The following is a 72,089-nucleotide window of genomic DNA, read 5'->3' as shown; positions in this document are numbered from 1 at the left end:
TCACACTATGCATATGTGTAACATCACGTTCGAGATTAAATAAGAATAAACCATTGACCAGCGGGGCATGACCATAAAACATGTCTCTCATATAAATAGAACAACCATTATTCTCAGACTCAAATGAGTAGCTATCTCGCATTAAGCGAGATCCAAATACAATGTTCATGCTAAAAGCTGGCACTAAATAACAATTATTGAGGTTTAAAACTAATCACGTAGGTAAATGTAGAGGTAGCGTGCCGACGGCGATCACATCGACCTTGGAACCATTCCCGACGCGCATCGTCACCTCGTCCTTCGCCAGTCTCCGCTTATTCCGCAGCTCCTGTTTTGAGTTACAAATATGAGCAACCGCACCGGTATCAAATACCCAGGAGCTACTACGAGTGCTGGTAAGGTACACATCAATAACATGTATATCATATATACCTTTGGTATTGCCGGCCTTCTTATCCGCTAAGTACTTGGGGCAGTTCCGCTTCCAGTGACCGTTTCCCTTGCAATAAAAGCACTCAGTCTCAGGCTTGGGTCCATGCTTTGGCTTCTTCTCGGCAACTGGCTTACCGGGCACGGCAACTCCCTTGCCGTCCTTCTTGAAGTTCTTCTTACCTTTTCCTTTCTTGAAACTAGTGGTTTCATTGACCATCAACACTTGATGTTCCTTTTTGATCTCCACCTCCACTGATTTCAGCATTGAATATACCTCAGGAATGGTTTTCTCCATCCCCTGCATATTGAAATTCATCACAAAGCTCTTGTAGCTAGGTGGGAGCGACTGAAGGATTCCGTCAACGACCGTGTCATCCAGGAGATTAACTCCCAGTTGAGACAAGCGGTTGTGCAACCCAGACATTTTGAGTATGCTCTCGCTGGCAGAACTATTCTCCTCCATCTTACAACTGTAGAACTTGTCAGAGACTTCATATCTCTCGACCCGGGCATGAGCTTTGAAAACCATTTTCATCTCTTGGAACATCTCATATGCTCCGTGATGCTCAAAACGCTTTTGGAGCCTCGGTTCTAAGCTGTAAAGCATACCGCACTGAACCATGGAGTAATCATCACTACGCGACTACCAGGCGTTCATAACATCTTGAGTTGCTGGGAAAACAGGTGCTTCACCTAGCGGTGCTTCAAGGACATATGCTTTCTTGGCAGCTATGAGGATAATCCTCAGGTTACGGACCCAGTCCGTGTAGTTTCTACCATCGTCTTTCAGCTTGGTTTTCTCTAGGAACGCGTTGAAGTTGAGGGCAACATTAGCGTGGGCCATTTGATCTACAAGACATATTGCAAAGATTTATAGACTATGTTCATGATAATTAAGTTCATCTAATCACATTATTTAATGAACTCCCACTCAAATAGACATCCCTCTAGTCATCTAAGTGATACATGATCCGAGTCAACTAGGCCATGTCCGATCATCACGTGAGACGCACTAGTCATCATCGGTGAACATCTTCATGTTGATCGTATCTTCTATACGACTCATGTTCGACCTTTCGGTCTTCTGTGTTCCGAGGCCATGTCTGTACATGCTAGGCTCGTCAAGTCAACCTAAGTGTATCGCATGTGTAAATCTGGCTTACACCCGTTGTATGCGAACGTTAGAACCTATCACACCCGATCATCACGTGGTGCTTCGGAACAATGGACCTTAGCAACGGTGCACAGTTAGGGGGAACACTTTCTTGAAATTATTGCGAGGGATCATCTTATTTATGCTACCGTCGTTCTAAGCAAATAAGATGTAAAAACATGATAAACATCACATGCAATAAAATAGTGACATGATATGGCCAATATCATTTTTGCTCCTTTTGATCTCCATCTTTGGGGCGCCATGATCATCATCGTCACCAGCATGACACTATGATCTCCATCATCATGCCTTCATGAAGTCGTCTCGCCAACTGTTACTTCTACTACTATGACTAACGTTTAGCGATAAGGTAAAGTAATTACATGGTGTTATCATTGACACGCAGGTCATACAATAAATTAAGACAACTCCTATGGCTCCTGCCGGTTGTCATACTCATCGACATGCAAGTCGTGATTCCTATTACAAGAACGTGATCAATCTCATACATCACATATATCATTCATCACATCCTTTTGGCCATATCGCATCACACGACATATGCTGCAAGAACAAGTTAGACGTCCTCTAATTGTTGTTGCAAGTTTTTTATGTGGCTGCTATAGGTTTCTAGCAAGAACGTTTCTTACCTACGCCAAAACCACAATATGATATGCCAATTTCTATTTACCCTTCATAAGGACCCTTTTCATCGAATCCGATCCGATTAAAGTGGGAGAGACAGACACCCGCTAGCCACCTTATGCAACTAGTGCATGTCAGTCGGTGGAACCTGTCTCACGTAAGCGTATGTTTAAGGTCAGTCTGGGCCGCTTCATCGCAAGATGCCGCCGAATCAAGATAAGACTAGTAACGGCAAGTAAATTGACAAAATCGACGCCCACAACAACTTGTGTTCTACTTGTGCATAGAAACTACACATAGACCTAGCTCATGATGCCACTGTTGGGGATCATTGCAGAAATTAAAAATTTTCTACGCATCACCAATATCAATCTATGGAGAGACTAGCAACGAGAGAGAAGGGAGTGTATCTTCATACCCTTGAAGATCAAGAAACGGAAGCGTTACAAGAACGCAGATGAAGGAGTTGTACTCGCAGTGATTCAGATCGCGGTTGATTCTGATCTAAGCGCTGAACAACGGCGCCTCCGCATTCAACACACGTACAGACCGGGAATGTCTCCTTCTTCTTGATCCAGCAAGGGGGAAGGAGAAGTTGGGTAAGAGCTCCGGCAGCACGACGGCGTGGTGGTGGAGCTCGCAGTTCTCCGGTAGGGCTTCACCAAGCTCAACGGAAGAGGAGGAGGTGTTGGGAGAGGGAGGGCTGCGCCTTGGATGTGGTGTTGCTGCCCTCCCTCCACCCCTCTATTTATAGGGTGAAGGGGGAAGGGGGCCGGCCCCTCTAGATGAGATCTAGAGGGGGGGGGGCAAGGGGAGGGGGCTTGCCCCCCAAGCCAAGGGGGCGCCCCTTTAGGGTACCCCCCAACCCTAGGCGCATGGGCCCTAGGGGGGATGGCGCCCAGCCCACTTAGGGGCTGGTTCCTTTCCACATACAGCCCATAGGGCCCTCCGGGGCAGGTGGTCCCGGTACAATACCACTAAACCCCCGAACACTTCCGGTGACCGTGTGATGACTTCCCATATATAAATTTTCGCCTTCGGACCATTCCGAAACTCCTCATGACGTCCAGGATCTCATCTGGGACTCTAAACAACATTCGATAACTGCATACTATTTCCCATAACAACTCTAGCGTCACCGAACCTTAAGTGTGTAGACCCTACGAGTTCGGGAATCATGCCGACATGACCGAGACATATCTCCGGCCAATAACCAACATCGGGATCTGGATACCCATGTTGGCTCCCACATGTTCCACGATGATCTCACCGGATGAACCACGATGTCGGGGATTCAATCAATCCCGTATACAATTCCCTTTTCTACCGGTATGATACTTGCCCGAGATTCGATCGTCGGTATCCCTATACCTTGTTCAACCTCGTTACCGACAAGTCTCTTTACTCGTTCCGTAATACATCATCCCGTGATCAACTCCTTGATCACATTGAGCTCATTTTGGTGATGTCTTACCGAGTGGGCCCAGAGATACCTCTCCGTCACACGGAGTGACAAATCCCAGTCTCGATTCGTGCCAACTCAACAGACACTTTCGGAGATACCCGTAGTTTGCCTTTATAGCCACCTAGTTACGTTGTGACGTTTGGTACACCCAAAACATTCCTATGGTATCCGGGAGTTGCACAATCTCATGGTCTAAGGAAATGATACTTGACATTAGAAAAGCTTTAGCAGACGAACTACACGATCTTGTGCTATGCTTAGGATTGGGTCTTGTCCATCACATCATTCTCCCAATGATGTGATCCCGTTATCAACGACATCCAATGTCCATGGTCAGGAAACCATAACCATCTATTGATCAACGAGCTAATCAACTAGAGGCTCACTAGGGACATTTTGTGGTCTATGTATTCACACATGTATTACGATTTCCGGATAACACAATTATAGCATGAACAATAGACAATTATCATGAACAAGGAAATATAATAATAACCATTTTATTATTGCCTCTAGGGCATATTTCCAAAAATTTTCCATTCGTCTCTCGTTTTCTTCTCCCCCACTTCACAATAATTTGCAGTTTTATTCGCCCCTCTTTTCCATTCGCCATTTTCTTCTCGGATCTGTTTTTGAGTGCAGTCTTGTTGCGTAGTCATCATGACTCAAGAGAACACCAAACTGTGTGATTTCTCAAATACCAATAACAGTGATTTTATTGGCACTCTGCTTACTCCTCCTGCCACTAGTGCGGAGTCTTGTGATATTAATACTGCTTTGCTGATTCTTGTTATGAAAGATCAATTTTCCGGTACTCCTAATGAGGATGCCGCGTCCGATCTTAATACGTTCGTGGAATTATGCGATATGCAAAAGAAAAAAGATGTGGACAATGATGTTGTGAAGATGAAATTATTTCCGTTTTCTTTGCATGATTCTGCAAAAAATTGGTTCTCTTCTTTGCCTCGCAATAGTATCGATTCTTGGAATAAGTGCAAAGATGCTTTTATCACTAAGTATTTTCCGCCGGCAAAACTTATTTTCCTTAGAACCCAGATCATGAATTTCAAGCAACTTGAACATGAGCATGTTGCACAATCTTGGGAAAGGATGAAAATGATGCTAAGGAATTGCCCAACGCATGGGTTAAATCTTTGGACGATCATACAAATTTTTTATGCGGGGTTGAATTTTGTTTCTCATAATATTTTAGATTCCACCGCGAGTGGTACTTTTATGGAAATTACTTTGGGTGAAGCCACTAAATTGCTCCTTATCTATGTAATCGATTCCATGAGCTATATATGATAAAGATTAGTCTTGAGTTGAGGGCTTGGTTATCTTGCTATGATCTTGAGGGTATAAAAATAAAAGAAAAGAGAAAGAATAAAAAGAAAGAAAGAAATCATATTGATCTTATGGAGAGTAATGACTTCACATATAAAGAATATGATGAATAAAGTTGTTGAGAGTTGACAAACATAGTTTTGGTCATCGTTGCAATTAATAGGAAGTAATAAATAAAGAGAGGTTTTCACATATAAATATACTATCTTGGACATCTTTTATGATTGTGAGCACTCATTAAAATATGACATGCTGAAAAGTTGATGTTGGACAAGGAAGACAACGTAATGGGTTATGTTATCTTATATCCGAAATAAATTATATTGTCATGGATCGTCCAACATCATTGAGCTTGCCTTTCCCCCTCATGCTAGCCAAATTCTTTGCACCAAGTAGAGATACTACTTGTGCTTCCAAATATCCTTAAACCCAGTTTTGCCATGAGAGTCCACCATATCTACCTATGGATTGAGTAAGATCCTTCAAGTAAGTTGTCATTGTTGCAAGCAATAAAAAAATTGCTCTCTAAAAATGTATGATCTATTAGTGTGGAGAAAATAAGCCTTATACGATATTGTGATATGGAAGAAATAAAAGCGACGGACTGCATAATAAAGGTCCCTATCACAAGTGGCAATATAAAGTGACGTTCTTTTGCATTAAGATTTTGTGCATCCAGCCATAAAAGCACACGGCAGCCTTTGCTTCCCTCTGCGAAAGGGCCTATCTTTTATTTTTGTCCTATACCTTATACAAGAGTCACGATGATCTTCACCTTTCCATTTTACATTTTATCCTTTGGCAAGCACTGTGTGTTGGAAAGATCCTGATATATATAGCTAATTGGATGTGGGTTTTCATATACTATTATTGTTGACATTACCCTTGAGGTAAAAGGTTGGGAGGCAAAACTATAAGCCCCTATCTTTCTCTGTGTCTGATTAAAACTTCATACCCATAAGTATTGCGTGAGTGTTAGCAATTGTGAAAGACTAAATGATATTTGAGTATGTGGACTTGCTGAAAAGCTCTTATATTGACTCTTTCCGATGTTACGATAAATTGCAATTGCTTCAATGACTGAGATTATAGTTTGTTAGTTTTCAATGAAGTTTCTGATTCATACTTTACATTGTGAATAGATTGTTACTTTAGCATAAGAAACCATATGACTATATATATATATGTTGCTGTTCCAAGAATGATCATGATGCCCTCATGTCCGTATTTTATTTTATCGACACCTCTATCTCTAAACATGTGGACATATTTTTCGATATCGGCTTCCGCTTGAGGACAAGCGAGGTCTAAGCTTGGGGGGAGTTGATATGTCCATTTTGCATCATGTTTTATATCGATATTTATTGTATTATGGTCTGTTATCACACATTATGTCACAATACTTATGACTTTTCTCTCTTATTTTACAAGGTTTACATGAAGAGGGAGAATGCCGGCAGCTGGAATTCTGGGCTGGAAAAGGAGCAAATATTATAGACCTATTATGCACAACTCCAAAAGTCCTGAAACTCCACGAAAGTTAGTTTTGTAATATATTAAAAATATTGGGCAAAGAAAGCACCAGAGGGGAGCCAGCCACCGTCCACGAGGGTGGGGGCGCGCCCCCTGGCTCGTGGGCCACCTGGCAGGCCCCGATGCCCATCTTCTGGTATAAGGTGTCTTTGGCCCTGGAAAAGGAGTAAGCTTTTGGGACGAAGCGCCGCCGTATCGAGGCGGAACTTTGGCGGAACCAATCTAGGGCTCCGGCGGAGCTGTTCTGCAGGGGAAACATCCCTCCGGGAGGGGGAAATCATCACCATCGATCCTCGCATCGGGAGGGGGTCAATCTCCATCAACATCTTCACCAGCACCATCTCCTCTCAAACCCTAGTTCATCTCTTGTATCCTATCTTTGTCTCAAAACCATTGATTGGTACCTGTGGGTTGCTAGTAGTGTTGATTACTCCTTGTAGTTGATGCTAGTTGGTTTATTCAGTGGAAGATTATATGTTGAAATCCTTTATGCACATTAATACCCCTTTGATTATGAACATGAATATGATTTGTGAGTAGTTACATTTGTTCCTGAGGACATGGGAGAAGTCTTGCTCTAAGTAGTCATGTGAATTTGGTATTCCTTCGATATTTTGATGAGATGTATGTTGTCTTTCCTCTAGTGGTGTTATGTGAACATCGAATACATAACACTTCACCATTGTTTGGGCCTAGGGGAAGGCATTGGGAAGTAATAAGTAGATGATGGGTTGCTAGAGTGACAGAAGCTTAAACCCTAGTTTATGCGTTGCTTCGTAAGGGGCTGATTTGGATCCATATGTTTCATGCTATGATTAGGTTTACGTTAATTCTTCTTTCATAGTTGCGGATGCTTGCGAAGGGGGTTAATCATAAGTGGGATGCTTGTCCAAGAAAGGGGAGTAGCCAAGCACCGGTCCACCCACATTTCAAATTATCAAAGTAACGAACGCGGATCATATGAACATGATGAAAACTAGCTTGACGATAATTCCCATGTGTCCTCGGGAACACTTTCCTTTATATAAGAGTTTGTCTAGGCTTGTCCTTCACTTCAGAAAGGATTGGGCCACCTTTCTGCACCTTTTTTACTTTTATTACTTGTTACCCGTTACGAATTACCTTATCACAAAACTATATGTTACCGATAATTTTAGTGCTTACAGATAATACCTTACTGAAAACCGCTTGTCATTTCCTTCTGCTCCTCGTTGGGTTCGACACTCTTACTTATCGAAAGGACTATGATAGACCCCCTATACTTGTGGGTCATCATATCTCAATATGAAATTTTTTGTCTAAAGTTGAGGAATCAATTAAAGCTCTTTATGTTTCTATGGATGAAAGTAAGAAAAGAACCGCTATGCTTAGAGCTAAAAGAGAATTTTTAGAAAAAGCGTTTTCTAGTGATTACTTTCGCTAAAGTGATGAAGATATTAAAATGATTGGTGTTTATTCTATTGATTCCTTGTTTAGTAAAGTTAATATTGGTGAAAAATGGACTGGAGAAGAGTCAACTTTAGTTAGAAGGCGTCCCGCTATTTCGGAGGGTAAAAATTTTGTTGAGAAAATTGATAAAATTGGGTTTGAAGAGGTCAAAACTTTAGCTAGTGATGTGCCCACTCTTTTGGATTACAAAGAATTTAATTATGATAGTTGCTCTTTGATTGATTGTATTTCTTTGTTGCAATCCATGATAAATTCACCCCATGCTTATGAACAAAATAAAGCTTTTACTAAACATATTGCTGATGCTATGATGAAAGCTTTAGAGGAAAAGTTGGAATTAGAAGTTTCAATTCCTAGAAAATTGCATGATGAGTGGGAACCTACTATCAAAGTCAAGATTAAAAATTATGAGTTCTTTGATTTATGTGACTTGGGTGCTAGTGTTTCTACAATTTCGAAATCTTTATGTGATGTGCTTGGTCCTACCGATATTGAATCATGTTCTTTGAATTTGCACTTGGCAGATTCTACTATTAAAAAGCCTATGGGAAGAATTAATGATGTTCTTATTCTTGCAAATAGGAATTATGTGCCCATAGATTTTATTGTTCTTGATATTGATTGCAATCCTCCTGGTCCAATTATTCTTGATAGACCATTTTTACGCACTGTCGGTGCCGTGATTGATATGAAAGAAGGCAATATTAAGTTCCAATCTCCTTTGAGGAAGGGTATGGAACACTTCCCTAGAACAAGAATTAGGCCACCATATGAATCAATCATGAGGGCATCTTATGGATCTCAAAACAAATGTGACAAAACTTAGATCCTTGCTTTATGCCTAGCTAAGGGCGTAAAACTATAGCTTGTTGGGAGGCAACCAAATGAATAAAATTTATTTTTGATTTTTGCTTTCTGTTCTTGAGTGTTTGCACAATTATGCTACTGTTATGATTGTGTTTTTGTGTTTTAATTAGTGTTTGTGCCAAGTAAAGCCTTTAGGATCTTCTTTGGTGATAGTTGTTTGATCTTGCTGAAAAAAAACAAAAACATTTGCGCTCGCGAAAATAATCTTTAACCAGAGAGAGATAAAATACAAATTCCTTTTTCAGTAGATTAATATACAAATTTCCCAGGTCTTCCTAATTTTTTAGAGTTTTTGGAGTTACAGAAGTATTCGAATTATCCAGATTGCTACACACTGTTCTGTTTTTGACAGATTCTGTTTTCTTTGCGTTGTGTGCTTGTTTTGATGGCTCTATGGTTTTCTTTGATGAGTTTTTGCCATAGAAAAGTGGAATACAGTAGATATAATGCAAGAACAAAATATGAACTGGTTTAATACAACACTTATAGTAGTGTTTTGTTTTCTTATACTAACAGATCTCACGAAGACTTTTGTTCAGTTTTGTGTGATTGAAGTTTTCAAGTTTTGGGTTATCTTACGATGGATGAAGTAATAAGGATTAAGAAGAGCCTAAGCTTGGGGATGCCCTGGCATCCCAAGCTATTATCTAAAATGAGCAAGAAACTAAGCTTGGGGATGCCCCTGAGTGGCATCCCCTCTTTCTTCTAACGACCATCGGTATTTTACTCGAAGCTATATTTTTATTCGTCACATACTATGTGTTTTGCTTGGAGCGTCTTGTATGATATGAGTCTTTGCTTGTTTTATTTTGTGTTTTAACTCTTGATTCCTTGCTGGACACACCTATTTGAGAGAGCCAAGATTATGTCATGACTTGTTAGAATTGCTCTCTATGCTTCACTTAAATTTTTATGAGCTATGGATTTGCTCTAGTGCTTCACTTATATGTCTCCAACGTATCTATAAATTTTGATTACTCCATGCTATTATATTATCTATTTTGGATGTTAATGGGCTTTATTTTACACTTTTATATCATTTTTGGGACTAACCTACTAACCAGAGGCCCAACCCAAATTGTTTTTTTTCCTATTTTAGGGTTTCGAAGAAAAGGAATATCAAACAGAGTCCAAACGGAATGAAACCTTCGGGAACATGATTTTCTCAACAAACGTGATCTAGGAGACTTGGAGTGGCCGTCAAGAAACAAGGGAGGAAGGCACGAGGCAGGGGGGGTGCGCCTACCCCCGTGGGCGCGCCCTCCACCCTCGTGGGCCCTCCGTTGCTCCACCGACGTACTTCTTCCTCCTATATATATCCACGTACCCCCAAACATCCAGGAGCACCACGAAAACCTAATTCCATCACCGCAACCTTCTGTACTCGAGAGATCCCATCTCGGGGCCTTTTCCGAAGCTCCCGCGGAGGGGGCATTGATCATGGAGGGCCTCTACATCAACTCCATGGCCTCTCCAGTGATGTGTGAGTAGTTTACTTCAGACCTACGGGTCCACAGTTATTATCTGGATGGCTTCTTCTCTCTCTTTGGATCTCAATACAAAGTTCTCCTCGATTTTCTTGGAGATCTATTCGATGTAATCTTCTTTTTGCGGTGTGTTTGTCGAGATCCGATGAATTGTGGGTTTATGATCCAGATTATCTATGAACAATATTTGATTCTCCTCTGAATTCTTTTATGTGTGATTGGTTTATCTCTGCAAGTCTCTTCGAATTATTAGTTTGGTTTGGCCTACTAGATTGATTTTCTTGCAATGGGAGAAGTGCTTAGCTTTGGGTTCAATCTTGCAGTGTTCGATCCCAGTGACAGAAAGGGAACCGATACGTATTGTATTGTTTCCATCGAGGATAAAAAGATGGGGTTTATATCATATTGCATGAGTTTATCCCTCTACATCATGTCATCTTCCTTAAAGCATTACTCTGTTCTCTTGAACTTAATACTCTAGATGCATGCTGGATAGTGGTCGATGTGTGGAGTAATAGTAGTAGATGCAGAATCGTTTTGGTCTACTTGTCTCGGACGTGATGCCTATATACATGATCATACCTAGATATTCTCATAACTATGCTCAATTCTATCAATTGCTCGACAGTAATTCGTTTACCCACCGTAATACTTATGCCCTTGAGAGAAGCCACTAGTGAAACCTATTCCCCCGGGTCTATCTTCCATCAAATTAATCTTCCAATACTTAGTTATTTCCTTTTGCCTTTTATTTTACTTTTGCATCTTTATTTCTCTTTATCATAAAAATACCAAAAATATTATCTTATCATATCTATCAGAGCTCACTCTCATAAGTGACCGAGAAGGGCTTGACAACCCCTTTATCGCGTTGGTTGCGAGGTTCTTATTTGTTTGTGTAGGTGCATGGGATTTGAGCGTGATCTCCTACTGGATTGATACCTTGGTTCTCAAAAACTGAGGGAAATACTTACACTGCTTTACTGCATCACCCTTTCCTCTTCAAGGGAAAACCAACCAGTGCTCAAGAGGTAGCATTCACTTATATCTTTTTCATCACGGTGTGCTTTAGTATTTTTGAAGAAATGCTCTCTTGCTTCACTTAGATTTATTTGAGAGTTAGTAAAATTTTCAAGAAATTCTCTCTTGCTTCAGTTAAATTAATTTGAGAGAAAGAAATATTATGCTCATGATCTTCACTTATATTTGTTTGAGCTTATCAAAAGCAACACATGAAAATTAGTTCCAAAGTGATAGATATCCAACAAGGATATAATAAAAACTTTCACGAAGATCATTGGACAAAATAAACATGATTCTTAGTAATAGTTTTGACATATGATGATGTGATATGTGAGTCATCTTGATGATAACTATGCTTTAGTAAGAATATTGGTGTTAAGGTTTGTGATTCCCTATACAAGCACGAAAGTGAATAATGCAATGAAATTACATCCTACTTGTGGTGCATTATTCAGTGTTAATTATGCTTGATGCTCGCTTATGAGATTATTCGTTTCTTGGTTGGTCGCTTCTCAATCTTTTTGCTAGCCTTCATTTTGCACTAAGTATGATCACTACTTGTGCATCCAAAAACCTTTAAACCAATTTTGCCACATGAGTCCACTATATCTACCCATATGCGGTATTATTTTGTCATTCTAAGAAATTTTGTATCTTCCATCTCTAATTTTCAAAATAAACTTCTCTTTTGTGTGTTCGTGCTGTCCGCGGAGCGGTGAGGGGTGGCTAATATTTTCCATGCTAGATGTGTTATTCTCACGATGAGTGTTTATTCACTTGTCATTGCACGAGAGTAAGGCAAAGGTATTAGGGATGCCTAGTCCCGAAATGAAAAATGAATTTACTTTATGTTGTCAAATAATAAATTCCTTGGAAAGTGTTGGTATGGAACGAACCCGTGGATACGGTTAGCCATGGAAAGTGAAAATATGGTGGAAAAGGAATAAACTTTAATTTATGTTTGGGAACCGCCTATGATATATCTAGCATGTGTTCGGAACTCTAAGTCGTTTTCGATGGTGGGAAAGACACACCTCCCAAAATGTTTTTATCTCTAAGTTTTTCGCTTTGAGCTCTGGCACCTCTACAAATCCCTACTTCCCTCTGCGAAGGGCCTTTCTTTTACTTTACGCCATTTTTATTTTTGAATTTGAGTCTCCAACTTCTCTTATAAAAGCACCAACTAGGAGGCACCATGATCATACTTGAGCATTGGGTGTAGTTAATATGCGAGTGTGTTTCATGAATGGATCAATGATTGAGCATGATGGGCTAGGGATAGCTTATTTTAGCGTTGATATTTTGAAAGATATGGTTGCTTGTTGATATGCTTGAGTACTTAAGTTATCATGTCAAAACTAGACTATTGCTTTGAACAATATAAAAGTCCAAATGTCCATGCTATAAAGAAAAGAATATGATATGACATGGTAGGCAGCATTCCACATCAAAAATTCTGTTTTTATCACTTACCTACTCAAGGACGAGCAGGAGTTAAGCTTGGGGATGCTGATACATCTCCAAAATATCTATAATTTTTATTGTTCCATGCTATTATATTATCAATCTTGGATGTTTTATAATCATTTTATAGTCATTTTATATCATTTTTTGGTACTAACCTATTGACATAATGCCAAGTGCCAGTTGCTGTTTTTGCATGTTTTTTACATCGGAGGAAATCATTACCAAACGGAGTCCAAATGCAACGAAACTTTACGGAGGTTTCTTATGGACCAGAGGACACCCAATGGGCCAAGGCAGCGCCTGGGGGGTGCTTCGAGGGGAGCACAACCCACCAGGGCGCACCTAGAGGCCCAGGTGCGCCCTGGTGGGTTGTGCCCACCTCGGGTGCCCCCAGACGGCCTCTTTGCTCTATAAATACCCCAATATTCCAGAAACCCTAGGGGAGTCAACGAAAATCAATTCCAGCCGCCGCAGAGTCCAGAACCACCAGATCCAATCTAGACACCATCACAGGTTCATCACCTCCATTGGTGCCTCTCCGATGATGCATGAGTAGTTCTTTGTAGACCTTCGGGTCCGTAGTTTGTAGCTAGATGGCTTCATCTCTCTTGTTTGATTCTCAATACAATGGTCTCTTGGAGATCAATATGATGTAACTCTTTTTGCGGTGTGTTTGTTGGGATCAGATGAACTTTGAGTTTATAATCATATCTATCTTTTTATATCCATGAAAGTTATTTGAGTTTCTTTGATCTCTTGTATGCATGATTGCTTATAGCCTCATATTTCTTCTCCGATATTTTGGTTTTGTTTGGCTAACTTGATCTATTTATCTTGCAATGGGAAGATGTGCTTTGTAGTGGGTTCGATCTTACGGTGCTTGATCCCAGTGACAGAATGGGAACCAACACGTATGTATCGCTGCTACTAAGGATAAAACGATTGGGTCTATCTCTACATAGATAGATCTTGTCTACATCATGTCATCGTTCTTATTGCATACTCTGTTTCTCCATGAACTTAATACACTAGATGCATGCTGGATAGCGGTCGATGTGTGGAGTAATAGTAGTAGATGCAGGCAGGAGTCGGTCTACTAATCTTGGACATGATGCCTATGTAATGATCATTGCCTGGATATCGTCATGATTATTTGAAGTTCTATCAATTGCCCAACAGTAATTTGTTTACCCACCGTTTGCTATTTTTCTCAAGAGAAGCCACTAATGAAACCTACAGACCCCGGGTCTCTTTCTAATATTATTTGCCTTTGTGATCTACTTTTCGTTTGCTTTTATTTTCAGATCTATTAAACCAAAAATACAGAAATACCTTGCTGCATTTTATTTTATTTGGTGTTCGATCTATCAATCTACTATAATTTATTCACGTCCGTTTGCCAATTTCTCGCGCCGTTACCCGAAAGGTATTGACAACCCCTCTAACCCGTCAGGTTGCGAGTATTTGTTATTTGTGTGTAGGTGTTGTTTACATTGTGTTGCTTGGTTCTCCTATTGGTTTGATAACCTTGGTTTCATATCTGAGGGAAATACCTACCGCCATTGTGCTGCATCATCCCTTCCTCTTTGGGGAAATACCAAGGTAGCTTCAAGCGACATCAGGCGCCCCTTGCCACCCCTCTCCCTCTCCCACCTATATATGTGGGGGGCACCGCTAGAACACACAACATGGATTCCTAGCCGTGTGCGGCGCCCCCCTCCACAGTTTACGCCTCCGATCATATTGTCGTAGTGCTTAGGCGAAGCCCTGCGCAGATCACTTCACCATCACCGTCACCATGCCGTCATGCTAACGGAGCTCTCCCTCGACACTTTGCTGGATCAAGAGTTCGAGGGACGTCATTGAGATGAACGTGTGCAGAATTCGGAGGTGTCGTACATTCGGTGCTTCATCAGTCGAAACGGGAAGAAGTTCGACTACATCAACCGCGTTGTCAAACGCTTCCGCTTTCGGTCTATGAGGGTACGTGGACACACTCTCCTCCTCTCGTTGCTATGCATCTCCTAGACAAATCTTGAGTGAGCGTAGGAAATTTTTGAAATTGCATGCTACATTCCCCAACAGTGGCATCCGAGCCAGGTTTATGCGTAGATGATATGCACGAGTAGAACACAAAGAGTTGTGGGTGGTGATCATCATACTGCTTACCACCAATGTCTTATTTTGATTCGGCGGTATTGTTGGATGAAGTGGCCCGGACCAACCTTACATGACCACGTTCATGAGACCGGTTCCACCGACAAACATGCAACTAGTTTTGCATAAAGGTGTCTGGCGGATGTCTGTTTCTCCAACTTTAGTTGAATCGAATTTGACTGCGGCCGGTCCTTGTTGAAGGTTAAAACAACAAACTTGATAAATCATCATTGTGGTTTTGATGCGTAGGTAAGAACGATTCTTACTAGAAGCCCGTAGTAGCCACGTAAAACTTGCAACCACAAAGTATAGGACGTCTAACTTGTTTTTGTAGGGCATGTTGTGATGTGCTATGGTAAAGACATGATGTGATATAAGTTATTGTATGAGATGATCATGTTTTGTGAAAGTTATCGGCAACTGGCAGGAGCCTTATGGTTGTCGCTTTATTGTATGAAATGCAAACGCCATGTAATTGCTTTACTTTATCACTATGCATTAGCGATAGTTCTAGAAGCAATAGTTGGCGAGACGACCACGACGCTATGATGGAGATCAAGGTGTCAAGCCGATGACGATGGAAATCATGACAGTGCTTTGGAGATGGAGATCAAAGGCACAAGATGATGATGGCCATATCATGTCACATATTTTGATTGCATTTGATGTTTATCTTTTATGCATCTTATTTTGCTTAGTATGGTGGTAGCATTATAAGATGACCCCCCACTAAAGTTTCAAGGTATAAGTGTTCTCCCTGAATATGCACCGTTGCGACAGTTCATCGTGCCGAGACACCATGTGATGATCGGATGTGATAAGCTCTACGTTCACATACAACGGGTGCAGGACAGTTCTTCACATGCGGAATACTCGGGTTAAACTTGATGAGCCTAGCATGTATAAACATGTCCTCGGAACACTGGAGACCGAAAGGTCAAACATGAATCATATAGTAGATATGATCAACATAGAGATGTTCACCATTGAAAACTACTCCATCTCACATGATGATCGGACATGGTTTAGTTGATATGGATCACGTGATCATTTAGATGACTCGAGGGATGTCTATCTAAGTGGGAGTTCTTAAGTAATATGATTAATTGAACTTAATTTATCATGAACTTAGTCCTGATAGTTTTTGCATATCTATGTTGTAGATCAATGGCCTGTGCTACCGTTCCCTTTAATTTTAATGTGTTCCTAGAGTAAGCTAAGTTGAAAGATGATGGTAGCAACTACATGGACTGGGTCCAAACTTGAGGATTATCCTCATTGCTGCACAGAAGAATTATGTCCTTGATGCACCGGTCGGTGACAAGCCTCCTCCCGCTAATGTAGACGCTTTGAATGTATGGCAGACGCGGTCTGATGACTACTCTATAGTTCAGTGTGCTATGCTCTGCGGCTTAGAATCGGGACTTCAAAGACGTTTTGAACGTCATGGACCATATGAGATGTTCCAGGAATTGAAGTTAATATTTCAAGCAAATACCCGAGTTGAGAGATATGAAGTCTCCAACAAGTTTTATAGCTGCAAGATGGAGGAGAATAGTTCTGTCAGTGAACACATAGTCAGAATGTCTGGGTACCATAACCACTTGACTCGGCTGGGAGTTAATCTTCCGGATGATAGTGTTATTGACAGAGTTCTTCAATCATTGCCACCAAGCTACAAAGGCTTTGTGATGAACTATAATATGCAAGGGATGGATAAGAAAATTCCCGAGCTCTTCAGTATGCTCAAAGCTGCGGAGGTAGAAATCAAGAAAGAGCATCAAGTGTTGATGGTTAACTGTAGGATCGAAAGTATGTCTAGAGGGGGGTGATTAGACTACTTGAGCAAATAAAAATCTAGCCTTTTCCCAATTTTAGTTCTAGAGCAGAGGTAGAATGACTTAAAAACTTAGTTTTAGTTCTTCATAGAAAGCATTTTGGATCTACCGATTTGTAAACTCGGTGATACCAAAGCAGCTTTTGGAATCTAAACTAGTAAACTCGGTCATACCGAGTCATAGTTCGGTGGCACCGAGACTGCTAGGGTTTCACAGAGAATTGAACTCGGTCACACCGATTTGCAATTTTCGGTCAGACCGAAAACGCATGTGCAATGGCCTAAGCCAAATCGGTGAGACCGATTTCTACAACTCGGTCGATCCGAGATGAATTCGACGGAGACCTAACCCTAAATTTTCAAATCAAAACTAATCTACGGGACGTTTTCGCTGGACAGGATGATTTCATTCGTGGCAAGAATCATGGCAAAGCAATGCGCTAAGAATCAGAGTTATGGATTAGCACAAAGATCAAGTTCGTACCCTAGTTCGGCGGCGAACTTGCTACGGCGGCAACGGCGGGGCAGATTGCCGTTGACGGCGGCGGTGACCAGTGGCGGGAGGTCGCTGGCGACGAGAGGATGATCCGGAGACCCGAAGAGGCAGAGTAGGTTATGCGCGGGCGGAGAGGTTTCGGAAATTTTTCCAAAATTTGACCTGTCGGTATATATAACCTGACCCTGTCGGTGTGACCGAGTGGAACAACTCGGTGGCACCGAGATGCAAAACTACAGGCAGTTACTGCAACTCGGTGTGACCGAAAGGTTCTAATCGGTTGCACCGAGATTGAAAACCTAGATCAACTAAGTGATCTCGGTAGGACCGAAAAGGATGAATCGGTCAGACCAAAATACACAAAGAGGTTTTGGAAGTTTAAGTCTATGACGAATCGGGAACTCTGAGTGCTCCTCACACAGAGTGGTTCGAATCTGACTTGGTCAAACTTTGTGATGTAGCATGAATAGAGTTTGCGACGAGAAAAAGCATAGATAGCTAGATGGAGTTCTTAGGCATTCTTGTCCATCCATTTGGCAAAAGAGAAAAGGCTAAACAATCAAAGCAACAAATGGATGTTCTCGAATGAGTAAAATATGCAACCAACATGCTCACACAATAAGATGGCAAAAGAAATATGTGACGATGCATGCACAAACACTCTAGCATCTATCAAGCAATTTGCGATGACTAGGTCATCTATATATGAGTATATTGACTTAGGAGTCAAATGAGAACATTTGATCATAGGTCATACTCATCGTTTAAGCACAAGTGGGGTTACCACTTTTACATAAAGCATTGTTGTGTTCACACCATTAGAGTTGCTTTAGCTCAATTGATTAGAGTAAAGCACCCCCTAGATGTGATATCCCCCCTAAGAGGGATCAACTAACCTTGGGTTTTGTCGATGATGAATTCATGTAGGTGTTGAAGATGTGGATGCTCAATGTTGATGTAGATCATTCGGAGCAATCCTTTGGAGTGAGTTGCACATTCAATACCTACATGGGTTAGTCCCACAAGTAACAAACAAGGATATCCATATACATAGAGTGATGTGTGCACAAGATGATGTCCCTAGAAGCATTAGGTTACCTTGTCCCTTGTCTTACCAACAAGAGGGTTTGTGACTCCTTGAACTAGTGCAAGATATGAAAGTTGTTTGAACTTGTCCTTGCCAAAATGATAAGAGTTAAGTAGGTTGGCGGAGTCACCCTCAAGAATTCTCTAGTTCTTCTTCTTCGGGATCCACACCATCTTGATGGGAATCCTTGGAGTTGTAGTCGTACTTGATGTAGAACTTAATGTAGTCTTGGGAACCCACTTGACCAAGGCCTTAGGAGCTTCTTCAAATGCATCAATCTCCTCCTGAAGCTTGTCCTTGCCTTTTAGCTTCTGGTCTTGTGGTGGAAGATCATCTTGAGATTGTGTTCCTTTCTAAGAAGTAGGATCATACTTCTCTTGTTGAGGAACAAACTTCGTCTTGGGGTATTGATCTTCTTCCCACTCAACTCCATTGGCATTGAACTTTCGTTCAAAACCAACACCTTGATTCTTCCGGTGTCTTCCTTGCTTGCGTACAATTTCCTCAAATTGCTTACTTCCGGCAAGGCTCTTGTAAACACCGTTCTCTATAATTCCCTTCAATAAGCTATTTTCTTGCTCAAGTGTAACTTGGCTAATAGAATCATTAGTGGAATCAAGAGAGCTACTAGAAGCAACAATATTGGATTTAGAATGATTGTTGTTACTACTAGATGAAGAATCTTTCTTGTTCTTGTTGCTAGATTTAACTTGTGGCATGTAAGTAGACAAGAGTAAATGCTTGTCAATGTAAGAAGAACTTTTCTTGTGAAGATCATCATTGATTGCCTTTAAAAACTCATGTTCTTGCTCAAGGTTGAGCTTTTCAAACCGTAGCTTATCATGAGTCTTTAAAAGTTCTTGATGATCTTCCAATGTAGTTTCATGAGCTAACTTAAGAGTGTTTAGTTCTTTAGTTAGGCGCTCAATCTCCTTCTTATCTCCTTCTTATCATCGTCATTCGTTTTATCTTGATTATCATGATTAATAGCAAGCTCATCATAGTTTTCATTACTAGAGTTGTCAACAAGTAAATCATCATCTCCTAGCAAATCATCTTCATCACTATTGAAATCAACATACTCGGGGTGTGTTACCTTTGGACCTTTAGCCATGAAGCATCTCCCAATTCCTTCATTTGGTGAGTCAAATATGTCGAAGGAGTTGGTTGTCACAAGTGCTAGTCCGGCAACACCTTCATCTTGAGTATATTCGGAGTCAGAGTGATAACTTCTTTTGGAGTGATTGTCGGAGTAGGAACCGGATACCCATTCACCAACATGAGCTTGATGTCTTTTTTTGTGTAGCTCCTTGATGACTTGTCCTTCCTTTCCGAGTCCTTGCTTCTCCGAGAGGGTCTTCGTTCATAATGATCATCTCTACTCCTTCTCTCTCTTGATGGTGATTCTTCTCTTCTACTCCTTCTTTTGGGAGAATCTTCTCTTCTTTTGTAGGGGGTCGTACATTCATTGGAGTAGTGTCTGGATCTTCCACAATTGTAGCAATTACGCTCACGACTAGAAGATCTTTTGTCATTGTAGGACCTTGACTTGGAACTTCTTTCCTTGCTTCTACTCTTGTAGAGCTTGTTGAAGTTCTTCACCATTAGACTCAATTCTTCATTGAAGGTTTGCTTCTCACTTGATGATGTGGGAGCATCACAAGAGGCTTTCTAAGCACCACTTGACTTGTTGTGAAGCTCTTCCTTATCCTTGAGTGACATCTCATGAGCAATAATTCTTCCAATAACTTCCGTTGGCTTGAGATCTTTGTAATTGGGCATCATTTGGATCAATGTGCACACTGTATCATATTTTACATCCAAGGCTCTTAGGATCTTCTTGATGATGAATCTATCGGTCATCTCTTCACTTCCTAAGCCGGCAATCTCATTTTTGATGAGAGCAAGCCTAGAGTACATTTTAGCGACGCCTTCACCATCCTTCATTTTGAATTTGTCAAGCTGACTTTGAAGCACGTCCAATTTGGATTCCTTGATAGATTCGGTACCTTCGTGCATATCAATCAAAGTATCCCAAATTTCCTTTGCATTCTCAAGACGGCTGATTTTATTGAATTCTTCGGGGCATAATCCGCTGAAGAGAATATCACAAGCTTGAGCATTGTATTGTACCATCTTCAACTCTTCCGTGGTAGATTCACGGTTTGGTTCTCTCCCATCGAAGAATTCACCTTGCAAGCCAATACACACAATTGCCCAAACGGCGTGGTTATGTCCAAGAATATGCATTTTCATCTTATGCTTCCAACTAGCAAAATTTGTACCATCAAAGTAAGGACCTCTACGGTGGTAATTTCCCTCACTAGATGCCACACTCTCCTAGGTTGTGAAACCAAGGCTATGACCACCAAAAGCTATGGAAATCAAAGCAAATGGAGACCAAAGCTCCGATACCACTTGTAGGATCGAAAGTATGTCTAGAGGGGGGGGGGTTATTAGACTACTTGACCAAATAAAAATCTAGCCTTTTCCCAATTTTAGTTCTAGGCAGATTTTAGCAACTTTAGCACAAGTCAAGCAATCAACCTACACATGCAATTCTAAGAGTATAGCAGCGGAGAGTAAAACAACTGCATATGAAGGTAAAGGGAGGAGTTTGGAGTATGCAAATGCAATTGGAGACACGGAGATTTTTGGCGTGGTTCCGATAGGTGGTGCTATCGTACATCCACATTGATGGAGACTTCAACCCATGAAGGGTAACGGATGCGCGAGTCCACGGAGGGCTCCACCCACGAAGGGTCCACGAAGAAGCAACCTTGTCTATCCCACCATGGCTGTTGCCCACGAAGGACTTGCCTCACTCGGGTAGATCTTCACGAAGTAGGTGATCTCCTTGCCCTTATAAACTCCTTGGTTCAACTCCACAATCTTGACAGAGGCTCCCAAGTGACACCTAACCAATCTAGGAGACACCACTCTCCAAGAGGTAACAAATGGTGTGTTGATGATGAACTCCTTGCTCTTGTGCTTCAAATGATAGTCTCCCCAACACTCAACTCTCTCTCACAGGATTTGGATTTGGTGGAAAGATGATTTGAGTGGAAAGCAACTTGGGAAGGCTAGAGATCAAGATTTATGTGGTTGGAGTGGAATATCATGACCTCAACACAAGTGTAGGTGGTTCTCTCTCAGAAAATATATGTTGGAAGTGTAGGCATGTTCTGATGGCTCTCTCCATGAATGAAGAGTGGGTGGAGGGGTATAAATAGCCTCCACACAAAATCTAGCCGTTACACACAAATCACCAAACTCGACGGGACCGAATCATAAAACTCGATCAGACCGATTTAGTTCAAAATGTGAACATTAGGATTCTCGGTGGGACCGACATGTCAACTCGGTGGGACCGATTTTGTTAGGGTTAGGGCATAACGTAATCTCGGTGAGACCGATTACACAAACTCGGTGGGACCGATTTTGGTAATGGACTAACAGAGAGTTGGTCAGGCAAACTCGGTGGGACCGATTCGCTCATCTCGGTTGGACCGAAATGTTACGAAAGGGAAACAGAGAGTTTGCATTGCAATCTCGGTGGGACCGATCGCTCATCTTGGTTTGACCGAAACGTTACGAAGGGAAACTGAGAGATTACAATCCCATCTTGGTGAGACCGAGATCCCTATCGGTGAGACCGAAAAGACTAGGGTTTCTGGCTGTGGCTATGTCAACTGAACTCGGTGGCGCCGGATAAAAGGTTTCGGTGGGGCCGAGTTTGACTTTTGGTTTGGGACATATGTGGATGTGAGAAAGTAGTTGAGGGATTTTGGAGCATATCACTAAGAACTTTGAGCAAGTAAGCCATTAGGCAACACCTCATCCCCTCTTAATAGTATTGGCTTTTCCTATGTACTCAATGTGATCTTGGATCACTAAAAATGAAAAGATGTAGAGTCTTGAGCTTTGTGCTTGAGCCAATTCTTTGTCCTTAGAATTTTGAGGGATCCACTTTTCTCATCCATGCCATGCCAATCATTGAGCTTTCTTGAAATGTTATCTTTAAGTAGAATTAGCTCAATGAGTTATATGTTGTTAGGAATTACCAAAACCAACTAGGGATAGTTGCACTTTCATTAACAAGACCACTAGTTTCAAGAAAAAGGGCAAGGGAAAGAAGGGAAACTTCGAGAAGAATGGCAAGAAAGTTGTCACTCCCAGTAAGAAGCCCAAGTCTGGACCCAAGCCTGAAACTGAGTGCATCTACTGCAAAGGGACTGGTCATCGGAAGCGGAATTACCCCAAGTATTTGGTGGATAAGAAGGATGGCAAAGTGAACAAAGGTATATTTGATATACATGTTATTGATGTGTACCTTCCTAATGCTCGTAGTAGCACCTGGGTATTTGATACTGGTTCTATTGCTCATATTTGCAACTCGAAACAGGGGCTACGGATATGGGTATATCTACTTAATGAAACACAAGTCTAAAATATTTGAAAAGTTCAAAGAATTTCAGAGTGAAGTGGAGAATCATCGTAACAAGAAAATAATTTTTCTACGATCTGATTGCGCAGGCGAATATTTGAGTTATGAGTTTGGCCTTCATTTATAACAATGTGGAATAGTTTCACAACTCATGCCACATGGAACACCACAGCGTAATGGTGTGTCCGAACGTCGTAACCGTACTTTATTAGATATGGTGCGATCTATGATGCCTCTTACCGATTTACCACTATTTTTTGGGGGTTATGCATTAGATACATCTGCATTCACTTTAAACAGGGCACCATCTAAATCCGTTGAGACGACACCGTATGAACTATGGTTTGACAAGAAACCTAAGCTTTCGTTTCTTAAAGTTTGGGGTTGTGATGCTTATGTGAAAAAGTGCAGCATGATAAGCTCGAACACAAATCGGAGAAGTGCATATTCATAGGATACCCAAACAAAACTGTTGGGTACACCTTCTATCACAAATCCGAAGGCAAGATCTTTGTTGCTAAGAATGGATCCTTTCTAGAGAAGGAGTTTCTCTCGAAAGAAGTGAGTGGGAGGAAAGTAGAACTTGATGAGGTAATTGTACCTTCTCTCGAATTGGAAAGTAGCTCATCACAGAAAATCATTCTTGTGATGCCTACACCAACTAGAGAGGAAGCTAATGATAATGATCATGAGACTTTAGATCAAGTTACTACCGAACCTCATAGGTCAACCAGAGTACGTTCCACACCAGAGTGGTACGGTAATCCTGTTCTGGAAGTCATGTTACTAGACCATGATGAACCTACGAACTATGAGAAGCGATGATGAGCCCAAATTGCGCAAAATGCCTTGAGACCATGAAATCTGAGATGGAATCCATGTATGAGAACAAAGTATGGACTTTGGTTGACTTGCCCGATGATCTGCAAGCCATAGAGAATAAATGGATCTTCAAGAAGAAGACTGACGCTGGTGGTAATGTTACTGTCTACAAATCTTGACTTGTTGCGAAAGGTTTTCGACAAGTTCAAGGAGTTGACTACGATGAGACTTTCTCACCCGTAGCGATGCTTAAGTCTGTCTGAATCATGTTAGCAATTGCCACATTTTATGATTATGAAATCTGGCAAATGGACATCAAAACTGCATTCCTTAATGGATTTCTCAAAGAAGAGTTGTATATGATGCAACCAGAAGGTTTTGTCGATCCTAATGGTGCTAACAAAGTGTGCAAGCTCTAGCGATCCATTTATGGACTGGTGCAAGCATCTCGGAGTTGGAATATATGCTTTGATGAGGTGAACAAAGCATATGGTTTTATATAGACTTTTGGAGAAGCCTGTATTTACAAGAAAGTGAGTGGGAGCTCTGTCGCATTTCTAATATTATATGTGGATGACATATTGTTGATTGGAAATGATGTAGAATTTCTGGATTGCATAAAAGGATACTTGAATAAGAGTTTTTCAATGAAAGACCTCGGTGAAGCTGCTTATATATTGGGCATCAAGATCTATAGAGATAGATCAAGACACTTAACTGGACTTTCACAAAGCACATACCTTGATAAAGTTTTGAAGAAGTTCAAAATGGATCAGTTAAAGAAAGGGTTCTTGCCTGTGTTACAAGGTGTGAAGTTGAGTCAGACTCAATGCCCAACCACCACAGAAAATAGAGAGAAAATGAAAGTCATTCCCTATGCCTCAGCCATAGTATCTATCATGTATGATATGCTGTGTACCAGACCTGATGTGTGCCTTGCTATAAGTCTAGCAGGGAGGTACCAAAGTAATCCAGGAGAGGATCACTGGACAGCGGTCAAAAACATCCTGAAGTACCAAAAAAGGACTAAGGATATGTTTCTCATTTATGGAGGTGACAAAGAGCTCGTCGTAAATGGTTACGTCGATGCTAACTTTGACACTGATCCGGATGACTCTAAGTCATAAACCGGATACATTTTTATATTGAATGGTGGAGTTGTAAGTTGGTGCAGTTCCAAGAAAAGCATCATGGCGGGATCTACGTGTGAAGTGGAGTACATAGCTGCTTCAGAAGCAGCGAATGAATTAGTCTGGATGAAGGAGTTCATATCCGATCTAGGTGTAATACTGTAACATCCCAAATTTCCAATTTGGAATGTTATACATAGGTCATCCATGCATATCATATTTTATTGCCTTTTGTTTTGCGATCCTCGAAATTCTAAGCAACTCAAGGACCCACGGAGAGATTTGGGGGTTTCACCATTTTCATATTTGAATTTTCTCAAATATCGAAACAAGGATCACTTTGGTTTTATTGTTTTCCCTCTCCAAAAATATTTCATATTAAAAATATATGAGAGGAGATAATATGACTTCCCCAAAATAAATGAAGTATTGGAGGAAAAATGTTAAAATCAAATAAATAATTTTATTTGGATTTTATTGCAATTTTATTTGGATTAGAAAAATATGCATATTTTTAAAATTGCATTTTAGGCCAAGAAAATGTTCATCATGTTCTAAATATTTTATTTAGACGATGAAAATTTGTTTGGAATTTTTAGATTTTTTATTTCTTTATTAGGATCTTTTTGGCGAAATCTGTTTTTTTAAAGAAGAGTTTGCGGCCGAACTGGGCCGGCCTAGCTAGCGCCAGGCCACGGCCCAGCCGCCAACTCGCCCCGACTGAGTCCGGCCGGCGCACGTCGCCGCCGCCGCCGCGTGTCCGAGGAGGACTCCTCCTCCTCGACCCCTTCCCCAAGCCGCCGAACCCCTCCCCCTTCCTATTTAACCCCCCCGCCGCCGCCCCTCCTCACCTCGTCCCGCTCCACTGCCGCACCCCGCCGCCGAGATCCGCCGCCCGCGCGCAACTCGCCGCCGCCCGCGCTGCGCTGCCGCTCGCCACCGCGCCGCACGCCGCAGTTCACCGGATCCGAGCCTCCGTTTTTTCGGTTTAGGTAATAAAAACCGACCAGGTTTTTTAGAAACCCTAGATGCGTTTTTTATCTGTTCGGTTTTCTCGGTTTAGTTATTTAGCGGACGCCCATCCGTTCGTTCATTTTTACGAATGCTTTTCAACAGTTAGTTCTAGACAGCGAACGTTCGTTCGTTAGTCTTTTTATTTTATTTTATTTTTGCCCAGGGACCTATCCGCGGTTACTTTTATCGTAGATTAGCCCCTGATCTTCAAACCTTCGTCGTTTCTTAACCGTTTGTCCAAATCCAGTGAAACCAACGCCAAAATCTTCGTCTCGAACCCCTCTTTCTGTTTAATCAACTTTAACAAAGTTTTGACAAATTAAAATTTGGTTTCAAGAAGATTTTTCTACGTAGTTATTTTGACCGTAGTTTCAGTTCCGTATCTCCGTTTTGATCGATTCTTTTTGCAAATTGAACCTCTTCAGTTGAACTTTCAGTTTGGATCTTCCTATTTGAAGTTTTCCCCTTGCATCTTTGCTTGAGTGCTTATGTATGCTATTGTTTGTTTGTGATAGAATTCCCGGAGTGCACGGCGTGCTACTACGAGTCACTAGGTTTTGCGGATCATTAACAAGGCAAGTAACACTTTGATCATATCCCTTTTACCCAGTTTTTATGCATTAGTTTCAACCCTCAAACATTGCATGAGTAGGGTCTCTTAACTTGTGGGTTTGGGAAGTAGATGATGAGGTAGAACCTATTACCCTTTTTATTATCAAACCCTGGGAGTTACTTCTATGTTATGCTACTTAGTGTCATGCTATGCTCGTACACGTGGATTGAGTTTGAGTGTATCCATGAAGGATGTGAGATTATTAATTAATGGTTTACTTAAGGTGGCTACTTAAACACACATCTGGGTGGATTGGTTGTGGGCACCTGGGGATATACCAGTGCTGTCCTTTTTCGTTCGCCACCCAGGCTCAAAGGGATCATAAGATTATGCATGCTAGAAACTTCTGTGTGCAGCCACAAGCTATTATGGGCTCTAGCATAGTGGAGTAAGTTGCATGACCTCTTCGAGTGGTAGGCTAGCAGATGTAGGGGATGTAGGTTGGTACTGTCTACCCGGGGTTAGAGTTAATGCTTCTGAAAAACTGTGTCTCGGTCATCCGTTTCTCAAACACCATGTAGTGCGAGAAATCCAACAGAGGAGATCGAGTCTTGTGGGGAAGAGTGCACAAACCTCTGCAGAGTGTACAAACTAATCATGATTAGCCGTGTCCCTGGTTATGGACATCTTGAGTATCTGGTTCTTGAATTATCATGTGGATCTCATCACTCTAAATTAATTTGTTGGGATGTTAATTACTTTTAATTGGGATTGAGATGGGGTTTTACCATTCTCAATGTTTAACCACTACCATGATAGTTAAATAAATATATTCCTTTATTGTAGGGAAAAATTGGCTTTTCACAAAACATTATAACTATAGAGCCTCCACCAGCCATATATGCATGTAGTGATAGCATTTATCTGTTCTTTGCTCTACTGTGTTATATTGCCAGCATATTCCATGTGCTGACCCATTTTCGGGCTGCAACGTATCATGTTGCAGACTTTTCAGATGAAGAGTAAGGTGCGCTAGGTCGTTTGTCATGCACTCAGCTATGCCGTTGGATTTGATGGACTCACTTTATCTCCCAAGTGTTCCGATGTTATCTTATTTAGATGGCCTTAAGCCATATTTACTCTAATAAGTTCTCTTTTGAGACATTCGATGTAATAAGTGTGTGATTGCTACTCTGTTATAAATCCTTCGAGTACTGTGTGTGTCAGCATTGCCGATCCAGGGATGACACTTATGCACAGAGACTTGACCATCTGAGGTCGGGTCGCTACAAGATGGTATCAGAGCACACGCTGAATGTAGGACACGACCACTAAGATAAGCCATAGGTCACTCTTCTCTACTCATTTCTGACTTCTCTCCATTTTCTACACTTTAGGATGGCAGACTCAAGGAACAAGTTCGCTCAACTGGATGAAGACACACATTTTGGGAGACACTTGAAGGAAGTCCCTAAGTACCTAAACATTGGAATACCAAGGTTCACCAGGACCTACACCGCCACTTTACCAGAAGAGGAGTGCTGGATGATTCGATTTCAAGTTCCCGGAAGGACATTCACGCCAGTAACTGACCCCATAGAGTTTTCCTTTGATGCACCAACCTGGAGTCTAGGCAAGAGCATGGCAGCCCACATCGCCATAGGATGCATCGGCAAAGCTTATCACAAGGATCTTAAGGATACTATCTACCAGATATGCGGGCGCCGAGATGAGCAATGGGAGATGATTAGCACCAGGAAGGACAGTTCCATTGCAGCCTTCATCTAGGAGTTAAATCATCATATCCGTCGCCAGGAGAACTAGATGTGCGCAAGCATGATAGATCTGAAGAAGTTGATGACTAGGAACATGGAGCTGGGAGAGGAACTCAAGTATACACGCGACGGATATGAGGACGAAATCACCATACTAGTGGAGAAGAATCATGACCCGACAAGGAAGCTAGGAGTATTTATGGGAGACCCTGCACCAGGAGGAGATGACGACCATCCCAAGGACTACATCATCATCGACCACACCGACTCTTCCCCCAGTGATGATGAGGGAGTCCTGGATTAGGGGTCTCCGGACAGCCGAACTGTTGGACTATGAAGATACAAGATTGAAGACTTTGTCCCGTATCCGGATGGGACTCTTCTTGGCGTGGAAGGCAAGCTTGGCAATACGGATATGTAGATCTCCTCCCTTGTAACCGATTCTGTGTAACCCTAGCCCCCTCCAGTGTCTATATAAACCGGAGGGTTTAGTCCGTAGGGCAACAACAATCATACTATAGGCTAGCTTCTAGGGTTTAGCCTCTACGATCTCGTGGTAGATCAACTCTTGTAATACTCATATCATCAATATCAATCAAGCAGGATGTAGGGTATTACCTCCATCAAGAGGGCCTGAACCTGGGTAAACATCGTGTCCCCTGCCTCCTGTTACCATCCGCCTTAGACGCACAGTTCGGGACCCCCTACCCGAGATCCGCCGGCTTTGACACCAACATTGGTGCTTTCATTGAGAGTTCCACTGTGTCGTCACCATAAGGCTTGATGGCTCCTTCAATCATCGGTAACGATGCGGTCCAGGGTGAGGTTTTCCTCCCCGGGCAGACCTTCGTATTCAGCGGCTTCGCACTGCGGGCCAACTCGCTTGGCCATCTGGAGCAGATCGAGAGCTACGCCCCTGGCCATCAGGTTAGGTTCGGAAACTTAAACTACACTGCCGACATCCGCGGAGACTTGATCTTCGACGGATTTGAGCACATGTCAGGTGCGCCGCACAATCACGACGAGCATGATTTAGCTCTGCCGTCGGACAATGTTTGGGAGATCGCACCTGCAACTACTCCGGCCTTCAATCCGGAGCAAATTGTGCCATCCAAGGACGGGTGGATAGACCCCGCCATGGAGGCTGCACTCTCAGTGGCAATGGAGCCGGATACTGACTTCACCCCTTACGAGAGCCGTGTTGCCGAACCACTAGATTCATCTCCGGTCACGAACTCTGAGCCGCCTGCGCCCATGCCTATCGAATCCGATTGGGCGCTGATCATGGAGTTCACCTCCACGGATATCTTTCAGCACTCGCCTTTCGGCGATATGCTAAATTCATTAAGGTCCCTCTCCTTGTTAGGGGAACCTTGGCCGAACTATGTCCGGCTAGAATGGGATGCGGACGACGAAGAAATTCGCTGCCCACCCACCACCCACTTAGTTGTCACTATCGACGATTTAACCGACATGCTTGATTTTGACTCCGAAGACATCGACGGCATGGACGACGATGTAGGAGAGGAACAAGAACCAATGCCCACAGGGCACCGGACAGCCACTTCATCACATGACATATACATGGTGGATACACCCAAAGAAAATGATGACGAGGAACGGGAGGAGACAGCGGAGGATGACCCCTCCAAGAAGCAAACAAAGCGTCGGCGTAGGCACCGCTCCAAATCCCGCCTCGGCAAAAACAGTGATAACAGCGCAAGAGAAAATAACACTCCAGTCGACTCCAGAGGAAATGACGACCACATTGCCCCGGCGACAGAGCACGGCGAGCATAGTACGGATCCAATGTCCGAGCACGACGACGCCGCGGATAAACCTCATCAACCCCCCTCTGGGGAGGAAAACAGTCCGGACGAAGATGCACACATCATCCCGGAAAGGCACTTGGAACAAGAGAACCTCCGCAGCAGGCTTATTGCCACAACGAGGAGTCTGAAGAAACAGAAGCAAAGGCTTAAGGCCGCACAAAATACGCTCAACAGCAGATGGAACAAAGTGCTCGACAACGAAGAAAACTACGGTGGAAGTAACCACACAAAGAGCTATCCAAAGCGCAAGCTATTAGCTGAATTTGACGATGAGGCCTTAGAGCCCACACAGCCAAAAAATAAAACATCCAACCGGCCGGATCAACCACCTTGTGACCGCGATAGAGCGGCTAACAAGGCCGCACATAAGTCAACACACAATCTACGTGAGGACTTGCGCCAAAAATCTAGTATGACCAGATCCATCTGTGGATCTAGGAAGCGCGCTCCAGCACAAAATCAAAACCGAATACTACAACCGTCCGAACGCCCTAATACATCCAAATACAGGGGTGCCGCACACCCCCTATGTTTCACCGATGAGGTGCTGGACCACGAATTCCCAGAAGGATTCAAACCAGTGAACATAGAGGCGTACGACGGGACCACGGACCCTGGGGTCTGGATTGAGGACTTTATCCTCCACATCCATATGGCTCGCGGAGACGATCTCCACGCCATCAAGTACTTGCCCGTCAAGCTTAAAGGACCAGCTCGACACTGGCTAAAAAGCCTCCCTAAAAACTCAATTGGAAGTTGGGAGGAGCTCGAGGATGCTTTTCGGGCTAATTTTCAAGGGACCTATGTCCGACCTCCGGATGCAGACGATTTAAGTCATATAATTCAACAGCCCAGAGAGTCAGTCCGGAAGCTTTGGAACAGGTTTCTCACTAAGAAGAACCAAATTGTCTACTGTCCGGACGCTGAAGCCTTAGCAGCCTTGAAGCACAGCGTCCGAGACGAATGGCTCGCCAGACACCTCGGCCAAGAAAAACCGAGAACAATGGCAGCCCTGACAAGCCTCATGACCTGCTTTTGCGCGGGCGAAGATAGTTGGTTAGCCCGTAGTAGCACCAGCGACCCAAGCACATCCGAAGTCAGGGATGGCAATGGAAAACCACGACGCAGTAAAAGCAAGCGTCGAAATAAAGAAGACAACCCAGATAATACGGCGGTAAACACCGGATTCAGGGGCTCTCGACTAGGTCAGCGGAAAAATCCTTTCAAAGGCAGCAGCGATGGACCGTCTAGCCTAAACAAGATTCTAGACAAGCTATGTCAGATTCATGGCACCCCCGACAAACCTACAAATCACACCCACAAAGAATGTTGGGTCTTCAAGCAGGCCGGTAAGCTAAACGCCGAACACAAGGGGGGAGACACCAAGCAAAGACGAGGACGAACCTCGCCAGCAAAGCACTGGAGGACAGAAAAAATTCCCACCAGAGGTTAAAATAGTAAACATGATCCACGTGACAAAGAGGAGAAGCAAACATGCACTCAGGGACACACGCGCCGTAGAGCCCGTCACCCCCAAGTTCACCCCCTGGTTGGCCTGTCCGATCACTTTCGATCGCAGGGATCACCCAACAAGCATCCGACATGAAGGATTGGCTGCCTTGGTGTTAGACCCAACAATAAACGGATACCATCTCACACGAGTCCTTATGGATGGCGGCAGTGGTCTAAATCTAATATATCAGGACATAGTTCGCAAAATGGGGATAGACCCGACAAAAATCAGCCGCAGTAATACTACCTACAAGGGAGTAATACCAGGCCGAGAGGCCTGCTGCACGGGCTCTCAATTACTAGAGGTTGTATTCGGTTCTTCCGACAACTTCCGAAGCGAAAAGTTAACTTTCTACAACGCTCCATTCTAAAGCGGCTATCAAGCACTACTCGGAAGAGCACCTTTCGCTCGTTTTAATGCAGTACCGCATTACGCTTCTCTCAAGCTTAAGATGCCCGGTCCACGTGGCACCATCACAGTTAGTGGAAATATTGAACGTTCTCTACGCGGGGAAGAACGTGCGGCGGCTTTAACAGCCGAGCACTAGACGACCTCACCAACCAGAATAAATGACAGGTCGTCAAGACCGCGGCACCACTACATATACATGAGATTGGTTTGATGGTTAAACCCTCATAGACGGTACCAGCGGCTTCTCGCGTGCAATCAGGGCTAGTTCGGCTCAACTTGACTTATCTTGAATTTTAATGGTTTATTGATAATAACCAATTTTCTGGAACGACAACTTTCACCTAAGTTCTTCTCTTTTACAGATGACAATCGTGCTACACCTGTGCAGGACACGGCACAACGGAGACATAGGCGTAGACGTGCAGCAGGGACCCGCTGGTTTCTTTTGAGATTAAGACCATGCGTAAACCTTTTTTTACTGTCTCTTGTTGTTCACATCCTCCGGATACTCAATACAACCGAGAAGGATGCTGACGTTATTGGCATGTGGCCACGTCAGAATATTGCACGTACCTGGACACTCGGGGTTTATTTTTAAGGGCATTGTTCAGCCCGGCATATGTTATAAAGACCGAATACCTTAGGGAGAGTTCGGCATCGCGAGTTTGGCCCTATATGCATCAGCTCTGAATCATGTCTTTGGTCAAATGTTGGGTTTGCCTGGCTCCCGTGTTTTGCTACCTTACGTTCCGCTCTATCGGCTAAGGCGGCACCGGGAGAACTACTGCGATTGTGCCCTAGTTCATCCGGAGGAGCACCTCAGTAGAGAAAGCCAAAAACTGACTGTCATGATAAAGCGCGAGACTGGTCAACCAGTCGATGACTTAGCAGAATCTTCGGGATTCCTCCGCATTAACGAAGGGCCGTTTCTCGGTCATGTACGTACGCGCCCCGTATTCGGACGAGCGTGGAAGTACCAGGGGAAATATAGTAGTCCCACCGTCAAACTCCTATGGCTAAGTGAAAGTGTTAAAGCAATATAGTACGATTGCCTCGTTCGCTGCACTACCACCTCCTTCATGGAACAAGACGTTGGATCAAGTGTGAATACGCGTTTTTTGCGAACACCCCCGCATTATATGCGTGGGGGCTGAAGCCGACGACTGCAAACTTTCAGGTTATTTACATATATACACAAACGGCCGCACAAGAGGCATCATAATACTTTCAGGCAAAAGTATAAACACAACCTCTATAATTCAATAAAACATTGTTTTTACAATGGGAATACATGTCACTAGAACATAATATTCGTCGAGCACTGAGCCTCTATCGAACGAGCGCCTTCAAGGACCTCTTCAAAGTAATGCTCAGCAGCTACTCGGCCCACAGCCGAACCCTGTGTTGCAATAGTGGTGGCCTCCATCTCTGCCCAGTGTGTCTTGACACGGGCAAGTACCATCCATGCACCCTCTATGCACGCGGACCTCTTCATAGCGTCTATGTGCGGTACAGCACCAAGCAATTGTTGCACTAAACTGAAGTAACTACTCGGCCATGGCCCTTCCGCCCACAGATGATCCACAACAGACCTCATGGCAAGTCCGGACAACCTATGGAGCTCAGCCCACTCGGCCATTCGCTCATTCAACAGCAGCGGACGCACTGGGGCATGGAACTGTGACCAGAACAACTTTTCCACTTCACGATCTTTTTGATCCTTGAAGTACTCGGCTGCATCAGCAGCACTTGCCGCTAAATCCACGTATGCGTCTGCAGAACTCCATAGTTGATCAAGAGGGGCATACTTTGGATCTCCGAACTTAGTCCGCAACAAAAAGGGTTTCCCAGCCGCGATATCTCCAGCTTGACGCAGGTCCTCCTTCGCCGCTCTGATTTTAGAGCAGGCTTCCTTGGCTGCTACCATGGCCTTCTCCAGGCCCGTCGCCTTCGCTCGGCTTTCTTTTTCAAGAAGCTAGTAACGGTTGGTGGCATCTTTCAACTCAACGGCCATATTGGCCATTCTTTCTTTGCTTTGGCAATGCGCGGCATGTTCGGCCCTCAGCTCTTCGACCACCTTTAGAACGGCCACATCGCTATTCCTGGCTTGTTCCTTGGCTCGGGCAAGTTCCACCCGAAGGGTCTCCACGGTGGCAGCTCCATCTGCAGTTATAACATATTAAAGATACTTGCATCATGCTCCTCTTACTATGTGTTGATCACCGGAGAAATCACATACCCTGTGCCTCGTCGAGCCGCTTGTTGACAAGCATGATGTCGGCATTTGCCGCATCAAGTTGCCGCTTCAGCTTGGCAAATTCACCAGTCCGGCTAGCCACCGGACCTTCAGCCACCTGCAAATGAAGGCGGCCTGATTATTACCTGGGACTATGATCCTCTGTTTGCCACCGTTCTCGATGGCAACCAGAGTCTCAGGGGCTACTATCTGCATAGGGAACACCTAACGTGTGCGGTACTGTCAAAAGCATACACTATTTCACGTACCTCAAAGCCTTTCAGCAGACTCATAAAAGCTTCATGCAACCCGCTTTTGGCGGATGAAATCCTCTCAATCACCGTACCCATTAGCGTACGATGCGCTTCTGAGATGGCCGCTTGCTCCAGAAGATCCTTCAGTGCATCCGACCGCACACTGTATGGTTCCAGATTCTTTCTGTCGCTCTCTTTAGGAGCTGAATACTGAGGACTTAGGGTGGCCAAAGGATTACCCTCTGGCCTTGGCGGATCAGGAGAAACCCTCCGCGACGACACTTCAGGGTCACCCACCTCATGAGGCGGGGTGGCAGGGGGAGGTGTTTCGCTCTCCATCATCTTTGGAAGAAGATCCCCCGAAGACGAACTCTGTCGAGAAGGGCTATGATCCGAACTACAAGATATATACTTCGGTTATTATCTTCAGAAGTAATGTAGGATATTTTTACTATTAAGTACTTTTTGTTTACTTACAGCTCGGTAGAGGGATGATCCCCTTGCGGGCACCGTGCGGCAAGAGTACCCTCCTAGGCAGGACCCTCTGGTGAAGATTTCTTCCCCCGTTTGGAAACCTTTGTTTCCGGGTCTTCAAAAGTGGTCCTCTTCCTCCCGTGGGGAGAGGGAATTTTAGATTCTTCTCCCTGGTTATCCTCCTTTGCGGAGGCCCTAATTCCCCCGGTTTGTATGAATAATGAGCGAGGCTCGCTTTCAGCCTCTTTTTTCTCCCCTTTATCTTCCCCTGAGGGCGCCTGATAAGGCGCCGGCTTGAGCATTCTGGCTAGTACTGTATTTGCGTAGCCTTCGGGAAGGGGGGCCGAACACATGATCATCTTCGACTTTGTTACCCAATCCTGGTCAAAGAGCGACTTTTCATAATGATGCTATGATAAATAAAAAGATAGCGTGTTCGGCCACGGGATTACTTACTTGGGTATCTGGGCGATTGCAGCTCAGACCCGCATCCTCGGTGGTGTCCGGACACCTTATTTGTGGTCCGAAGAACAATTTGTACATCTCTTCAAGCGTCATGCCGAGGAAGTGCTGAATAATTCGCGGTCCTTCCGGGTTGAACTCCCACATACGAAGGGGTCAACGTTTGCAAGGCGGGACCTAACGAACTAGCATGACTTGCATCACCGTGACCAGGCTGACATCTCTCTCGAGGAGATCTCGGATGCGACTCTGCAATATCGACACATCATTTACTGGCCCCCAGTCCAGCCCCTTGTTGATCCATGACGTCAATTGTGGTGGGGGGCCTGAGCGGAAGGCAGGGCGGCTACCCACTTGGCACTCCGGGGAGCTGTAATATAAAACCACTCCCGTTGCCATAAACTGGACACCTCCAGGAAAGAACCCTCTGGCCATGGAGCATCAGCGCTTCTGCTTATTACGGCACCTCCGCACTCTGTGTGTCTGTGATAGCCTGGCTTATTATGGATGATAGACTACTCATATAAATAAGGAATTCCTTCTTTTCCGGAAGCCCATTCGGACAGAACTCCAAAGTTAAGCGTGCTCAGCTTGGAGTAGTTTCAGGATGGGTGACCGACCGGGAAGTTGCTCCCGGGTGCGCATGAGTGAGGACAAAGTGTGCAGAAAAGACTAGTATTGATCTGTGGGGCCAGTCTAGATATCGCCAGGAGTAACGACCACCGGCGTGTGCGACCGGGGCGTTACAGTGTCGCCCCTCGATCATCTTCGGCTTCACATTGAAAGTCTTGAGCCACAGGCCGAAGTGTGGGGTAATGCGGAGGAAGGCCTCACATACGACGATAAACGACGAGATGTGAAGGAGGGAATCCGGGGCCAGGTCATGAAACTCCAGCCCATAATAGAACATGAGCCCCCTAACAAAGGGATCCAGAGCGAGGCCTAGCCCTCGGAGGAAGTGAGAGATGAATACAACGCTCTCGCCGGTTTTGGGAGTGGGAATGATCTGCCCTCGAGCGGGCAGCCTGTGCCAGATTTCGCCGGACAAATACCTGGCCTCTCTTAGCTTCTTGATGTCTTCCTCTGTGATAGAGGAAGGCATCCACCGACCTTGAAGGTTGGATCCGGACATGGTTTAAGGTCCGAAGCGCCTGACCTGAGCCTTGGGTGTTCGAACTCAAGGCAGGGGAAGGATTCGATTGAGTACGAGAGGGAAAAGAAAAAGGACGGGCCTTGGCCTCTTTATAAAGGGGGCGAATATCAAGCGTCCTCCTCGTGGCCGTTTGGGACTTGCCTAAAATCGAGGAGTCATACCAACGGGCACGATTGGGTTACCCACGTCCGTATTGATGAGAATCCCGTAATAAGGGGACACGATCTCTGCTTCGATAAGACATGTCAAGAAAACCGCCTCGCAATATGTGCAGTGCTGGTTTAGAAAAATGGTTCGAATAATGACCGGGCCATGACATGATGTCATGTTGCTAAACATGTCAGCAGATTAGATTTGTGGAAATATTATTCTCTCTACAGTGGTATGTGGAACTTGTTTTGCAGACCCGGACACTATCCTTGTGTTCAAAATCTTCTATGGAGTATTCGGAGGAGGAACCCGCCTTGCAATGCCGAAGACAAATCTGCGCACCGTACTCATCGTCATTGAAGCCTGGTTCAGGGGCTACAGAGGGAGTCCTGGATTAGGGGTCTCCGGACAGCCGAACTATATCCTTTGGCCGGACTGTTGGACTATGAAGATACAAGATTGAAGACTTCGTCCCGTGTCCGGATGGGACTCTTCTTGGCGTGGAAGGCAAGCTTAGCAATATGGATATGTAGATCTCCTCCCTTGTAACTGACTCTGTGTAACCCTAGCCCCCTCCAGTGTCTATATAAACCGGAGGGTTTAGTCCATAGGACAACAACAATCATACCATAGGCTAGCTTCTAGGGTTTAGCCTCTATGATCTCGTGGTAGATCAACTCTTGTAATACTCATATCATCAATATCAATCAAGCAGGACATAGGGTATTACCTCTATCAAGAGGGCCCAAACCTGGGTAAACATCGTGTCCCCTGCCTCCTGTTACCATCCGCCTTAGACGAACAGTTCGGGACCCCCTACTCGAGATCCGCCGATTTTGACACCGACAGATGATGATTATGAAGACGAAGCTGGAGCAGATATCATGGAGTCTTCCACCGATCAAAATTTCTAGAGGACCACCATATGATTAGTAGTATTCCCCCATGTATATATTAGTAGTCTGAGCACTATAACGATAGTTAGATCGATTGTATGCCCTTGTTTGTTATTGTTTTGGAGTGATATTGATTGTGTTTGACTCATGTGCATATGGGTAGTGCTTTCTCATTAGACCTCATTCTATTCTAATCTCTTCCCTCTAAACCCACCAGATGCCTCCGAGACGTGACCCCGGATTTGTCTTTCGCCGGAGCTCACTCAGCTGATCCAACAACAGAATACACTGATGCAATTGCTAGTTCAGAATCAAGGCAACAACAACAACAATAACAATAACCGACCGCCCCTCCTCTAGTTGACAACTTAGCCCGCTTTCTAAGGTTACAACCGCCGGTGTTTTCCAATAGCACTGAGCCCATAGTTGCATATGACTGGCTACGCTGGATTGGAAGGGAGTTGACCACTACAGGTTGCACAGATGCGGAGAAGGTGCGATTTGCCGCACACCAATTGGATGGACCTGCAGCCTCATGGTGGGAGAATTACACATCCACTTTTCCTATAGCCAATGTCACATGGGAGCAGTTTCAGCAAGCATTCCGCACAGCTCATGTTTCAACTGGAGCTATGAGCATGAAGAAGCGTGAGTTTCGCAACTTACGCTAGGGCAACCATACTGTGGGGCAGTACGTGGATGAGTTTAGCAAGTTAGCTCGATATGCCCCAGATGACATGGCCACCGATGTCGCAAAACAAGAGAAGTTTATGGAAGGGATGAATGATGAGATGAGTATGCAGTTAATGGTGGCAACAATTAACAACTACCAGCAGTTGGTAGATAAGTCTCTTATGATTGAAGGAAGAAGCAATAGATTGAGAGCCGTAAAAGGAAGAATGGACAAGGGAGGTACAATTCAAGAGCTCAGCAGAAACCTCGTTTCACCCCGAACTCGGGAGGATATACCCATAACCATGGAGGGAATAACCACAATGGAGGAAGTTCGCATAACCATAGTGGCCCCAAGAATGGAAACGGGAATGGACCAAGCAGCAATCAGAACCGCTCTAACCCAGCCACACCCGCCAAGAGGGATCTAAGCCATGTTACTTGCTTCAGGTGCGGGAAGACTGGACATTACGCCACCAAATGTCCTAAAGCAAAGAATGGAAATGGCAATGGAAGCTCTGGGAAGAAGCCCAACCCTTTCAACAAGGGACAAGTAAATCACATTAACGTGGAGGAGGTTGAAGAGCAGCCAGATGTAGTTATCGGTAAGTTTTTGGTTAAGTCATTTACCGCTCTCGTTCTTTTTGATACTGGTGCATCGCATTCATACATTTCAAGGGGATTTGTGGACAAGTTTAAGTTACCCACCTTAGCCCTTAGGACACCCTTGTTAGTAAGCTCACCAGGTGCCGAGTATATGGCCAGCCGATGGTGCGACTGGATACCCTTAAACATTGGCAGCCATATTTTCCCCTCAGACCTAATAATTCTGGAGTCACAAGGATTGGATGTGATACTGGGTATGGATTGTCTATCGAAGTATGGAGGAAACATTGATTGTGCTAGTAGGTCAATTCTGCTCAGTACCCCGGAGGGAAAAGGATTAAGTATGTATCCAGGCATACACCAAAGAGGAATCGCGTAAACTCCCTCACGGGCGTTGTTCAAGAGGAGGTGCCTGTAGTGAAGGATTACCCGAATGTATTCCAGAGGAACTACCAGGCATGCCACTGGATCGAGACATTGAGTTTTTGATAGAGCTATTGCCAGGCACCGGACCAATATCGAAGAGACCATACCGCATGCCCGCAAATGATCTGGAGGAGATTAAGAAACAGATTAAGGAGTTATTGGAGATAGGTTACATTCGACGAATCTCGTCACCATCGGGAGCCCCAGTGCTCTTGGTTGAGAAGAAGGATAAATCTCTGAGAATGGTGGTCGACTATCATGCACTAAAGGAAGTGACGATCAAGAACAAGTACCCACTGCCGATGATCAATGATTTGTTTGACCAGCTGCAAGGAGCTAAAGTATTTTCCAAGATTAATCTACGATCAGGGTACCACCAGCTGAAGATCCGAGAACAGGATATACCTAAGACAGCTTTCACCACCAGGTACAGGCTATACGAGTACATGGTTATGTCATTTGGATTGACTAACGCCCCTGCCTATTTCATGAGTATGATGAATAAGGTGTTCATGGAGTTCTTGGTTAAGTTTGTCGTGGTGTTCATTGATGATATTCTGGTATACTCGAAGAATGAAGAGGAACACAAGGAGCATTTGCAATTAGTTCTCGAGAAGCTCAGGGAACATCAGTTATATGCCAAGTACAGCAAATGTGAATTTTGGTTAAAGGAAGTAGGATTCCTTGGACATGTTATATCAGGAGAAGGTATAGCAGTAGATCCTACTAAGGTTCAGTTAGTCACTGAGTGGTTGGCACCCACTTCAGTTGGAGAGATCCGCGGTTTTCTGGGACTCGCAGGATATTATCGGAGATTCATTGAGATTTTTTCAAAGATTGCAAAGCCCATGACAGAGTTGTTGAAGAAGGACACCAAGTTCAAATGGACAGATGAATGTGAGGCAAGTTTTCACGAGTTGAAGAAACGTTTGACTACAGCCCCAGTGCTGATTCTGCCAGATATACGCAAGGATTTACAAGTGTATTGCGACACATCTTGCTTAGGACTTGGAAGTGTGCTTATGCAAGACGGAAGAGTTTTTTCGTATGCCTCCTGTCAGCTTTGACCGCATGAGTTGAATTATGCCACACATGATTTGGAGTTAGCAGTAGTAGTGCATGCGCTCAAGACCTAGAGACATTTTCTTATTGGAAATCATTGTGACGTGTACACGGATCATAAGAGTTTGAAGTACATTTTCACACAGAAGGAGCTGAATCTCAGGCAGAGGAGATGGTTGGAGCTTATAAAGGATTATGATATGAAGTTGCACTATCATCCAGGCAAGGCCAATGTCGTAGCAGACACTTTGAGCCGGAAGGGTTACGCCAATACTCTCTTAACGGGAGGGTTACTAGAGGAGTTAGCCGAGGATCTCCGGGAACTTCATTTGGAGATAGTTCCTAGGGGTTTTGTTGCAGCATTAGAGGTTCAGTCGACATTATTGGGAAAGATTCGGGAAGCTCATAAGGATGACAAAGAAATTGCTGAGATAAAGGAGAAAATGAGCAAGGGAAAGGCCAAAGGTTTTCGTGAGGATGAGCACGACACCTTGTGGTTTGAGGACCGTGTTTATGTACCCAATAATGCAGAGATCAGGAAGTTGATACTTCAGGAGGCTCTTGACTCGCCATACTCTTTACACCCCAGAAACACCAAGATGTATTTGGATTTGAAGGAGCGTTTCTGGTGGACTGGTATGAAGAAGGACATTGCCGAGTATGTAGCCGTATGTGATGTATGTCAGAGAGTGAAGAAAGAACATTAGAAGCTAGCAGGATTATTGCAGCCTATGTTGATACCCGAATGGAAGTGGGATAAGCTTGGCATGGATTTTATCACCGGATTACCCAGGACACGATCGGGATATGATTCTATTTGGGTAGTAGTGGATCGCTTGACAAAGTGGCTCACTTTATCCCCGTGAAAACCACCTATACAAGTGCGAAGTTGGCCAAGATATATATGACCAGGATCGTATGTATGCATGAAGTTCCGAGGACTATCGTATCAGATACAGGAACACAGTTTACTTCAAAGTTTTGGCACCAACTGCACCAGACTTTGGGAACCAGGCTAGAGTTCAGTACAACTTTTCATCCACAGACAGATGGACAGACCGAGAGAGTCAATCAGATTCTGGAGGACATGTTGAGATCTTGTGCACTCTATTATGGATCTAGTTGGGATGATAATTTGCCCTACGCAAAGTTTTCTTACAACAACAGTTCTCAAGATAGTCTAAAGATGGCCCCTTTCGAAGCTTTGTATGTAAGAAGGTGTAGGACACCATTGATGTGGGATGAAGTTGGAGACCGCCAGTTGTTTGGAATGGATTTGATCAAAGAGTCAGAAGAGAAGGTTAAGTTGATTCAAGACAGACTGAAGGTAGCTCAGTCCAGGCAGAAAAGTTATGCAAACTCAAAACACAAGGAGGTAGTCTACGAAATCGGAGACAGAGCATATCTTAGTGTATCGCCGCTCCAAGGAGTTAAACGATTTGGAGTTAAGGGAAAGTTAGCCCCGAGATTTGTAGGACCATACCGAGTTTTGGAACATATGGGAGAAGTATCCTACAAGTTGGAGTTACTCGAAGGACTGTCAGGAGTTCATGATGTGTTTCACGTTTCCCAGTTGAAGAAGTGCCATCCTGAGATGGCGGATATTCCTCTGAGAGATACAATGCCCCTGGAAGCAATTCAGTTGGATGGTGATCTGACTTATGAGGAGAAACATGTCAAGATTCTTGAGTTTGCCAGCCGAATCACGCGCAGTAAGGTTATCAAGTTTTGCAAAGTTCAGTGGAGCCACCATACCGAGGATGAAGCCAGCCGGGAATGAGAGGATGATCTACGGAAAGACCACCCACACCTATTTTCTAGCGAACCTAAATCTCGAGGACGAGATTCATCTTAAGGGGGGTAGGTTTGTAACATCCCAAATTTCCAATTTGGAATGTTATACATAGGTCATCCATGCATATCATATTTCATTGCTTTTTGTTTTGCGATCCTCGAAATTCTAAGCAACTCAAGGACCCACGGAGAGAGTTGGGGATTTCACCGTTTTCATATTTGAATTTTCTTAAATATCGAAACAAGGATCACTTTGGTTTTATTGTTTTTCCTCTCCAAAAATATTTCGTATTAAAAATATATAAGAGGAGATAATATGACTTCTCGAAAATAAATGAAGTATTGGAGGAAAAATGTTAAAATCAAATAAATAATTTTATTTGGATTTTATTGCAATTTTATTTGGATTAGAAAAATATGCATATTTCTAAAATTGCATTTTAGGCCAAGAAAATGTTCATCATGTTCTAAATATTTTATTTAGACGATGAAAATTTGTTTTGCCATTTTTAGATTTTTGTTTTTTATTAGGATTTTTCCGACGAAATCTGGTTTTTTAAGAAACAAAGAAGAGTCTGCGGCCGAACTGGGCCGGCCTAGCTAGCCCCAGGCCACCGCCCAGCCGCCGCACCGCCTCGCCTCAACCGAGTCCGGCCGGCGCACATCGCCGCCACCGCCGCGAGTCCGAGGAGGACTCCTCCTCGACCCCTTCCCCAAGCCGCCGAACCCCTCCCGCTCCTATTTAACCCCGCCGCCGCCGCCCCTCCTCACCTTGTCCCGCTCCACCGCCGCACCCCGCCACCAAGCTCCGCAGCCCGCGCCGCAAGTCGCGCCGCCCGCGCTGCGCCGCCACTCGCCGCCGTCGCCGTCGTCGTCGCGCCGATTGCCCGCGCCGCACGCCGGAGCCGCCGCCACCGCAGTTCGCCTCATCCGAGCCGCCGTTTTTTCGGTTCAGGTAATAAAAACCGATCGGTTTTTTTAGAGACCCAGATGTGTTTTTTATCGGTTCGGTTTTCTCAGCTTAGTTATTTAGCGGACGCCCGTCCGCTCGTTCGTTTTTACGAACGCTTTTCAACAGTTAGTTCTAGACAGCGAACGTTCGTTCGTTAGTCTTTTTATTTTATTTTATTTTTGCCCAGGGACCTATCCGCGGTTACTTTTATCGTAGATTAGCCCCTGATCTTCAAACCTTCGTCGTTTCTTAACCGTTTGTCCAAATCCAGTGAAACCAACGCCAAAATCTTCGTCTCGAACCGCTCTTTCTGTTTAATCAACTTTAACAAAGTTTTGACAAATTAAAATTTGGTTTCAAGAAGATTTTTCTACGTAGTTATTTTGACCGTAGTTTCAGTTCCGTATCTCCGTTTTGATCGATTCTTTTTGCAAATTGAACCTCTTCAGTTGAACTTTCAGTTTGGATCTTCCTATTTGAAGTTTTCCCCTTGCATCTTTGCTTTAGTGCTTATGTATGCTATTGTTTGTTTGTGATAGAATTCCCGGAGTGCACGGCGTGCTACTACGAGTCACTAGGTTTTGCGGATCATTAGCAAGGCAATTAACACTTTGATCATATCCCTTTTACCCAGTTTTTATGCATTAGTTTCAACCCTCAAACATTGCATGAGTAGGGTCTCTTAACTTGTGGGTTTGGGAAGTAGATGATGAGGTAGAACCTATTACCCTTTTTATTATCAAACCCTGGGAGTTACTTCTATGTTATGCTACTTAGTGTCATGCTATGCTCGTACACGTGGATTGAGTTTGAGTGTATCCATGAAGGATGTGAGATTATTAATTAATGGTTTACTTAAGGTGGCTACTTAAACACACATCTGGGTGGATTGGTTGTGGGCACCTGGGGATATACCAGTGCTGTCCTTTTTCGTTCGCCACCCAGGCTCAAAGGGATCATAAGATTATGCATGCTAGAAACTTCTGTGTGCAGCCACAAGCTATTATGGGCTCTAGCATAGTGGAGTAAGTTGCATGACCTCTTCGAGTGGTAGGCTAGCAGATGTAGGGGATGTAGGTTGGTACTGTCTACCCGGGGTTAGAGTTAATGCTTCTGAAAAACTGTGTCTCAGTCATCCGTTTCTCAAACACCATGTAGTGCGAGAAATCCAACAGAGGAGATCGAGTCTTGTGGGGAAGAGTGCACAAACCTCTGCAGAGTGTACAAACTAATCATGATTAGCCGTGTCCCTGGTTATGGACATCTTGAGTATCTGGTTCTTGAATTATCATGTGGATCTCATCACTCTAAATTAATTTGTTGGGATGTTAATTACTTTTAATTGGGATTGAGATGGGGTTTTACCATTCTCAATGTTTAACCACTACCATGATAGTTAAATAAATATATTCCTTTGTTGTAGGGAAAAATTGGCTTTTCACAAAACATTATAACTATAGAGCCTCCACCAGCCATATATGCATGTAGTGATAGCATTTATCTGTTCTTTGCTCTACTGTGTTATATTGCCAGCATATTCCATGTGCTGACCCGTTTTCGGGCTGCAACGTATCATGTTGCAGACTTTTCAGATGAAGAGTAAGGTGCGCTAGGTCGTTTGTCATGCACTCAGCTATGCCGTTGGAGTTGATGGACTCACTTTATCTTCCAAGTCTTCCATTGTTATCTTATTTAGATGGCCTTAAGCCATATTTACTCTAATAAGTTCTCTTTTGAGACATTCAATGTAATAAGGGTGTGATTGCTACTCTGTTATAAATCCTTCGAGTACTGTGTGTGTCAGCATTACTGATCCAGGGATGACAGTTATACACAGAGACTTGACCATCTGAGGTCGGGTCGCTACAAATACCTATTGCACCGGGTCCAATGAAAATCTTTTGTGACAATACTGGAGCGATTGCCTTGGCGAAGGAATCCAGATTTCACTAAAGAACCAAACACATAAAGAGACGCTTCAACTCCATCCATGATCAAGTCAAGGAGGGGGACATAGAGATTTGCAAAATACATATGGATATGAATGTGGCATACCCGTTGACTAAGCCTCTTCGACGAGCAAAACATGATCAACACCAAGACTCCATGGGTGTTAGAATCATTACAATGTAATCTAGATTATTGACTCTAGTGCAAGTGGGAGACTGAAGGAAATATGCCCTAGAGGCAATAATAAAGTTGTTATTTCTATTTACTTATATCATGAAAAATGTTTATTATTCATGCTAGAATTATATTAACCGGAAACTTGATACATGTGTGGATACATAGACAAAACACAGTGTCCCTAGTAAGCCTCTACTAGACTAACTCATTAATCAAAGATGGTTAAGTTTCCTAGCCATAGACATGTGTTGTCATTTGATGAATGGGATCACATCATTAGAAGAATGACGTGATGGACAAGACCCATCCGTTAGCTTAGCATGTTGATCGTTAAGTTTTATTGCTATTGCTTTCTTCATGTCAAATACATATTCCTTCGACTATGAGATTATGCAACTCCCGGATATCAGAGGAATACCATGTGTGCTATTAAACACCACAATGTAACTGGGTGATTATAAAGATGCTCTAAAGGTATCTCCGAAGGTGTTTGTTGGGTTGGCATAGATCGAGATTAGGATTTGTCACTCCGAGTATCGGAGAGGTATCCCTGCCTCCCTGGGCCCTCTCGGTAATGCACATCATAATAAGCCTTGCAAGCAATGTGACTAATGTGTTAGTTGCGGGATGATGTATTACAGAACGAGTAAAGAGACTTGCCAGTAACGAGATTGAACTAGGTATGAAGATACCGACGATCGAATCTCGGGCAAGTAACATACCGATGACAAAGGGAATAACGTATGTTGTCATTACGGCACGACCGATAAAGATATACGTAGAATATGTGGGAACCAATATGAGCATCCAGGTTCTGCTGTTGGTTATTGACCGGAGAGGTGTCTCGGTCATGTCTACATAGTTCTCGAACCCGTAGGGTCCGCACACTTAAAGTTCGATGACGATTTTGTATTATATGAGTTTTGTGATTTGGTGACCGAATGTTGTTAGGAGTCCCGGATGATATCACGGACATGACGAGGAGTCTCAAAATGGTCAAGAGGTAAAGATTCATATATAGGACGACAGTATTCGGACACCGGAAGTGTTCCGGGGGTACCGGGTACGTATTGGGTCACCGGAAGGGGTTCCGGGCAACCCCTGGCAAACTATATGGGCTTAATGGGCCAAGAGAGAGATAGACCGGCCCTTAGGGGCTGGTGCACCCTCCCTATAGGCCGAAATTGGAGGAATAGGAAAGGAGGGAAGGGATAAGGAAAGGGGAGGATTCGGCCTCCCCCTTTCCTTCCTCCCCCCTCTCTTTCCTTCCCCCTCCAATGCATATGGAAGGGGGAGGCCGACTTGGAGGAGGCGCCCAAGTAGGATTACTCCTACTTGGGGCACCCTTTGGTGCTCCTCTCCCTCTCCCATTTATATATATGTGGGGGCACCGCTAGAACACACAACATGGATTCCTAGCCGTGTGCGGCGCCCCCTCCACAGTTTATGCCTCTAGTCATATTGTCGTAGTGCTTAGGTGAAGCCCTGCGTGGATCACTTCACCAAAACCATCACCATGCCATCGTGTCGACGACACTCTCCCTCGACACTTTGCTGGATCAAGAGTTCAAGGTATGTCATCGAGCTGAACGTGTGTAGAACTCGGAGGTGCCGTACGTTCGGTGCTTGATCAGTCGAAACGGGAAGAAGTTCGACTACGTCAACAGTGTTGTCAAATGCTTCCGCTTTCAGTCTACGAGGGAATGTGGCACACTCTCCCCCTATCGTTTCTATGCATCTCCTAGATAGACCTTGCGTGAGCGTAGGAATTTTTTTAAATTGCATGCTACGTTCCCCAACATCGTGCCTTGGCCCTTTCCCCCCTTTCTTGTTAGGATACCGGAATCTGTTTGTTCGGACTGCTCCGCGGACATATAGGTGAAGGAAATATGCCCTAGAGGCAATAATAAAGTTGTTATTTATATTTCCTTATATCATGATAAATGTTTATTATTCATGCTAGAATTGTATTAACCGGAAACTTGATACATGTGCGAATACATAGACAAACAGAGTGTCACTAGTATGCCTCTACTTGACTAGCTCGTTAATCAAAGATGGTTAAGTTTCCTACCCATAGACATGTGTTGTCATTTAATGAACGGGATCACATCATTAGAGAATGATGTGATGGACAAGACCCACTCATTAGCTTCGCACTATGATCGCTTAGTTTGTTGCTATTGCTTTCTTCATGACTTATACATGTTCCTATGACTATGAGATTATGCAACTCCCGAATACCGGAGGAACACTTAGTGTGCTATCAAGTGTCACAACGTAACTGGGTGACTATAAAGATGCTCTACAGGTATCTCCGATGGTGTTTGTTGAGTTGGCATAGATCAAGATTAGGATTTGTCACTCCGTGTATCGGAGAGGTATCTCTGGGCCCTCTCGATAATGCACACCACTATAAGCCTTGCAAGCAATGTGACTAATGAGTTAGTTGCAGGATGATGCATTATGGAACGAGTAAAGAAACTTGCCGGTAATGAGATTGAACTAGGTATGATGATACCGACGATCGAATCTCGGGCAAGTAACATACCGATGACAAAGGGAACAACGTATGTTGTTATGCGGTTTGACCGATAAAGATCTTCATAGAATATGTAGGAACCAATATGAGCATCCAGGTTCCGCTATTGGTTATTTACCGGAAGTGAGTCTCGGTCATGTCTACATAGTTCTCGAACCCGTAGGGTCCGCACGCTTAACGTTTGATGACGATTTGTATTATGAGTTTATGTGTTTTAATGTACCGAAGGTTGTTTGGAGTCCCAGATGTGATCAGGACATGACGAGGAGTCTCTAAATGGTCGAGACATAAAGTTTCATATATTGGATGACTATATTCGGACACCGGATGAGTTCCGGGGGTCACCGGATATATATCGGAGTGCAGGAAGGGTTATCGGAACCACCGGAGAAGTAATGGGCCTTATTGGGCCTAGGGGAGAGAGAGGGGCTGCCAAGGGCTGGACGCACGCCCCCATGGGCCTAGTCTAAATTGGACTAGGGGAGGGCGACGCCCCCTCCTTCCTTCTCTTCCCCCCTCCTTCATTCTTCTCCTAGTAGGACTAGGAAAGGGGGGAGTCCTACTCCTACTAGGAGGAGGATTCCTCCCCCCCTTGGTGCGCTTATGAGGGCCGGCCGGCCTCCCCCTCCCTCCTTTATATACGTGGGGAGGGGGCACCCTAGAACACATGAAAGTTGATCTTAACCGTGTGCGATGCCCCCTCCATAGATTTCCACCTCGGTTATATCATTGTAGTGCTTAGGCGAAGCCCTGCGTCGGTAACTTCATCATCACCATCACCACACCGCCGTGGTGACGAAACTCTCCCTTGGCCTTAGCTGGATCAAGAGTACGAGGGACGTCACCGAGCTGAACATGTGCAGACCATGGAGGTGCCGTGCGTTCGGTACTTCATCGGTTGGATCGCGAGGACGTCTGACTACATCAACTGCGTTTCATAACGCTTCCGCTTTCGGTCTATGAGGGTATGTAGACATACTCTCCCCCTCTCGTTGCTATGCATCTCCTAGATAGATCTTGCGTGATTGTAGGAATTTTTTTGAAATACTACGTTCCCCAACAGTGGCATCCGAGCCAGGTTTATGCGTAGATGTTATATGCACGTATAACACAAAGGAGTTGTGGGCGTGGGTATATACATATTGCTTGCCGTCACTAGTTAATTCTTGATTCAGCGGTATTGTTGGATGAAGCGGCTTAGACCGACATTACAGGTACGCTTATGCGAGACTGGTTTTGCCGACATGCTTCGCACATAGATGGCTAGTGGGTGTATGTTTCTCCAACTTTAGTTGAATCGGTTTCAATGAACAGGGTTCTTTATAAAGATCAAAAAGCAATCACTATACTATGTTATGGTTTTGATGCATAGGTAAGAACGGTTCTTGCTAGAAGCCCGTTGCAGCCACGTAAAACTTGCAAAAACAAAGTAGAGGACGTCTAACTTGTTTTTGCAAGGCATGTTGTGATGTGATATGGTCAAGACGTGATTATATAAGTTGTTGTATGAGATGATCATGTTTTGTAACGCAGTTATCAGCAACTGGTGATATGTCTCCAACGTATCTATAATTTTTTATTGTTCCATGCTATTATATTATCTATTTTGGATGTTAATGGGTTTATTTATACATTTTTATATTATTTTTGGGACTAACCTACTAACCCAAGGCCCAGTTGAAATAGTTGTTTTTTTGCCTATTTCAGTGTTTCGTAGAAAAGGAATATCAAACGGGATCCAAACGGAATGAAACCTTTGGGAGAGTTATTTTTGGAACAAACGTGATCCAGAGGACTTGGAGTGGACGTCAAGAAATCAACGAGGAGGCCACGATGCAGGGAGGCGCGCCTGCCCCCCCTGGGCGCCCCCCACCCTCGTGGGCCCCTGGGGCTCCACCGACCTACTTATTCCTCCTATGTATGTCCACATACCCCGAAAACATCTAGGAGCACCACGAAACCCTATTTCCACTGCTGCAACCTTCTGTACCCAAGAGATCCCATCTTGGGGCCTTTTCCGGAGCTCCACCGGAGGGGGAATCGATCACAGAGGGCTTCTACATCAACACCATAGCCTCTCCGATGATGTGTGAGTAGTTTACTTCATACCTTCGGGTCCATAGTTATTAGCTAGATGACTTCTTCTCTCTCTTTGGATCTCAATACAAAGTCTCCTCGATCTTATTGGAGATCTATTCGATGTAACTCTGTTTGTGGTGTGTTTGTCGAGATCCGATGAATTGTGGGTTTATGATCAAGATTATCTATGAACAATATTGATTCTTCTCTGAAATCTTTTATGTATGATTTGTTATCTTTGCAAGTCTCTTCGAATTACTTGTTTGGTTTGGCCTACTAGATTGATCTTTCTTGTAGTGGGAGAAGTTCTTAGCTTTGGGTTCAATCTTGCGGTGTCCTTTCCCAGTGACAGCAGGGGCAGCAAGGCACATATTGTATTGTTGCCATCGAGGATAAAAATATGGAGTTTATATCATATTGCTTGAGTTTATCCCTCTACATCATGTCATCTTTCCTAATGCGTTACTCTGTTCTTATGAACTTAATACTCTAGATGCATGCTGGATAGCGGTCGATGTGTGGAGTAATAGTAGTGGATGCAGAATCGTTTCGGTCTACTGCTACCTCTTGAGCATTGCGTTGGATTTCCTTGAAGAGGAAAGGATGATGCAGCAAAGTAGCGTAAGTATTTCCCTCACTTTTTGTGAACCGAGGTATCAATCCAGTAGGAGGCTACGCGCGAGTCCCTCCTACCTGCACAAAACAAATAACTCCTCGCAACCAACGCGATAAGGGGTTGTCAATCCCTTCAGGGTCAGTTACGAGAGTGAGATCTGATAGATATGATAAGATAATATTTTTGGTATTTTTGTGATAAAGATGCAAAGTAAAATAAAATCAAAGGAAATAACTAAGTATTGGAAGATTAATATGATGAAGATAGACCCGGGGGCCATAGGTTTCACTAATGGCTTCTCTCAAGAGCATAAGTATTTTACGGTGGGTGAACGAATTACTGTTGAGCAATTGACAGAACTGAGCATAGTTATGAGAATATCTAGGTATGATCATGTATGTAGGCATCACGTCCGAGACAAGTAGACCGACTCCTGCCTGCATCTACTACTATTACTCCACTCATCGACTGCTATCGAGCATGCATCTAGAGTATTAAGTTCATGAAAACAGAGTAACGCCTTAAGCAAGATGAAATGATGTAGAGGGATAAATTCATGCAATATGATACAAACCCCATCTTTTTATCCTCGATGGCAACAATACAATACGTGCCTTGCTGCCCCTGTTGTCACTAGGAAAGGACACCGCAAGATTGAACCCAAAGCTAAGCACTTCTCCCATTGCAAGAAAGATCAATCTAGTAGGCCAAACCAAACAAGTAATTCGAAGAGACTTGCAAAGATAACAAATCATACATAAAAGATTTCAGAGAAGAATCAAATATTGTTCATAGATAATCTTGATCATAAACCCACAATTCATCGGATCTCGAGAAACACACCACAAACAGAGTTACATCGAATAGATCTCCAAGAAGATCGAGGAGAACTTTGTATTGAGATCCAAAGAGAGAGAAGAAGTCATCTAGCTAATAACTATGGACCCGAAGGTATGAAGTAAACTACTCACACATCATCGGAGAGGCTATGGTGTTGATGTAGAAGCCCTCTGTGATCGATTCCCCCTTAGAAAAGGCCCCAAGATGGGATCTCTTGGGTACAGAAGGTTGCAGCAGCGGAAATAGGGTTTCGTGGTGCTCCTAGATGTTTTCGGGGTATGTGGACATATATAGGAGGAATAAGTAGGTCGGTGGAGCCCCAGGGGCCCACGAGGGGCCCACGAGGGTGGGGGGCACCCAGGGGGGCAGGCGCGCCTCCCTGCCTCGTGGCCTCCTCGTTGATTTCTTGACGTCCACTCCAAGTCCTCTGGATCACGTTTGTTCCAAAAATAACTCTCCCAAAGGTTTCATTCCGTTTGGATCCCGTTTGATATTCCTTTTCTGTGAAACACTTAAATAGGCAAAAAAACAGCAATTTGCACTGGGCCTTGGGATAGTAGGTTAGTCCCAAAAATAATATAAAAGTGTATAAATAAGCCCATTAACATCCAAAACAGATAATATAACAGCATGGAACAATCAAAAATTATAGATACGTTGGAGACGTATCAAGCATCCCCAAGCTTAATTCCTGCTCGTCCTCGAGTAGGTAAATGATAAAAATATAATATTTGATGTGGAGTACTACTTGGCATAATTTTAATGTAATTCTTCTTAATTGTGGCATGAATATTCAGATCCGGAAGATTCAAGATAAAAGTTCATATTGACATAAAAATAATAATACTTCAAGCATACTAACTAAGCAATTATGTCTTCTCAAAATAACATGGCCAAAGAAAGTTCATCCCTACAAAATCATATAGTTTAGCCATGCTCCATTTTCGTCACACAAGAATGCTCTCATCATGCACAACCCGGATGACAAGCCAAGCAATTGTTTCATACTTTAGTAATCTCAAACCTATAAACTTTCACGCAATATATGAGCGCGAGCCATGGACATAGCACTATGGGTGGAATAGAATATGATGATGGGTGTTATGTGGAGAAGACAAAAAAGGAGAAAGTATCATATCAACGAGGCTAATCAATGGGCTATGGAGATGCCCATCGATTGATGTTAATGCAAGGAGTAGGGATTGCCATGCAACGGATGCACTAGAGCTATAAATGTATGAAAGCTCAACAAAAGAAACTAAGTGGGTGTGCATCCAACTTGCTTGCTCACGAAGACCTAGGGCACTTGAGGAGGCCCATTGTTGGAATATACAAGCCAAGTTCTATAATGAAAATTTCCCACTAGTATATGAAAGTGACAAAACAAGAGACTCTCTATCATGAAGATTATGGTGCTTCTTTGAAGCACAAGTGTGGCAAAGGATAGTAGCATTGTCCCTTCTCTCTTTTTCTCTCATTTTTTTCGGGCCTTCTTTTTTATGGCCTTTCTCTTTTTTTTATTCCTCACTTGGGACAATGCTCTAGAAAATGATGATCATCACACTTCTATTTATTTACAACTCAATGATTACAACTCGATACTAGAACAAAAGATGACTCTATATGAATGCCTCCGGCGGTGTATCAGGATATGCAATGAACCAAGAGTGACATGTATGAAAGAATTATGAACGGTGGCTTTGCCACAAATACTATGTCAACTACATGATCATGCTAAGCAATATGACAATGATGAATGTGTCATGATAAACGGAATGGTGGAAAGTTGCATGGCAATATATCTCGGAATGGCTACGGAAATGCCATACTAGGTAGGTATGGTGGCTGCTTTGAGGAAGATATAAGGAGGTTTATGTGTGAAAGAGCGTATCATATCACGGGGTTTGGATGCACCGGCGAAGTTTGCACCAAATCTCAATGTGAGAATGGGCAATGCACGGTACCGAAGAGGCTAGCAATGATGGAAGGGTGAGAGTGCGTATAATCCATGGACTCAACATTAGTCATAAAGAACGCACATACTTATTGCAAAAATCTACAAGTCATCAACAACCAAGCACTACGCGTATGCTCCTAGGGGGATAGATTGGTCGGAAAAGACCATCGCTCGTCCCCGACCGCCACTCATAAGGAGGACAATCAAATAACACCTCATGTTTCAAATTTGTTACATAACGTTTACCATACGTGCATGCTATGGGACTTGCAAACTTCAACACAAGCATTTCTCAAATTCACAACTACTCAACTAGCACGACTTTGATATTATTACCTCCATATCTCAAAACAATCATCAAGCATCAAACTTCTCTTAGTATTCAAAACACTCATAAGAATTTTTTTAACTATTCTTGAATACCTAGCATATTAGGATTATTTAAGCAAATTACCATGCTATTTAAGACTCTCAAAATAATCTAAGTGAAGCATGAGAGATCAATAGTTTCTATAAAACAAATCCACCATCGTGCTCTAAAAGATATAAGTGAAGCACTAGAGCAAAACTATATAACTCAAAAGATATAAGTGAAGCATATAGAGTATTCTAACAAATTCCAAATCATGTATGGTTCTCTCAAAAGGTGTGTACAGCAAGGATGATTGTGGTAAACTAAAAAGAAAAGACTCAAATCATACAAGACGCTCCAAGCAAAACACATATCATGTGGTGAATAAAAATATAGCTCCAAGTAAAGTTACCGATAGAAGTAGACGAAAGAGGGGATGCCTTCCGGGGCATCCCCAAGCTTTGGCTTTTAGGTGTCTTTAGATTATCTTGGGGGTGCCATGGGCATCCCCAAGCTTAGGCTCTTGCCACTCCTTGTTCCATAATCCATCAAATCTTTACCCAAAACTTGAAAACTTCACAACACAAAACTTAAAGTAGAAAATCTCGTGAGCTCCGTTAGCGAAAGAAAACAAAAGACCACTTCAAGGTACTGTAATGAACTCATTATTTACTTATATTGGTGTTAAACCTACTGTATTCCAACTTCTCTATGGTTTATAAACTAATTTACTAGCCATAGATTCATCAAATAAGCAAACAACACACGAAAAATAGAATCTGTCAAAAACAGAACAGTTTGTAGTAATCTGTAGCTAGCACACGATCTGGAACCCCAAAAATTCTAAAATAAATTGCTGGACATGAGGAATTTATCTTAATCATCTGCAAAAATAATTAACTAAATAGCACTTTCCAAATAAAAATGGCAGCAGTTCTCGTGAGCGCTAAAGTTTCTGTTTTTATAGCAAGATTAACAAGACTTTCCCCAAGTCTTCCCAACGGTTCTACTTGGCACAAACACTAATTAAGCACAAAAAACTCAACCTAAACAGAGGCTAGATAAATTATTTATTACTAACCAGGAGCAAAAAGCAAGGAATAAAAATAAAATTGGGTTGCCTCCCAACAAGCGCTATCGTTTAACGCCCCTAGCTAGGCATAGCAAGGATAGATCTAGGTATTACCATCTTTGGTTTTCAACTTTTTAGTGGAATCAAGCACGGATCCGGGAGGTTCTTTATGTTGCCCTTCATATTCTGAAAATTTTAGATCTAAAGAATCCAACCGCTTATTGCAAAGAGTAATCAACATATTCATGCGGTGAATATTTCCGCTAACGTTCTTAAGAGGTTCAAGAGACTTCTGTAAAATCTTAGTAACTTCACAAATTTTTTCAAAAACTTGTGTCTCTTCCTGGGTAGGATGAGGCCCCTTTTGTTGAGGTAGTGTTCCCACTATACCTTCTATAATTTCAAGCGCAATATGGGGATCAATTTCAATAAAATTGCCTTTGGCAACGCAATCCAAGAGTTGTCTATGAGACATATTTAATCCAACATAGAAATTGCGAAGCAAAATTCTCAGGTTCACTTCAAAGGTACAATTACGATAAGACTCCATTATCCTCGACCAGGCATCTTTTAAGTTTTCTCCTTGTCTTTGTTTGAAGTGAAAGACTTCAAACTCAGGGGACAACGGAGTAGATAAGGGACTAGCCATAACGACAAGCAAACGGAAAAGAAAGGGAGGATAGAGAGAGAGAGGGAGAATAAAACAGCAAGGGTGAAGTGGGGGAGAGAAAAATGAGAGGCAAATGGCAAATAATGTAATGCGGGAGATAAGGGTATGTGATGGTTACTTGGTATACTGACTTTTGCGTAGACTCCCCGGCAACGGCGCTAGAAATCTTCTCTGCTACCTCTTGAGCACTGCGTTGGATTTCCTTGAAGAGGAAAGGATGATGCAGCAAAGTAGCATAAGTATTTCCCTTAGTTTTTGAGAACGAACGTATCAATCCAGTAGGAGGCTACGTGCGAGTCCCTCGTACCTGCACAAAACAAATAACTCCACGCAACCAACGCGATAAGGGCTTGTCAATCCCTTCATGGTCACTTACAAGAGTGAGATTTGATAGATATGATAAGATAATTTTTTTGGTATTTTTGTGATAAAGATGCAAAGTAAAATAAAAAGCAAAGTAAAAAAGCAAAGGAAATAACTAAGTATTGGAAGATTAATATGATGAAGATAGACCCGGGGGCCATAGGTTTCACTAGTGGCTTCTCTCAAGAGCATAAGTATTTTACGATGGGTGAACGAATTACTGTTGAGCAATTGACAGAATTGAGCATAGTTATGAGAATATCTAGGCATTTTCATGTATATAGGCATCACATCCGAGACAAGTAGATCGACTCCTGCCTGCATCTACTACTATTACTCCACTCATGGACCGCTATCCAGCATGCATCTAGAGTATTAAGTTCATGAAAACAGAGTAACGCCTTAAGCAAGATGACATGATGTAGAGGGATAAATTCATGCAATATGATTAAAAAAACCCATCTTGTTATCCTCGATGGCAACAATACAATATGTGCCTTGCTGCCCCTACTGTCACTGGGAAAGGACACCGCAAGATTGAACCCAAAGCTAAGCACTTCTCCCATTGCAAGAAAGATCAATCTAGTAGGCCAAACCAAACTGATAATTCGAAGAGACTTGCAAAGATAACCAATCATACATAAAAGAATTCAGAGAAGATTCAAATATTGTTCATAGATAATATTGATCATAAACCCACAATTCATCGATCTCAACAAACACACCGCAAAAAGAAGATTACATCGAATAGATCTCCACAAGAGAGGGGGAGAACATTGTATTGAGATCCAAAAATAGAGAAGAAGCCATCTAGCTAATAACTATAGACCCGAAGGTCTGAGGTAAACTACTCACACTTCATCGGAGAGGCTATGGTGTTGATGTAGAAGCCCTCCGTGATGGATGCCCCCTCCGGCGGAGCTCCAGAACAGGCCCCAAGATGGGATCTCGTGGATACAGAAAGTTACGATGGTGGAATTAGGGTTTTGGCTCCGTTTGATATTCCTTTTCTTCGAAACCCTAAAATAGGCAAAAAAAACAGCAATTCTGGGCTGGGCCTCCGGCTAATAGGTTAGTCCCAAAAATAATATAAAAGTGGATAATAAAGCCCAATAATGTCCAAAACAGTAGATAATATAGCATGGAGCAATCAAAAATTATAGATACGTTGGTGACGTATCATCTACTTGTAGCGGACGTGATGCCTATATACATGATCATGCCTAGGTATTCTCATAATTATGCACTTTTCTATCAATTGCTCGACAGTAATTTGTTCACCCACCGTAATACTTATGCTATCTTGAGAGAAGCCACTAGTGAAACCTATGGCCCCTGGGACTATTCTCTATTATATTAATTTCCCGTCAACTAGCTATTTCCGGCACCGTTTATTTTGCAATCTTTACTTTCAATCTATATCATAAAAATACCAAAAATATTTATCTTATTATTATTATCTCTATCAGATCTCACTCTCGTAAGTGACCGTGAAGGGATTGACAACCCCTTTATCGCGTTGGTTGCGAGGTTCTTATTTGTTTGTGTAGGTACGAGGGACTTGCGTGTAGTCTCCTACTAGATTGGTTCTCAAAAACTGAGGGAAATACTTACGCTACTTTGCTGCATCACCCTTTCCTCTTCAAGGGAAAACCAACGCAGTGCTCAAGAGGTAGCAACTGTAGGAGCCATATGGTTGTCGCTTTATTGTATGAAATGCGATCGCCATGTATTGCTTTACTTTATCACTAAGTGGTAGTGATAGTCGTGGAAGCAATAATTGGAGAGACGACAACAATGCTTCGATGGAGATCAAGGCGTCAAGCCGGTGACGATGGTGATCATGACGGTGCTTTGGAGATGAAGATGGAGATCAAAAGGCACAAGATGATGATGGCCATATCATATCACTTATTTGATTGCATGTGATGTTTATCCTTTATGCATCTTATTTTGCTTAGTACGACGGTAGCATTATAAGATGATCTCTCACTAAATTTCAAGGTATAAGTGTTCTCCCTGAGTATGCACCGTTGCTACAGTTCGTCGTGCCGAGACACCATGTGATGATCGGGTGTGCTAAGCTCTACGTTCATGTACAATGGGTGCCAGCCAGTTTTGCACAAGAAGAATACTCGGGTTAAACTTGATGAGCCTAGCATATACAGATATGGCCTCGAAACACTGAGACCGAAAGGTCGAGCGTGAATCATATAGTAGAAATGATCAACATAGTTATGTTCACCATTGAAAACTACTCCATCTCACGTGATTATCGGACATGGTTTAGTTGATATGGATCACGTGATCACTTAGATGATTAGAGGGATGTCTATCTAAGTGGGAGTTCTTAAGTAATATGATTAATTGAACTTTAATTTATCATGAACTTAGTCCTGATAGTATTTGCATATCTATGTTGTAGATCAATTGCTCGCGTATAGCTTCCCCTTTTTATTTATGATATGTTCCTAGAGAAAACTATGTTGAAAGATGTTAGTAGAAATGATGCGGACTAGCTCCGTGATCTAAGGATTATCCTCATTGCTGCACAGAAGAATTATGTCCTTGATACACCGCTAGGTGACACCTATTGCAGGAGCAGATGCACACGTTATGAGCATTTGGCAAGCTCGGTATGATGACTACTTGATAGTTTAGTGCGCCATGCTTTATGGCTTAGAACCCGGACTTCAAAAACGTTTTGAACGCCACGGAGCATATAAGATGTTCCAAGGGCTGAAATTGGTATTTTGGACTCATGCCCGGGTCGAGAGGTATGAGATCCCTGAAAGTATTTTGCCAACAAGATGGAGGAGAATAGCTCAACCAGTGAGTATGTGCTCAGAATGTCTGAGTACTACAATCGCTTGAATCGAGTGGGAGTTAATCTTCCAGATAAGATAGTGATTGACAGAGTTCTCTAGTCACTATCACCAAGTTACTAGAACTTCGTGATGAACTATAGCATGGAGCAATTAAAAATTATAGATACGTTGGAGACGTATCATCTACTTGTAGCGGACGTGATGCCTATATACATGATCATGCCTAGATATTCTCATAATTATGCACTTTTATATCAATTGCTCGACAGTAATTTGTTCACCCACCATAATACTTATGTTATCTTGAGAGAAGCCACTAGTGAAACCTATGGCCCCCGGGTCTATTGTCTATTATATTAATCTCCCATCAACTAGCTATTGCTAGAACCGTTTATTTTGCAATCTTTAATTTCAATCTATATCATAAAAATACCAAAAATATTTATCTTATTATTATTATCTCTATCAGATCTCACTCTTGTAAGTGACCGTGAAGGGATTGACAACCCCTTTATTGTGTTGGTTGCGAGGTTCTTATTTGTTTGTGTAGGTATGAGGGACTTGCGTGTAGTCTCCTACTGGATTGATACCTTGGTTCTCAAAAACTGAGGGAAATACTTACGCTACTTTGCTGCATCACCCTTTCCTCTTTAAGGGAAATCCAACGCAGTGCTCAAGAGGTAGCAAGAAGGATTTCTAGCGCCGTTGCCGGGGAGATCTACCACAAGTCAAGACATACCAAGTACCCATCACAAAATCTTATCCCTCGCATTACATTATTTGCCATTTGCCTATCGTTTTCCTCTCCCCCACTTCACCCTTGCCGTTTTATTCACCCTCTTTTCCGCTCGCCTCTTTTTCGCGCCTCTTTTTGTTTGCCTCTTGTTTGCTTGTGTGTTGGATTGTTTGTCACGATAGCTCAAGATAATACTAAATTGTGTGACTTTTCTAATACCAACAATAATGATTTTATTAGTACTCTGATTGCTCCTCTTGCCGATGCTGAATCTTGTGAAATTAATACTGCTTTGCTAAATCTTGTCATGAAAGATTCGTTTTCCGGCCTTCCTAGTGAAGATGCTGCTACCCATCTAAACAGCTTTGTTGATTTTTGTGATATGCAAAATAAGAAAGATGTGGATAATGATATTATTAAATTGAATCTATTCCTGTTTTCCCTTAGAGATCGTGCTAAAACTTGGTTTTCGTCTTTGCCTAAAAATATTATCGATTCATGGAATAAGTGCAAAGATGCTTTTATCTCTAAGTATTTTCCTCCCGCTAAGATCATCTCTCTTAGAAACGATATTATGAATTTTAAGCAACTTGATCATGAACATGTTACACAAGCTTGTGAGAGGATGAAATTAATGATACGTAATTGCCCTACACATCGTTTGAATCTTTGGATGATTATACAAAAAGTTTATGCCGGATTGAATTTTGCTTCTAGAAATCTTTTAGATTCGGCCGCGGGAGGCACTTTTATGGAAATAACTTTAGGATATGGTACTAAACTCCTAGATAATATTATGGTTAATTATTCTCAATGGCACACTAAAAGATCCACTAGTAAAAAGGTGCATGCAATAGAAGAAATTAATGTTTTGAGTGGAAAGATGGATGAACTTATGAAATTGTTTGCTAACAAGAGTGTTTATTCTGATCCTAATGATATGCCTTTGTCTACTTTGATTGAGAATAATAATGAATCTATGGATGTGAATTTTGTTGGTAGGAACAATTTTCGTAATAACGCGTATAGAGGTAATTTTAGTCCTAGGCCGTTTCCTAGTAATTCCTCTAATAATTATGGTAATTCCTACAACAATTCTTATGGAAATTATAATAATATGCCCTCTGATTTTTAATCTAATATTAAAGAATTTATTAGTTCGCAAAAGAGTTTCAATGCTTTGATTGAAGAAAAACTGTCTAAGATTGATGAGTTGGCTAGGAACGTGGATATAATTTCTCTTGATGTTGATTCTTTGAAACTTAGATCTATTCCACCTAAGCATGATATCAATGAGTCCCTCAAAGCCATGAGAATTTCCATTGATGAGTGCAAAGAAAGAACCGCTAGGATGCGTGCTAAAAAAGATTGCTTTGTGAAAGCATGTTCTTCTAGTTTCCATGATAATAAGGATGAAGATCTAAAAGTGATTGATGTGTCCCCTATTAAATCTTTGTTTTGCAATATGAATCTTGATAATTATGGGACTGGAGATGAGTCAACTTTATTTAAAAGGCGTTCCAATGATTCAGAGTTTTTAGATCTTGATACAAAAATTAATAAAAGTGGGATTAGAGAGGTCAAAACTTTACATAGCAATGAACCCACTGTTTTGGATTTCAAGGAATTTAATTATGATAATTGTTCTTTAATAGATTGAGTTTCCTTGTTGCAATCCGTGCTAAATTCTCCGCATGCTTATAATCAAAATAAAGCTTTTGCTAAACATATCATTGATGCTTTAATGCAATCTTATGAAGAAAAGCTTGAATTGGAAGTTTCTGTCCCTAGAAAACTTTATGATGAGTGGGAACCCACTATTAAAATTAAAATTAAAGATCATGAATGCTATGCTTTATGTGATTTGGGTGCTAGTGTTTCCACGATTCTAAAAACTTTGTGTGATGTGTTAGGTTTCCGTGAATTTGATGATTGTTCTTTAAATTTGCACCTCGCGGATTCCACTATTAAGAAACCTATGGGAAGGATTAATGATGTTCTTATTGTTGCAAATAGGAATTATTTTCATGTAGATTTCATTGTTCTTGACATTGATTACAATCCTACATGTCCTATTATTCTTGGTAGACCTTTCCTTAGAACGATTGGTGCAATTATTGATATGAAAGAAGGGAACATTAGATTCCAATTTCTGTTAAGAAAAGGCATGGAACACTTTCCTATAAAGAAAATTAAATTACCTTATGAATATATTATGAAAGCCACTTATGGATTGCATACCAAAGATGATAATACCTAGATCTATTCTTGCTTTTATGCCTAGCTAGGGGCGTTAAACGATAGCGCTTGTTGGGAGGCAACCCAATTTTATTTTTGTTCCTTGCTTTTTGGTTCTGTTTAGTAATAAATAATTTATCTAGCCTCGGTTTAGATGTGGTTTTATGCTTTTAATTAGTGTTTGTGCCAAGTAGAACCTTTAGGAAGACTTGGGGAAAGTCTTTGCGATCTTGCTGTAAAAAACAGAAACTTTAGCGCTCACGAGATTTGCTGCCATTCTTTACTGGAGAGTGCGATTAGGTTGATTATTTTTGAAGATGATTAATAAACAAATTCCTCACGTCCAGAAATTTATTTTAGAATTTTTGGGGTTACAGAAATATTCGAAACCTACATATTACTTAAGACTGTTCTGTTTTTGACAGATTCTGTTTTTCACGTGTTGTTTGCTTATTTTGATGAATCTATGGCTAGTATCGGAGGTTATAAACCATAGAGAAGTTGGAATACAGTAGGTTTAACACCAAAATAAATAAAGAATGAATTCATTACAGTACCTTGAGTGGTGGTTTGTTTTCTTATACTAACGGAGCTCATGAAATTTTCTATTTAAGTTTTGTGTTGTGAAGTTTTCAAGTTTTGGGTAAAGATTTGATGGATTATGGAATAAGAAGTGGCAAGAGCCTAAGCTTGGGGATTCCCAAGGCACCCCAAGATAAAATTCAAGGACAACCAAAAGCCTAAGCTTGGGGATGCCCCGGAAGGCATCCCCTCTTTCGTCTTCTTCTATCGGTAACTTTACTTGAGGCTATATTTTTATTCACCACATGATATGTGTTTTTCTTGGAGCGTCTTGTATGATTTGAGTCTTTGCTTTTTAGTTTACCACAATCATCCTTGTTGTACACACCTTTTGAGAGAGACACACTCGAATTGGAATTTATTAGAATACTCTATGTGCTTCCTTATATCTTTTGAGCTACATAATTTTCCTCTATGTGCTTCACTTATATCTTTTAGAGCAAGGTGGTGGTTTTATTTTATAGAAATTATTGATCTCTCATGCTTAAATTATATTATTTTGAGAGTCCTTTATAACAGCATGGTAATTTGCTTTGGTTATAAAATTAGTCCTAATATGATAGGCATCCAAGATGGGTATAATAAAAACTATCATAAAAAGTGCATTGAATACTATGAGAAGTTTGATACTTAATGATTGTTTTGAGATATGGAGATGGTGATATTAGAGTCATGCTAGTTGAGTAGTTATGAATTTGATAAATACTTGTGTTGAAGTTTGCAATTCTCGTAGCATGCATATATGGTGAACCGTTATGTGATGAAGTCGGAGCATGATTTATTTATTGATTGTCTTCCTTATGAGTGGCGGTCGGGGACGAGCGATGGTCTTTTACTACAATCTATCCCTCTAGGAGCATGCGCGTAGTACTTTGTTTCGATAATTAATAAATTTTTGCAATAAGTATGTGAGTTCTTTATGACTAATGTTGAGTCCATGGATTATACGCACTCTCACCCTTCCACCATTGCTAGCCTCTCTAGTACCGTGCAACTTTCGCCGGTACCTTAAACCCACCATATACCTTCCTCAAAACAGCCACCATACCTAACTATTATGGCATTTCCATAGCCATTCTGAGATATATTGCCATGCAACTTTCCACCGTTCCATTATTATGACACGCTTCATCATTGTCATATTGCTTTGCATGATCATGTAGTTGGAATCGTATTTGTGGCAAAGCCGCCATTCATAATTCTTTCATACTTGTCACTCATGATTCATCGCATATCCCGGTAAACCGCTGGAGGCATTCACATAGAGTCATATTTTGTTCTAAGTATTGAGTTGTAATCCTTGAATTGTAAGTAAATAAAACTGTGATGATCATCATTAGAGCATTGTCCCAAGTGAGGAAAGGATGATGGAGATTATGATTCTCCCACAAGTCGGGATGAGACGCCGGATGAAAAGAAAAAAAAAGAAAAAGAGGACATAAAAAAGTCCCAAATAAAAAAATATGAGAGAAAAAGAGAGAAGGGACAATGTTACTATCCTTTTTCCACACTTGTGCTTCAAAGTAGCACCATGATCTTCATGATAGAGAGTCTGTTATGTTATCACCTTCATATACTAGTGAGAATTGTACATTATAGAACTTGGCTTGTATATTCCAATGATGGGCTTCCTCAAAATTCCCTAGGTCTTCATGAGCAAGCGAGTTGGATGCACACCCACTTAGTTTCTTTTTGAGCTTTCATACACTTATAGCTCTAGTGCATCTGTTGCATGGCAATCCCTACTCACTCACATTGATATCTATTGATGGGCATCTCCATAACTCGTTGATACGCCTAGTTGATGTGAGACTATCTTCTCCTTTTTGTCTTCTCCACAACCACCATTCTATTCCACCTATAGTGTTATGTCCATGGCTCACGCTCATGTATTGCGTGAAGATTGAAAAAGTTTGAGAACACCAAAAGTATGAAACAATTGCCTGGCTTGTCATCGGGGTTGTGCATGATTAAATACTTTGTGTGATGAAGATAGAGCATAGCCAGACTATATGATTTTGTAGGGATAAATTTCTTTGGCCATCTTATTTTGAGAAGACATGATTGCTTTGTTAGTATGCTTAAAGTATTACTATTTTTATGTCAATATTAAACTTTCATCTAGAATCTTTCGGATCTGAACATTCATGCCACAATAAGGAAAATTACATTGAGAAATATGCTAGGTAGCATTCCACATCAAAAATTCTGTTTTTATCATTTACCTACTCAAGGACGAGCAGGAATTAAGCTTGGGGGTGCTTGATACGTCTCCAATGTATCTATAATTTTTGATTGTTCCATGCTATTATATTATCTGTTTTGGATGTTACTGGGCTTATTTATACACTTTTATATTATTTTTGGGACTAACCTACTATCCCAAGGCCCAGTGCAAATTGCTTTTTTTGCCTATTTCAGTGTTTCACAGAAAAGGAATATCAAACGGGATCCAAACAGAATGAAACCTTTGGGAGAGTTATTTTTGGAACAAACGTGATCCAGAGGACTTGGAGTGGATGTCAAGAAATCAACGAGGAGGCCACGAGGCAGGGAGGCACGCCCCCACCCTCGTGGGCCCCTCGTGGCTCCACCGACCTACTTCTTCCTCCTATATATGTCCACATACCCCGAAAACATCCAGGAGCACCACGAAACCCTATTTCCACTGCCGCAACCTTCTGTACCCAAGAGATCCCATCTTGGGGCCTTTTCCGGAGCTCCACCGGAGGGGGAATCGATCACAAAGGGCTTCAACATCAACATCATAGCCTCTCCGATGATGTGTGAGTAGTTTACTTCATACCTTCGGGTCCATAGTTATTAGCTAGATGGCTTTTCTCTCTCTTTGGATCTCAATACAAAGTTCTCCTCGATCTTCTTGGAGATCTATTTGATGTAACTCTTTTCGTGGTGTGTTTGTCGAGATCCGATGAATTGTGGGTTTATGATCAAGATTATCTATGAACAATATTTGATTCTTCTCTGAAATCTTTTATGTATGATTTGTTATCTTTGCAAGTCTCTTTGAATTATCAGTTTGGTTTGGCCTACTAGATTGATCTTTCTTGCAATGGGAGAAGTGCTTAGCTTTGGGTTCAATCTTGCGGTGTCCTTTCCTAGTGACAACAGGGGCAGCAAGGCACGTATTGTATTGTTGCCATCGAGGATAAAAAGATGGGGTTTATATCATATTGCTTGAGTTTATCCCTCTACATCATGCCATCTTGCCTAATGCGTTACTCTGTTCTTATGAACTTAATACTCTAGATGCATGCTGGATAGCGGTCGATGTGTGGAGTAATAGTAGTAGATGCAGAATCGTTTTGGTCTACTTGTCGCGGACGTGATGCCTATATACATGATCATGCCTAGATATTCTCATAATTATGCACTTTTCTATCAATTGCTCGATAGTAATTTGTTCACCCACTGTAATACTTATGCTATCTTGAGAGAAGCCACTAGTGAAACCTATGGCCCCTGGGACTATTCTCTATTATATTAATCTCCCGTCAACTAGCTATTTCTGGCACCGTTTATTTTGCAATCTTTACTTTCAATCTATATCATAAAAATACCAAAAATATTTATCTTATTATTATTATTATCTCTATCAGATCTCACTCTCGTAAGTGACCGTGAAGGGATTGACAACCCCTTTATTGCGTTGGTTGCGAGGTTCTTATTTGTTTGTGTAGGTACGAGGGACTTGCGTGTAGTCTCCTACTAGATTGGTTCTCAAAAACTGAGGGAAATACTTACGCTACTTTGCTGCATCACCCTTTCCAATTCAAGGGAAAACCAACGCAGTGCTCAAGAGGTAGCAACTATAGGAGCCATATGGTTGTCGCTTTATTGTATGAAATGCAATCGCCATGTAATTGCTTTACTTTATCACTAAGTGGTAGTGATAGTCGTGGAAGCAATAATTGGAGAGACGACAACAATGCTTCGATGGAGATCAAGGCGTCAAGCCGGTGACGATGGTGATCATGATGGTGCTTTGGAGATGGAGATGGAGATCAAAAGGCACAAGATGATGATGGCCATATCATATCACTTATTTGATTGCATGTGATGTTTATCCTTTATGCATCTTATTTTGCTTAGTACGACGGTAGCATTATAAGATGATCTCTCACTAAATTTCAAGGTATAAGTGTTCTCCCTGAGTATGCACCGTTGCTACAGTTCGTCGTGCCGAGACACCATGTGATGATCGGGTGTGCTAAGCTCTACGTTCATGTACAATGGGTGCCAGCCAGTTTTGCACAAGAAGAATACTCGGGTTAAACTTGATGAGCCTAGCATATACAGATATGGCCTCGGAACAATGAGACCGAAAGGTCGAGCGTGAATCATATAGTAGAAATGATCAACATAGTGATGTTCACCATTGAAAACTACTCCATCTCACGTGATTATCGGACATGGTTTAGTTGATATGGATCACGTGATCACTTAGATGATTAGAGGGATGTCTATCTAAGTGGGAGTTCTTAAGTAATATGATTAATTGAACTTTAATTTATCATGAACTTAGTCCTGATAGTATTTGCATATCTATGTTGTAGATCAATTGCTCGCGTATAGCTTCCCCTTTTTATTTATGATATGTTCCTAGAGAAAACTATGTTGAAATATGTTAGTAGAAATGATGCGGACTAGCTCCGTGATCTAAGGATTATCCTCATTGCTGCACAGAAGAATTATGTCCTTGATACACCGCTAGGTGACACCTATTGCAGGAGCAGATGCACACGTTATGAGCATTTGGCAAGCTCGGTATGATGACTACTTGATAGTTTAGTGCGCCATGCTTTATGGCTTAGAACCCGGACTTCAAAAACGTTTTGAACGCCACGGAGCATATAAGATGTTCCAAGAGCTGAAATTGGTATTTTGGACTCATGCCCGGGTCGAGAGGTATGAGATCCCTGACAAGTATTTTGCCAACAAGATGGAGGAGAATAGCTCAACCAGTGAGTATGTGCTCAGAATGTCTGAGTACTACAATCACTTGAATCGAGTGGGAGTTAATCTTCCAGATAAGATAGTGATTGACAGAGTTCTCTAGTCACTATCACCAAGTTACTAGAACTTCGTGATGAACTATAGTATGTAAGGGATGACTAAAACAATTCCCGAGCTCTTCGCAATGCTGAAATCAGCGAAGGTAGAAATCAAGAAAAACATGAAGTGTTGATGGTTGACAAGGCCACTAGTTTCAAGTAAAAGGGCAAGGGAAAGAAAGGGAACTTCAAGAAGAATGGCAAGCAAGTTGCCACTCCCATGAAGAAGCCCAAAACTAGACCCAAGCCTGAAACTGAGTGCTTCTACTGCAAAGGAAATGGACACTGGATGTGGAACTGCCCTAGATACTTGGCGAATAAGAAGGATGGCAAAGTGAACAAAGGTATATTTGATATACATGTTATTGATGTGTACTTTACTAGTGTTTATAGCAACCCCTCGGTATTTGATACTGGTTCAGTTGCTAAGAGTAGTAACTTGAAACGGGAGTTGCAAAATAAACAGAGACTAGTAAAGGGCGAGGAGATGCTGTGAGTTGGAAGTGATTCCAAGGTTGATAAGATCACCATCGCACACTCCCTTTACCTTCGGGATTAGTGTTGAACCTAAAATAAAAGTTATTTGGTGTTTGCGTTGAGCATGGATATGATTGGATCATGTTTATTGCAATACAGTTATTCATTTAAGTCCAAAGAATAATTGTTGTTCTATTTACATGTATAAATCCTTCTATGGTCATACACTCAAAATAAATGGTTTATTGAATCTCGATCATAATGATACACATAGTCATAGTATTGAAGCCAAAAGATGCAAAGTTAATAATGATAGTGCAACTTATATGTGGCACTGCCGTTTAGGTCATATTGGTGTAAAGCGCATGAAGAAACTCTATGCTGATGGATTTTTGGAATCACTTGATTATGAATCTCTTGATGCTTGCGAATCAAGCCTCATGGGCAAGATGACTAAAACTTCGTTCTACGGAACAATGGAGCGAGCAACTGACTTATTGTAAATAATACATACTGATGTATGCGGTCCGATGAGTGTAGAGGCTCGCGGCAGGTATCATTATTTTCTAACCTTCACAGATGATTTGAGCAGATATGGGTATATCTACTTGATGAAACATAAAGTCAGAAACATTTGAAAAGTTCAAATAATTTCAGAGTGAAGTGGGAAATCATCGTAACAAGAAAATAAAGTGTGTACGATCTGATCGCAGAGACGAATATTTGAGTTACGAGTTTGGTCTTCATTTGAAACAATGTGGAATAGTTTCGCAACTCACACCACCTGGAACACCACAGCGTAATGGTGTGTCCGAACGTCATAACCATACTTTATTAGATATGGTGTGATTTATGATGTTTCTTACCGATTTACCACTATTGTTTTGGGGTTATGCATTAGAGACAGGTACATTCACGTTAAATAGGGCACCATCTAAATCCGTTGAGACGACACCATATGAACTATGGTTTGGCTAGAAACCTAAGCTGTCGTTTCTTAAAGTTTGGGGCGGCGATGCTTATGTGAAAAGGTTTCAACCTGATAAGCTCGAGCCCAAATCAGAGAAATGTGTCTTCATAGAATACCCAAAGGAAACTGTTGGGTACACCTTCTATCACAGATCCAAAGGCAAGATCTTTGTTGCTAAAAGTGGATCCTTTCTAGAGAAGGAGTTTCTCTCAAAAGAAGTGAGTGGGAGGAAAGTAGAACATGATGAGGTAATTGTACCTTCTCTCGAATTGCAAAGTAGCTCATCACTGAAATCAGTTCCAGTGATGCCTACACCAATCAGTGAGGAAGTTAATGATGATGATCATGAAACTTCAGATCAAGTTACTACCGAACATCGTAGGTCAACCAGAGTAAGATCCGCACCAGAGTGGTACGGTAATCCTGTTCTGGAGGTCATGTTACTTGACCATGTCGAACCTACGAACTATGAGGAACCGATGATGAGCCCAGATTCCATGAAATGGCTTAAGCCATGAAATCTAAGATGGGATCCATGTATGAGAACAAAGTATGGACTTTGATTGACTTACCCGATGATCGGTGAGCCATTCAGAATAAATGGATCTTCAAGAGGAAGATAGACATTAATAGTAGCGTTACTATCTACAAAGCTCGAATTATCGCAAAAGGTTTTCGACAAGTTCAAGGTGTTGACTACGATGAGATTTTCTCACTCGTATCGATGCTTAAAAGTCTGTCCGAATCATGTTAGCAGTTGCCGCATTTTATGAAATCTGGCAAATTTATATCAAAACTACATTCCTTAATGGATTTACTAAAGAAGAGTTGTATATGATGCAACCAGAAAGTTTTGTCAATCTGAAAGATGCTAAGAAAGTGTGCAAGCTCCAGCGATCTATCTATGGACTGGTGCAAGCATCTTGGAGTTGGAATATACGCTTTGATAAGTTGATCAACGAATATAATTTTAAGACTTGCGGTGGAGACTGTATTTACAAGAAAGTGAGTGGGAGCACTACAACCTTTCTCATAAGTATATGTGAATGACATATTTGTTGATCGGAAATGATGTAGAATTTTCTGGAAAGCATGAAGTAGTGTTTGAAAGGAGTTTTTAAAAGAAAAACCTTGGTAAAGCTGCTTACATATTGAGCATCAAGATCTATAGATATAGATCAAGATGCTTGATAAGTTTTTCAATGAGTACATACCTTGACAATGTTTTGAAGGAGTTCAAAATGGATCAGTCAAAGAAATAGTTCTTGCCTGTGTTGCAAGGTGTGAAGTTGAGTAAAGACTCAAAACCCGACCATGGCAAAAAATAGAAAGAGAATGAAAAGTCATTCCCTATACCTCAGCCATAGGTTCTATAAAGTATGCTATGCTATGTACCAGACCTATTGTATACCTTAGCATTTTGGCAAGGGAGTACAATAGTGATCTAGGAGTAGATCACTGGACGGCGGTCAGAGTTATCCTTAGAGGACTAAGGAAATATTTCTCGGTTATGGAGGTGATCAAAGAGTTTGTCATAAAGAGTTACATCGATGCAAGCTTTTGACACCGATCTAGATGACTCTAAGTCTCAATCTAGATACATATTTAAAGTGGGAGCAATTAGCTAGAGTAGCACCGTGCAGAGTATTGTAGACATAGAAATTTGCAAAATACATACAGATCTGAATGTGGCAGACCTGTTGACTAAACTTCTCTCACAAGAAAAACATGATCACACCTTAGTACTCTTTGGGTGTTAATCACATAGCGATGTGAACTAGATTATTGAATCTAGTAAACCCTTTGGGTATTAGTCACATGGAGATGTGAACTAATCACATAAAGATGTGAACTATTGGTGTTAAATCACATGACGAAGTGAACTAGATTATTGACTCTAGTGCAAGTGGGAGACTGAAGGAAATACACCCTTCAATATCGGAGATTATGCAAGTGGCAGACCTGTTGCTATTGCTTTCTTCATGACTTATACATGTTCCTATGACTATGAGATTATGCAATTCCTCAATATCGGAGGACACCTAGTGTGCTATCAAATGTCACAGCGTAACTGGGTGACTATAAAGATGCTCTACGGGTGTCTCGGATGGTGTTTGTTGAGTTGGCATAGATCAAGATTAGGATTTGTCACTCTGTGTATCGGAGAGGTATCTCTGGGCCCTCTCGGTAATGCACATCACTATAAGCCTTGCAAGCAATGTGACTAATGAGTTAGTTGTGGGATGATGCATTACGGAATGAGTAAAGAGACTTGCCGGTAACGAGATTGAACTAGGTATGATGATACCGACGATCGAATCTCGGGCAAGTAACATACCGATGACAAAACGTATGTTGTTATGCGGTTTGACCGATAAAGATCTTCGTAGAATATGTAGGAACCAATATGAGCATCCAGGTTCCGCTATTGGTTGTTGATCGGAAGTGAGTCTCGGTCATGTCTACATAGTTCTTGAACCCGTAGGGTCCGCACGCTTAACGTTCGATGATGATTTGTATTATGAGTTTATGTGTTTTGATGTACCGAAGGTTGTTCGGAGCCCCGGATGTGATCGTGGACATGACGAGGAGTCTCGAAATGGTCGAGACATAAAGATTGATATATTGGATGACTATATTCGGACACCGGATGAGTTGCGGGGGTCACCGGGTATATACCGAAGTGCAGGAAGGGTTATCGGAACCACCGGAGAAGTAATGGGCCTTATTGGGCCTAGGGGAGAGAGAGGGGCTACCAAGGGCTGCCCCCCCATGGGCCTAGTCCGAATTGGACTAAGGGGAGGGGCGGTGCCCCCTCCGTCCTTCTCTTCCCCCTCCTTCCTTCTTCTCCTAGTAGGACTAGGAAAGGGGGGAGTACTACTCCTACTAGGAGGAGGATTCCTCCCCCCCTTGGCGCGCCTATGAGGGCCGGACGGCCTCTGTCGGTGTCAAAACCAGCAGATCTCGGGTAGGGCGTCCCGAACTATGTGTCTGAGGATCGAAGGTAACAGGAGACAGGGACACGATGTTTACCCAGGTTCGGGTCCTCTTGATGGAGGTAATACCCTACTTCCTGCTTGATTATCTTGGATGAATATAGGATTTACAAGAGGTGATCTACCTCGAGATCGTAATGGCTAAACCCTAGTAGTCTAGCCTGTATGATTATGATTGCCTCTACGGACTAAACCCTCCGGTTTATATAGACACCGGAGGGACCTAGGGTTGTATAGAGTCGGTTTACAGAGGAAGGAATCTTCATATCTAAATGCGAAGCTTGCCTTCCACGTAAAGGAGAGTCCCATCCGGACATGGGAGGAAGTCTTATGTCTTGTATCTTCATGGCACATTAGTCCGGCCCACGTCACATAGCCCGGACGCCCGAGGACCCCTTAATCCAGTACTCCCTCAGTAGCCCCTGAACCAGGCTTCAATGACGATGTGTCTGGCGTGCAGATTATCTTCGGCATTGCAAGGCGGGTT

Source organism: Triticum urartu, chromosome 2A (assembly GCF_056163025.1).
Source record: "Triticum urartu cultivar PI428250 chromosome 2A, HENAU_Tu73, whole genome shotgun sequence".
Lineage (NCBI taxonomy): Eukaryota > Viridiplantae > Streptophyta > Magnoliopsida > Poales > Poaceae > Triticum > Triticum urartu.
The sequence above is the reverse complement of the archived record's forward strand: the minus strand, read 5'-3'. Positions refer to the sequence as shown.